This window comes from Mytilus edulis, chromosome 10 (genome assembly GCF_963676685.1).
Source record: "Mytilus edulis chromosome 10, xbMytEdul2.2, whole genome shotgun sequence".
Classification (NCBI taxonomy): Eukaryota; Metazoa; Mollusca; class Bivalvia; order Mytilida; family Mytilidae; genus Mytilus; species Mytilus edulis.
The window spans coordinates 48,470,055-48,521,013 of record NC_092353.1 but is presented as its reverse complement, the minus strand read 5'-3'; the positions used below and the strand labels follow the sequence as shown (position 1 = coordinate 48,521,013).

At 31.9% G+C, this 50,959-nt stretch overlaps 1 protein-coding gene across 2 annotated transcripts; it reads left to right on the top strand.

Moving 5' to 3' along the window:
- Positions 1 to 8,849: 8,849 nt before the first annotated feature.
- Positions 8,850 to 36,741, top strand: LOC139491371 (serine protease inhibitor dipetalogastin-like). Of its 2 annotated transcripts, XM_071279011.1 has the most exons (14): positions 8,850 to 9,012; positions 9,949 to 10,047; positions 11,497 to 11,590; positions 12,399 to 12,527; positions 14,520 to 14,648; positions 18,659 to 18,787; positions 20,322 to 20,450; positions 22,577 to 22,702; positions 28,239 to 28,361; positions 29,038 to 29,160; positions 30,459 to 30,581; positions 33,961 to 34,092; positions 35,143 to 35,185; positions 36,572 to 36,741. In XM_071279011.1, exons 2-14 carry the CDS (start codon positions 9,978 to 9,980, stop codon positions 36,575 to 36,577), a joined length of 1,356 nt encoding a protein of 451 aa, XP_071135112.1. In that variant the 5' UTR covers positions 8,850 to 9,012; positions 9,949 to 9,977; the 3' UTR covers positions 36,578 to 36,741. The 2 variants fall into 2 exon arrangements, with proteins under 2 accessions (XP_071135112.1, XP_071135113.1); XM_071279012.1 differs by lacking the exon at positions 28,239 to 28,361 and having other exon boundaries at positions 8,914 to 9,012.
- The last annotated feature ends 14,218 nt before the right edge of the window (positions 36,742 to 50,959 follow it).

Here is a 50,959-nt window from a genome sequence, read left to right as displayed (position 1 = left end):
TTTAGATAAAAAATACGATTAATATCAAATTTGATACTTGTATAAGCCTTAAACTGTTTTGATTTCATTGCCACTGATTTGTCGTAAGAAGAAGAAACGCTCGTCTGACATTCCAAATTATAAGACTGCTATATTTTGTTTGTCGTATAAGATGGAAACAACTAATTGAATAAAAAAAATGGCTTCGAAAATTGAAACGCAAAATTTTTCTAAACCTGAACTGTACTCTACAAAAAGCACTAGACCCAGTACACATGACACGTAATTCGTTTGTTGATATTTCAGCTGAACTTCAGTATCATCATAAGATCTAGTATGAAGTCTGCCATTATTCTAGCTATTACCTTATATGTTCTTTTTGCAGGTAAATGTTACAGTACAAATGTCACATATTGTCTGATATATTTGTCTTGCCTATGACAGTTTAAGATGGAACCCAGCACCGGAACTAAAATTAATTTGGCTCGTTTAATTTTCTTTAAATTTTGACAAAGTATTTAGTTTGACCCTTTGACAAAAATATAAAAATTTCAAAAACTTTGAACCAACCGTTTAATCAGAAAAATTACACTGGTTATATAGCAGTTTGACAAAAACTTATTTTGATCATTGAGAAGCTTAATATTCTCGTAACAACACAACATCATTAAAACGTTCTGCTGATTTTACAGAGTTATCTCCCTGTAGTGTTAAGTACCATCTTAAGTGTTCAAAAGTACAAACTTCTGAAAAGGAACACTTTTAGTAATTTCAATACAACTTAATTTTGAGAAAGAATTTCAGTCATGTTTTTATCTAATCACAAGTAAATCTAACCTAAATCATTTACATTCGGGATATGTTGTGGCTGTCAGTGTGTATCTGTGGAGGAATTTTGTAGTGACGGAAAAAAAACCAGCGCCCCGGAGACTTGCATAATCAAAAAGCCTAATTTATATTGACAACATATGGGAACAAAACGTGCTTTTCTTTTTTGCCGACTTACCGCTCACACGTTATTGATCACAAACAACATGTGTTTTTTAATTTGATATACCATAAGTCATGAACTGTTGAATTGAACAACCCTTTTAAACGCATCGGCATATATACTAAATTTAGTCCTGGTTTCTATGATGAGTTTAGTTAACTTTCGATGCTAGTTGTCTCACCGACAATCATATCACATCTCGTGATGTAGTTTATATTCAACATGGCGTCCACATGGTTATGTGTGTCATTAGTTTTTATTGGCAGTGGCTATTATGCCGGCACTTCAAAGTTATTTTAAAGGCTCCGGCAATATAGTGATCTATACAAAGTTTTGCTACTTTGCAAGTCTTAATCAAGATTTCTTAATTAAGATTTTCAGTATATTAATTAGGAATTGAAAAACATATAGAAACAAACAGTTTAAACGAAATAAAAAAACCGAAAAAGACTCATTTTCTCTCACTGTCTAATAGACACTTAGTGTGCCTCTACCTCTTCTCTCTCCTCTTCTCTCTCTCTCCTCTCCTCTATCTCTTCCCCTCCCTCTTCTCCTCTTTCCTCTCTCCCACTCACATGCACTCTCTTTCACTCACACACTCTCACTCACACTCTCTCATTCACACACACTCTCTCACTCACACTCACATTCTCTCACTCACACACACTCTCTCACTCACATACACTCTCTCACTTTCTCACTCACACACACACACTCTCTCACACTCTGTCTCTCTCTCTCACACACACACACTCTCTCTCACTCACACACTCTCTCTCACTTACTCTCTCTCAGATTGTCTTCGACTTATGAGTTTGAATATCCTATGAGTTTTAAAAAAGCAAAGGCTAATATACCACATAAGGGACCGTTCAATACTTACCAGATGGATGGGCCGGTGCATTCTTAATATTGTTTCATTAAAAAAAGCTAACGCCCATCCTTTTAAATTCTGAAAAAAAGTCCTTTCCCATCTAAAAAAATCTATAAAAAAAGTCCTTGCCCCTCTAAAACTATAAGACAATCAAAAATGATTTAGGTTATTTTTCTATTTTAAAGTTTTTAAAATTTTATGTCTTGAAATCAAAGAATAAACTTTGGTGTTAATACAAAATTTAAAATGTGCTAGTTAATTCCATATATATGTATACATTTAGTTCAAATATGAATATTCCTTTATCTGTTCTACTTTTGGAAAAAAAAATTATGGTCCTTTTAAGCAAATATAGGCAGGCATGTTTTTAAATTTGATGCAGCCTTTTTCGCCTATTAATTAATTCCCTAAATTTGACAACTAAACACCAAACTATCAAAAAACCTAGCATTATGTAAGATTGATATATAAATGAGAAAGCTGTACAGTTATATGAAATTCTAAGTTGATTTGAAAAAGTTAAAAAAAATTTCAAAGGTGACCAGTCACCATCCAAATTTGGTCCAAACTTAAAATTGCAGCTTTTTTAAAGCTATTAACTAAATCCATAAAAATGACAGCAAAAAAACAAAGTACTAAACAGCCTTGCATTCAGTAAGATCCTCAATATAAAATGATTTAGCAGTAGAGTTTTATGAAAATGCAAGTTGATTTGAAAAAGTTATGAACAAATTTAAAGATGACTATCTTGAAATAACCTAAAACAGAAAATTTAGCTTTTTCTTAAACCTTTTTATCAAATCCATAAGAATGACAGCAGCATACCAAACTAGCAAACAATTTGGCATTCTTTTAGATCAATATATAAATGAAATAGCTGTAAAGTTTTATGGAAATCCATGTTGATTTGAAAAAGTTATAAAAAAAATTAAAGATGACTATCTGGGTTTAGCATAAACTGAAAATTTGAGCTTTTTCTTAAACCTTGTTATTAAATCCGTAAGAATGACAGACATACACCAAACTACCAATCAACGTGGCATTCTGTAAGTTCAATATATAAATTAAAAATTAAAAGACTGTATAGTTTTATGAAAATCCAGGTTGATTTAAAAAAATAATAAAAAAAAATAAAGATGACTATCTAGATTCAGCCTAAACTTAAAATTCTAGATTTATAAAATCCATAAAAATGACAGCAATACACCAAAGTACCAAACAAACTGGCTTTCTGTAAGATCAATATATAATTGAGATAGCTCTTGAGTTTTATGAAAATCCAAGTTGATTTGAAAAAGTTATAAAAAAAATTAAAGTTGACAATCTGAATTTAGCCTAATATGAAAATTTGAGCTTTTTTTCTTACCTATTTATAAAATCCATAAATTTAACAGCAATACACCTAACTACCAAACAACCTGGTTTCCTATAAGATCAATATATTAATGAATAAGCTGTATAGGTTTTTGAAAATCCCAGTTGATTTGAAAAATTTACAAAAAAATTAAAGTTGACTATCAGAATTTATCCCTAACTAAAAGTTTGAGCTTTATTTCTTACCTATTAATTAAATCCATAAATTTAACAGCAATACACCAAACTATTAAACAACTTGGTATTCCATAAGGTCAAAATAATTTATAAGATAGTCCGAACAGAAAATTTTAGCTTTTTTAATCCTTAATTAAATCCTTAAAGTTGACAGAAATAAACCAAACTACCAGTTTTTGAGTGCCCGCAAAAGAAATTTCTTACACACTGATAAAATGGATAAAAAGTTTTCCTATAAAATATGTTCTGGCCCATCCACTAAATATTTTAATAAAAGTTCTCGCCCATCCAAATATTTCCACAAAAAAGTGCTTGCCCCGCCCCATTTTGCACCGGCCCATCCATCTGATAAATATTGAACGGTCCCTAAAATGCTACGAAAGTTTTCGTGTATTATAATTCAGTAATGAAAACATGAGATAGAAGCCCAATAATTTCAAGATTTGATTTATTCCGCAATCTTTGTTAAAATTGATATGTTATACTTCCAAAATATTCGATAAAGTCTCCAGTTGGTTTACAAGCCCACCAACCACGTCAAGGTCGGAGACCACTGGTAGGTTTTTTTTTTTTTTTTTAATTTTTTTTTTAAATTTTTAAATTTTTAAATTTTTCAAATTTTTATTTTCAAGAGAGAAAAGGCTACTAGCTTCAAACACATGAAATATTGGGAATTGGGGTTCATTCTTTAATTATCATCCTCATCGTTGTAATCTCCTATAACAGTCTGATGAGTAAACTGGTTTCTACAATCATCACTGGCCTGACAACCACAAATGCTTGTTTATGACAAGTTTTGTTCATAACATACGTACGATTTACCACAAATAGTTTTGCCTTTGCATGTGCAAACAAGATCTTGTAAAAAGTCAGAAGACATTGGCCCTCAAAATATACTGGAACTATCGATCTATTCCCAAATGTCCATCCATATTCAAGATGTGATCTGGGTGGTGGTTTTTGCGGTATGGTCATTCATCAAGACGTACACTTGTAGGGAGACTCTAAATATGTGTTGTCTGAAAGATGCCTCTGAAGGTTGGTAGTATCACTAAGGACGCATCCTTAGATAGCGCTGACTTCACTCGTAGTATATTTAGATCACCATGTACAGATTGAGCCTTGCCTTTAGGGTCATATAGATCAGCGATAAATTGTCTTCCCACTGTTACAGATGTTTCGATATCAGAACCAGCTAGATTGATAAAACTTTGATATCTGAATTAGTGTTGTTTTAATGCCTTGTATAATGCTATTTTGCCTATTCCAAAGAAAGAAGACGTCGTGTCGCATCCCGTTAGAGCGTGATCAGCTGGTAATGTGCTAGAAATCACTGGTCCAATGGCATTGTATATATCGACTTTACCGCCGCTTCCCTTCGAATCCTTTATTATAGTCTTCTCTGTTGCCATATCACTCCAAATGTCATTGAATACACCAGGCTTTTGTCTGACTGCAAACTTTCCGGACATGAAAGATGAATAAGTTTCTTCTGGGAGATTCAGCAAATTAAATAAGCTGGTGTCCACCTAGCATAATTTGTCTTGTTTGCAATGGAGAAATATGGCAGCAAAGAAGACACGGATTGGAGGTGTAAAGTCCAATCTTCATCACGTTCTGCTTTCACATTCATAAGAATAACTTTAACGGCTATTAAAACATTTCCCAAAAATTTAAAAGTTGGAGATGCTTTATAAGAAATCTCTCTGAACTCCAAAACCAAAGGGGAAAACTATTCCTGGAAAAGAATTAAAAATTCAGAGATCTACAACTTTTGTAGTAATGTCACTGAATACATCATGACAAGAAAGCATTCTTTGAACGAACTTTTCGTCTATGTTAGTAATTTTCCGTTGGCTTGAACACAATTGAAAAAAATTCTTGAACCATAGTGCCATCACAGTTTCATATGCTAATGTGCAAGCTCTAACTCCGCGATTAAACTGCTTGCCTTGGAGAATCTGATCTACAGTACATCCTTCATATGCACCTGAATCGACCAATAAATCACGAAGCCCAGCTGATGCCCATTTCTTGCCTATTGCTGAAATGTAACACGAAGCCATGTGGAATCCACCTAATCTCACAACGTGCGGGTGAAAAATCTGAGGCATAGACCACTTTACTTGTTGGGCTATGGCATAAAGCTGTTGGTCGAAAGTCTGTTCTGGGTTATTCTGACCTGCGGTCTTTGACATTTCTAGGCATTTCGCATTGTCGTATACACTGTCGTCATGTCAGCAGGTTTTGCGTTTATGATTGGGGGATATGCAACGACGACATGAATTGCTTTTCGGTCGGAAAGTCTTTTGTGGAAGCCTGTCCAAAAAGGTATGATTTGTTCTTTTATCATTTTGAAACCCAGGTATTTCTGCAATGTCGCGTGTAGGTGATCAGAGCAATACCCAAGCCATATCAGACACGTCAGATCTATTGGTTGTAGATGCTTAAATTTGGCTATATGGTTCGGTACATCAAGGTGGGCCGAATCTTTCTCTAGGCTTACAGAAAGGCAAACATGACATGAGAGCAGAAGTGTTTTCATCCAGAGCGACGGATCTTTCTTGGCCGCGTTTTATTTTGACGTTATCTACGTCTGTCTAAAAAGTCGGATTGTTCACAACCTGAAAACTGCTCGAGCCATAGAATGGAATGTGTTTTTACCATCAATAGTTTCTGTTTAAAGTAAGTTTATTCAACAAAATCAACAAGAAATAAAACACCTAAAAAAACACTAACACATAAAATCTGTATACTCAGTCAAAACTAGTCACAGACATTGATACAAATATGTCTTACTATAAACGAAAATAAAGAAAATACACAGTTTTTTTCTGTAAAACACAGCAAGTCAGCACTTTTTCGCAATTCTACAAAAAAAAAATGCACCGTGGGAAAACTCTACGACAGAGCTAAAATGAATTGGCGGATCCAGCACCCCCCCCCTTTCGTGGGAAAAATTTGGTTGATTATTTAGGGAATCATTGAAGCATGTATGGAGCGGGCCCCCTCTTAGGTCAGTCAACGGGCCCCCTCCCCTTAGGAAAAGTTCGGGATCCACCACTGAAATGAAAAGATAATGTTAACTTTATCTTCATGTGCATTTTCAGCCGTGAGGTATTTCGGTCCATTAAACTCCTTAACTAAGCGACTTTTCCTGTCACTCCACTAGTATTGATCATTGTCGAATCTTTTGTCCTGAATAAAAAAAATACAACTTGCAATCGTATTTTCATTTGAACTTTCACATTCTATTTTAGAGCTCGACAATGCAAGCGTATGGATGTATTAGAAATTTGGTATTGCTTTTGTTTGAACTTCATATCTCGTAAGACATATGACATGAAACCTAGCCACAGACTTTCAATTTTAGTAAAGTTGATAGAAAAAATTGTTTTCAGTACAGAAAGTCTATTTTTTGTACATTAGTGTATTCTCTCTTTGTTAACCCACATCCTGTCCTGATAAATTGTGACTCAGACTCAAAAGACTTGTTAAACCCCGCCGCATTGTCGCGCCTGTTCCTTAAAAGTACTATTTATATAGCGGCATTTAATGTACATGTAAACGGTGGGCAAATTGTTGGTAATGTACTGAATGTCCAGTTATTACAGTCTTTTACAGATTAATTTTATTTTTAAAGTATTTTCTATGACGTCACGTACATAACAACGTTACAGGTATTAGAACAAACAACAAAAGTTAAGCAAGATGATTTTTTTTAATATGACAGTCAAATAATAAAATCTAAGCCAAAACGTAGAACTTTATCATCGTATTTAATAACGATGTAAATTCAATTCATTGTCCTTTAAATTCTCGAGTTTTTGTTGGTTTAAAAATTAAGTGACATAATTTGTGCATTAGTGAAAGAAACAGACAAAAAACCCTTGCTTGTACTAACGAATTAAGAACGTCTGTACGAGGATAGCATTTATCCGATTTAACAACAGCTTTTTACATGATAGTTAATATTGTTTATTCTCTCTTAGTTATTCAATAATTCTTTTCTAATTCCATATCACAAATACCATTGTCAAATCCGGATTATACGAGAAGGGTACAAGAAGATTTCAATATTATATTAAGTGCAAAAAGTTGAAAAAATGTATCATATGTGAAAAAGACTAAAACGAAATTAAAGTTATAAATATAAGGGGGATTAATAAACATGATTTCGATGCTCCAACAGATGTATGTCACATCCAAAGTAAACTTCTTTGACCTTAGTTGTCCATTATCATATTTTATCGGTTGGTGAGGAAAATTTGGTAATCTTTAAAACTCAATGTGAGATTCGTCATTTAACCTATATACGTAACAATTGAAAAAATATACTATACATGCACACATCTTAGGTTTCGATATCGTCGATCTATATGTCCGTATTACGTTTTGTTGATTTGTTTGTGTTATGTAATCATACTCAACATCTTTCTATATTGACATCTAAATAACTGTTATATGAAGATAGGGTTATATGGTATGCATAGACAGTTAACCAAAATTCCTTTAGGTAAAAAAAGGTAATCCTGATCTAATGGTGTTAACCAGAATATAAGTTTCGATCTTAATGTAAATTACATGATCATTGCATTATTACAAATACTTTGATCTCAATGACCGGAACAGCGGAATACAAATTGCAATAATTAAAATTTTGTCTAATTAATATTTGCATATATGACTGAATGGCTGGATGAATGGATGGATAAATGGATGGATTGTATGCATGTAGGTAGATAAGTAGATAGGTAGAGGTAGGTAGGTAGGTATGTAGGTATATTGGTAGGTAATGAGGTAGGTAATTAGGTCAGTATGTAGATTGGTATATAGGTATATCATGCAGGTGTACTTGTAAATAAAAATAATATGTAGGAAGAAAGGTCATTAATTTTTTTTTATTTTAAGTTGCATGTAGTAAGCTTTTTATTAAGATTGCAAGGTTATCTTAGGCTATGCAAGGATCTCCACTGAAATCTGTTAACAGGATGTGCAATGTTGTTGCCGAATAAAAATAAATTGTTATGCGTTTGCGTGTCAGAAAGATCCCACTTATTTCGATAGTTGATAAAGTCTTTTTGAATTTGTCAATTTGCTGGGCTTTCCCTTTTAAAATTAAATAATATTGGTGTTTGGCGCAATTCTTTTGTTCTTAAAAATTCTTTAAAGGTAAATTTCTTGTACTTACACATGGCAGGTTTTTGTTTATATATACTGAGTCGCATTAAAAAGATGAAATACATTAAATCAAAGGAGTGTTTAATATAAATATGATTTCATGTGCATTTTTATTATTCCACAATTCATATTATGTAATTTTTTATAAGGATTACATTCACTTCATTACATTAGTTGTGTTTACATAAGCTTTCAGGTTTGTTTTGTAAATTGTTATTCAATTAAAGTTATTCCTAACTTGTTTATGACACTCTTCTGGTAATACAGGATTACAAATAAAAGTTAAGATCGTCGAATAATACGAAACTATATAACTTGACAGCATATGTTACCGGATAATGTTAAATGCTTGATTGTTCGTATTTCACTTAAATAAGAAGCAAAAATGTTGAAATCATTCATATTGGATAGAATTGACAAGCGGTTAGAATCCACGGTAAGATACGATTCGTAATAGAATAGTTACACTTGATGAAATTATTGATTGATTGTTGTTTAATTTCACTTTTAGCACTATTGTGCTATTTTGTGGCGGTCAAGTTTTATTGGTGGAGGAAGACGCGGTGCCCAATCAAAGACCTTTGATATATTTACTGACTGTACTTAACAATTAGGAAGTAAAACTACAAAAATACCGAACGCCGAGAAAAATTCAAAACGGAAAGTCCCTAATCAACTGGCAAACTAAAAAGCTCAAACACACCAAACGAATGGATAACAACTGTCATATTCTTTGCACGGAAAAGGCATTTTCTAATGTCGAAAATGGTTGATTTAACCTGGTTTTATAGCAAGCTTAACCCCTCACTCGTTTAGAGAAAAGTATCAAATAAGAAATTAGAAAAAAAAAAAACCACACGGTATGGTTTATATATCTTATCTTATAAAATCACTACACAAATGACATCCTTGAAAAGTACGTTTTTTGATTGAATGATTGATTTTTGGTGTTTTAAAGCCACTTTTAAGCACCGCATTTAGGCTATTTCGTGGCTGCAAGTTTTTATTGGTGGAGAAAGCCCGGAGAAAACTACCGACCTAGGATAGGAAAACTGACGTTTATTTGAACAAAATCGATTGAGATGAATATAATACAATATTATCATGTTTTGAAAGTGCCAAACTATTTTGTTTTTATAAATATAAAAAAGACGATGTGGTATGATTACCAATGAGACCACTGTTAACAAGAGACCAAAATGACATCATTTTTTATCATAAAGAAATGGGAACTAATTTCAAAGATAAACACTTTATCATAAACAATAGCCATGTTGAACAAATTATCATCATAAACCTCTAAACAGACTAACACGTTCATAGTTTGAAATTAGGAACATGCGGCAATGTTTGCAATATTTTTCTTTTTCAGATCTGTCCTAAGTTGTGATTGAGAAAATAATGATACGAATGTGGGTTTTCCTGTTTATATTTTTCTGCCATGTTTTCGAATCCTCTCAGACGCATGCTCGTAAGAATCTATATCTAAGATATTGAGTTTTAACTTACTGGTTTTTTTATATTCTCTGATATTTGATACTATATCAACTGAAAGTTAATTTTTGCATTTCCGACAACTTACGCAGACGAATCAAATGAAGATGTTTAATATAATTATGTTATTTGACTTATACAATACCATCGAGCTCGAATGTGTAGATAGATGGCTATCTGTTAATCATAACATCAGATATAAGCAAATACATGAAAACACTCAAACCCAATGGTTTTTTTTTAATACATTTGATACATACCAAGAATATTGGTTTATATTTTAAGTAGACAAAACTGCTTTTTGGCAACAATTTCGTGTAATCAAATGTCGATTTTTATGGCCAGTATAAGATTGATTTCATAATTATTAGATAAGATATTTATTAAAATGTAGTATTTTATTTATTTAAGGAAGTTCGATACTCTGTTTCAAAATAACAAGCTTTTCATAACACAAGTATATATTGATAGGGGATAGATAAAGGAATAAAAAAAGCATAAAAAATATATAGGTAAATTTGGTTGTTTTTCGAGATATTGAGCTTTGGCGGGAAAATATTCTTACTTGATTTTTCATAGCTTTATCATTGACAAGTTTAAGTTCTCAAACACTATTAGAAAATAACAAAGATTTGATAAGACTTTTACAGATGGCTTATAATTATACAGGCAAAAGATTTATAAAAAGAAAAATAGGGGTCAATGGGCAAAAATTGTTAAAGCATTTAAATGGATAATCCCAGAGGATTCCGAAAATCTTACAAAATCACAAAATATGACAAGCGAACATCCTTAAATAATGTCATTCATTAACTTTATCTGCATTATCATTTTAATTTAAGCTTGAGAAGTGTTGACGATTTAAATATCTATTTTTGAGATATAAATGATTATACAGAAATTGAAAACTATCATGCAATAAAAAGAATGTATTACCGAAATATATCGAAGTTAATCATAGAAAAACACGTAAACATGTAATATTCAAAAACGTAAAAAGTAAAATCACAAAAATACATGAACTCCGAGGAAAATTCAAAACGGAAAATTCTTAACAAAAATGTCAAAATCAAAGGATAAAACACATCAAACGAATGGACAACAACTGTCATATTCCTGACTTGGTACAGGCATTTTCAAATGTAGTTACGATCAATTAAACAATAACCCATAGATATGTTCAGATACGTCAACGTATCAGATGCAGATATCATACGTCTTTAATTGCTCTATTAAGAAGTAGACCTTCTGTAGGGTTTTATGCTGGCACGTCAAATGTGAATTAAAAAACAAATACGTTGTCTTCTATTCCTGACTATAGTCGTTTATTTTCATCAGTTTTTGTTTTAGTCTGATTTAAATATATGAAGTTAAATTAATCATATCATCTGCAAACTGAGCTGATAATTTTTATAATGATTTACAGCTGCTCCAATATGTCACTGTAAACTTCAATACTCTCCTGTTTGTGGAGATGACGGCAAAACATATAAGAGTGGTGAGTGCAGAGCTAAATGTGCGTAAGTAATACTGTACTTTAATATTTAACCAGGTCTTAATGGAATAATTCTGGTTTTAACAGTGTGTCTATATTCGGAAATAGTTTTTAAAAACAATTTTTTCGTAAATGCTGTAATAACCTACGTCCTGAATGTTCTCTTCTGAAAGAGGGGCGAATGATTCCAGAGGGACATTCAAACTCATAGATCGAAAACTTAGAACGCCATGGCTGAATGATAAGACAATTAGTAAAAATCTTACAATAAGTTAACTGTCGAAAATAACTAGGAATTAGTCTTTGTATAAGAAAGATGTCTAGTTATGAACTGTTTAACAACACAATTACATACTGGATAATAGTTTATGTGTCATGACTGTAAATTAAAATTTTCCTATTGTTAAATTATCTGTCTTTTGTATTACAATGGCTATGCATGCATCTCTTTACAACAATCGATTTTGATCATGTTGATAAATCACTTTTTGTTTTAACTTTTAGCTTTGTGTTCTGTTTAAGTCTATTCAATCAACAAACAATGCTTATTTAACTTTCATCCTTATTTGTTTACCATAATCATTGTTCCACGAGGCAATTGGCCGTTTCAGAATCTGTAGAAACCATGGGTAATTTCATTGCTCGTACCCCAAAATGATAATAACGTCAGGTCATTGGTTGAATTTCCATTGTTTATGACATTTTTAACCAATAACAACGTTTTGGTATACACTTTTGAAAATATTCCCAAGGATGCATTACATTCTGAAACAGCGAATTGCAGGTATGCCCAATATGATCAAAGGAAATAGAAAATTCGAAATTTATTTCAGTGGAGTAAACATTAAATGCAAACACAAATGTCCCTGTCCTGATGATGGTTGTAACTGTCCAAAAATATATAGGCCTGTTTGCTGTTATAATGGAAAAACATACTACAATGAGTGCAAAGCTACATGCGCGTAAGTTTTAATGAAGTATCATATTTAGTAACTCTGAAGGGGAGAATAATAATTTGCTTTCACAGTTACACAGATCTAGATATATTAATATGTTTGGATATGTGTAACTATCGGCAACTTTACTCATAATAAAAGTGTAGGCAAAGTGTCTGACTTTTATCCAAAGAAACACTGATTTTTTTTTCTCAAAAGAAATCGTTGTTGACCTTTTTCATTTTATGAAAAAAATCTTTTAATCATACAATGCTACGTTGACTTTCATTGCATGTTTCCTTTACATATTTATCGATTAAATGTTATAACAAAGATATTTAATGTTCAATTTTGGTACAGGAACTTGCATTTATTTAAATACAAAATGTCTTGTAAAAATAATATGCACTGTGGCCCCGTAATTTACAAATAAACTGCGCTGTTTCCGGATTTTATGACAAAACATATAGGAATGAGATTTTTTGCTAAATTTGCAGCATTTATCTAGGTTCCATAATATTCGACTATTCGAAACGAAAATTTTGTTCTTTCGCTACGTGACAGATATCGAGGCACTAAAATGAAAAAATCATTCACACCCAATCGCTCAAGAAAAATAGACAGCAAATTGAATTTAAGATAAGTTCTAACAAAATGTCAGTCTTTCAGTTTGACTCACAATTATTTCAATTGATACATATAAGGTCGTCTTCAAAGAAGTAAACTTGTATATATTTTGTGTTGGGTCATAGGACATGCCGGTCTTTTTCAGTTGACATTGAGTAATTGGCCTTCAAGTGGAAACCAAGTTTAAATTAAACAAAAGAAATAGAACTCTTTGTGAGAGAAAAAAGGCAAGGTTGGGTAATTTGAATTGTGTATACCTTTTTATATGGGCTTAAAAAGTTTAATGAATGTGCCTTATTTAGGATTATATGCATTTTGTGTGTGTGGGTTTACTTAAATTATTGAATTAAGTTTCCAGATATTTGTACACTTTTAAGTTATAGAAAAATTTTCACGAAGAAGTCGATTGTGGTAGGTCCAAATTCTAGTGGTGCCTATGCATAAATTCCTGCAAACAGAATTAGAGAGAAAGATAACAGGTTTATCTTTTTAAATCATCAAGTTGCAACTCTGCACTCTCCTTATGAGTAATAAAAACAGAGTTGTTATGCTCGAAAAACACATTTGTACCAAAAGTACATGACGACAAAAATTTCTGGTGGATCTTAACAATGATAACTTAAAAAAAAAATCTCTTCTGTGCCTTTTCACAAAATTTTCAATTCGAATTTAATTTTTTTATTTCTTTTTGAATATCGAAAATCCCATCTGACAATAGTTCCGACAAAAGTACATTAATGATGCGCAATAGCCAGTAGACCCATTGCTTTAAAAATACAACTGGCATATACGGATCGTTATGATGTCATGTAGATAACTTTATAGGTTTTCAGGAGCTTAATTGACAGATTGTCAAAACGACAATGTCTTCCATTATGACGATTTTAAGATTAGGTGCCGTAATATGGAAATAATTTTGACGAAGTAGAATCCTGACAGCATAGTTTAATAACTTGAATCATTAAAAAATAAACAATATAGGATTTGACGATACATGTCTAAGTAGAATAACGTCATATGCGGACTTCATCGAGCCCCTTAAGAAACATGTATGCTAGTTCAGTGAAAATTATCTGTTAAACAACATAATTAATAATATAATTGATTATATGGCTTGACTAAAAAGACGATTTCCATACTGTTACACTGCTGTCTTTTGTCGTACAATTGAAATTTGTATCGCTTTGTAATTTTTCTGTTTTAATAATGTTGAATAACAAATCCCTATTTTTCAGATTTTACTTTTGTGATTTGTTTTGTTAAACTTTGTCCAATCAACACAACGCTTAATCGAAATATCATCTTTATTTGTTTTTCTATGTATTGTCCAACAAATCCATTGCAGTTATGCTCAATACGACTTAAGAAAGTTGAATATTTATTTTATTTCAGTGGAGTAAAGGTTCAATGCAAAAGTAAATGTCCTTGTCCCGATGCTGTCTGTAACTGTCCAAAAATATATAGGCCGGTTTGCGGAAGTGATGGCAAGACATATAGTAACAAATGCAAAGCTAATTGCGCGTAAGTACTAATGTATCTTAATATTTTACTTGCTCCAAAAGGAGATTAATTATTTTCTGTCCGGGTTTCAAACATCTAGACTACAGTGATTATGCTATTCAAATATCTTATACTATTAGCAATTTAAAAAAAATAAACAAATAGGGTTTTCTTAGCAAAGTAGCAGATTTTTATACGAAGATACACTTTCTTCTCCAAATGATATTAACATATAAAATTCGTTTTTAACATTTTTAGAGTTTTGTTGAAATTCATCCATTTTGGACACTGCTTAATTGACTTTTATTGCACATATGGTTTAATAATTTTTGTTTAAATAGTACAACGAAGATATTGAAAGTACAATATTAGTATCGGAAAGTGAATTTATTTAAATAGTGTAAAAGTAAGATTCACTGTTAAGTGATCCTGTAGTTTATGTCCTCAACCTAAAATGCACATTGCTGCTAGCAGATTTAATGGAAAAAATATAGTAATGGAGTTGTACGTTAAATATGCGGTAAGTATTTACATTCTCTTATATCAAAATGTTAGAGAAGATGATTTTTATTGTCCTGTCAATTTGAGACAAACATCGAGATAATCCAGTATAAAATATGTTCTAAAACAAATGTCAGTCTTTTAATTTGAGATACAATTATTTCGATTTATACTTATCAGATCTTCTTCAAAGGATGTTACATACTTCGTTGTTTTTTTTCAGGTCTTGTGTTCTTCTGGTCTTTTTCAGTGGACATTGAGTCTTATTATACTTCACGTAAAATTGCCATATTTTGATTGGCTAATACGAGGGTGTTAATTTACTCTTTCACATGGCTGAGCGGTTGAATTTTTTTTTAATATCACCCTCCATTCCAGACCAATCAAATAGTTATCAAATGTACCAGGATTATAATTTAGTACACCAGACTCGCGTTTCGTCTACATCAGACCCATCAGTGACACTCATATCAAAATATTTATTAAGCCAAACAAGAACAAAGTTGAAGAGCATTGAGGATCCAAAATTCCAAAAAGTCGTGCCAAATATGGCTAAGGTAATCTATGCCTGGGATAAGAAAATCCTTAGTTTTTCATAAAATTCAAAGTTTTGTAAACAGGAAATTTATAAAAATGACCACATTATTGATATTCATGTCAACACCAAAACGTTGACTACTGGGCTGGTGATACCCTCGGGGACGAAACGTCCAATCGCAGTGGCATCGACCCAGTGGTGTAAATAGTTATCAAAGGTACCAGGATTATAATTTAGTACGCCAGACGCGCGTTTCGCCTACATCAGACTCATCAGTGACGCTCATATCAAAATATTTATAAAGCCAAACAAGAACAAAGTTGAAGAGCATTGAGGATCCAAAATTCCGAAAAGTGGTGCCAAATATGGCTAAGGTAATCTATGCCTGGAATAAGAAAATCCTTAGTTTTTCGTAAAATTCAAAGTTTTGTAAACAGGAAATTTACAAAAATTACCACATTATTGATATTCATGTCAACACCGAAATGTTGACTACTGGGCTGGTGATACCCTCGGGGACGACAGAAAAATCGATAATTAAAAATCCCAATTAAATGTATTTATATCAAGTTATTATAGACAATACTTAAGCTCGACGTTTTGGCTCAGATTCTATTATTTGACTGCTAAAATAAAAAAATAAAACATCTTGATTCACTTCTAATCCCCGTAATGTTGTTAGGTATGTGACATCAAAGAAAATACTTTTGAATAAAATTCATCTGAAAAGACAATAATGATAGGACATTCGGTATGATAAATTAAATAACACAAAGCTGAAAGGGTGATAGAAACAGATTGGTACACCTTCGCTGCGGTTGACAATGTTTTGTCGGGTACCAATCTGGTCACCCTCTCAGCTACATCTATGTGTTATTTATATAATGGCATAGTATTACAATTTGCCTATTTTAAATAAACAAACAATGCTGGATTTCACAATTTGTATCCAGGCAGAAAAAATAATGTCATAAAGTTGTAATGAGTGTATATGACTGATACTGGTTGTACAAAATTGTATAAGTTGTTCATGGGATGTATTCAGAAAGTACATGTATCACGGCATTAATATTGCAGTTGTTTTACATTTTTCTGTTATTTGATAGCCTTTAATGGTGTCAGTTTTCATGGACTTCTTTTTTAGTATGCCTTTGAGTTTCAGTGTTCAGTGAATGAAAATAAAATTGAACATTTTTTAGTTCTGTCAGTGAAAATGATCTATTTAAGAACATAAGTTTTAGTTCTGTCTTTGAAAATTATCTATATATTTAACAGCACAAGTACCACTGGATAATGAATTATATGGCATGACTACAAAGTCGATTTCTACACTGTTACACTACTGTCTTTTGTTGTACAATTGTAATGTGTATCGCGTCTGCAATTTTCTGTTTTAATAATGTTGAAAAACAAATCCCTATTTTCAGCTTTTACCTTTGTGTTCAATTTTATTTAACTTTGTCATATCAACACAATGCTTAAACAAATTTCATACTTTTTTTTAATTATTGTCTAAAAGGTCCATTGCAGTTATGCCCAATACGTCTAAAGGAAATTAATTTTTTTAATTTATTTTCGTGGAGTTAAGGCTAAATGCAAAGGTAAATGTCCCTGTCCTTGTGCCTGTCCAAAAATCTACAGTCCCGTTTGCGGAGGTGATGGCAACACATATAGTACGTTACACGTATGCCGTTCATAAGAACAGTTCAAATTGTGAACGAAAGATACCATATATGCTCACTATAACTGTAAAATTGTTCAATTTTAATGTTAACAATTGCATTATTTTTAGAATAGTTCAAAGGTAAGATTCACTGGTAATGACCCTGCAGTTTTTGTCTTTGTCTAAAAATATACAATGCTGCTTGCAAAGAAAAATTACAACACATATGGTAATGTGTTCGACATTAAATGACCTGTAGTATTAATGTTTTCCGATATTCGACTTTTAAGGGCGGTCAAAAATTGTTTTATGTGCATGCTATTAGACAAGAATCGAGGTTAATGATTGTTAATAAACATCGATGTATCAGCAATTTTATTTTAAAAGGGGTACTAACAAAATAACTCTAATCTAACATTTAATGTTTTTGGTTAAGGTCTTCTCTGAAAAAGTATACCTCGTTGTATTTTTTTTACCAGGCCATTAGTTTTGCCAATGTCTTTCAGTTTACATTCAATTTGATTAAAAGCTCAATATAAAAACTTTCCTCATTATAATGAACAAACAATGTCATTACTCACACTGAAGATGGGTAAAATAACGTCATACCGTAGAATAGGATGTTTGTCACAGCAGATACGTCCATAATTTGGTTTTGTAAAATTTCTAAATCGTACATCATGGTATATATTCGCAAATATTTTCTTACATAAAAATTTCTCAAAAAGTCCTTATAAATTACGTCCTGGTTCGTTGAATGATATTTCAATTCAATATGTCTAGTTCTGTGTATGAATAGCATTAAACCCATAGAATCTAAGATTTGAAAGAGTCGCCAAGGAATTGATTAGAAGCAAACATGAATACAACCAGAAAGTAAACTAAAATTAATATGAATATACGAAGTATAATCAGATATAAACTGTTACACCGGATCATATAAACTGACTGAAAAAGTTGATTTTTTCATAATGTCAAAATATCAGTTTACAATGGCTATAAAATTAAAGAGAAAATGTATGATTGACAATTACACAATTATCCATGAAAATTAAAATGAAGCGAATGTAAGAAATTTTTGGCAACCGTACGGCCATCAACAAAGAGAATAATCACATACCTTATGATCGGCTATAATATCTATTTCTTTGTCATTGTCTTTTTTTATCAGGTTAAATAATACGTTATTGTTTTCCAGTTTTATCCTTTGTTTTTTTTTGTTCAATCAATATTTGATTTTCATTATTATTTTTCAAATGGCACAACAAATGTAATGCTGCCTAGCTCAATATTACTCAAGGAAATTGATTCTTTCTAAAATTATTTCAGTGGAGTAAAGGCTAAATGCAAAAGTAAATGTCCTTGTCCTGATGATGGTTGTCCCTGTCCAAAAATCTACTTTCCCGTTTGTGGAGGTGATGGCAACACATATAGGAACCCGTGTATGGCTAAGTGCGCGTAAGTTATAATGTTATTTAATATCTTACTTGCTCTGAATTGCTTTAACAGTAAAAAACACCTCGCGGGATCGCGCTGTATGAATAGCTTTAACTATCGGCAGTTTTATCTAATAAAAATAATGTAGGTAAAGTACCAGCTTTGTAACCGAAAATAATCTGAAATTTATTCATTTATTTACATATAGGATGCGTAGTTAAACTTAATTGACTTTCATTGCACGTATGCCGTTCATAAGTACAGTTCAAATTGTGGAAGAGAGATACCATATATGCTCACTATAACTGTAAAAGTTGTTCAATTTTAATGTTAACAATTGCATTATTTTTAGAATAGTTCAAAGGTATGATTCACTGGTAATGATCCTGCAGTTTTTGTCTTTGTCTAAAAATATACAAAGCTGCTTGCAAAAAAAAATTACAACACATATGGTATTGTGTTTGACATTAAATGACCTGTAGTATTAATGTTTTCCGATATTCGACTTTTAAGGGCGGTCAAAAATTGTTTTATATGCATGCTTTTAGACAAGAATCGAGGTTAATGATTGTTAATAAACATCGATGTATTAGCAATTTTATATTAAAAGAGGTACTAACAAAATAACTCAATCTAACATTTAATGTTTTTGATTAAGGTCTTCTCCGAAAAAATATACCTCGTTGTAATTTTTATTAACCAGGCCATTAGTTTTGCCAATGTCTTTCAGTTTACATTCAATTTGATTAAAAGCTCAATATAAAAACTTTCCTCATTATAATGAACAAACAATGTCATTACTCACACTGAAGATGGGTAAAATAACGTCATACCGTAGAATAGGATGTTTGTCACAGCAGATACGTCCATAATTTGGTTTTGTAAAATTTCTAAATCGTACATCATGGTATATATTCGCAAATATTTTCTTACATAAAAATTTCTCAAAAAGTCCTTATAAATTACGTCCTGGTTCGTTGAATGATATTTCAATTCAATATGTCTAGTTCTGTGTATGAATAGCATTAAAACCCATAGAATCTAAGATTTGAAAGAGTCGCCAAGGAATTGATTAGAAGCAAACATGAATACAACCAGAAAGTAAACTAAAATTAATATGAATATACGAAGTATAATCAGATATAAACTGTTACACCGGATCATATAAACTGACTGAAAAAGTTGATTTTTTCATAATGTCAAAATATCAGTTTACAATGGCTATAAAATTAAAGAGAAAATGTATGATTGACAATTACACAATTATCCATGAAAGTTAAAATGAAACAAATGTAAGAAATTTTTGGCAACCGTACGGCCATCAACAAAGAGAATAATCACATACCTTATGATCGGCTATAATATCTATTTCTTTGTCATTGTCTTTTTTTTATCAGGTTAAATAATACGTTATTGTTTTCCAGTTTTATCCTTTGTTTTTTTTTGTTCAATCAATATTTGATTTTCATTATTATTTTTCAAATGGCACAACAAATGTAATGCCGCCTAGCTCAATATTACTCAAGGAAATTGATTCTTTCTAAAATTATTTCAGTGGAGTAAAGGCTAAATGCAAAAGTAAATGTCCTTGTCCTGATGATGGTTGTCCCTGTCCAAAAATCTACTTTCCCGTTTGTGGAGGTGATGGCAACACATATAGGAACCCGTGTATGGCTAAGTGCGCGTAAGTTATAATGTTATTTAATATCTTACTTGCTCCGAATTGCTTTAACAGAAAAAACACCTCGCGGGATCGCGCTATTTGTATATCTTTAACTATCGGCAGTTTTATCCAATAAAAATAATGTAGGTAAAGTACCAGCTTTGTATCCGAAAATAATCTGAAATTTATTCATTTATTTCCATATAGAATGCGTAGTTAAACTTAATTGACTTTCATTGCACGTATGCCGTTCATAAGTACAGTTCACATTGTGGAAGAGAGATACCATATATGCTCACTATAACTGTAAAATTTGTTCAATTTTAATGTTAACAATTGCATTATTTTTAGAATAGTTCAAAGGTAAGATTCACTGGTAATGATCCTGCAGTTTTTGTCTTTGTCTGAAAATATACAAAGCTGCTTGCAAAGAAAAAATACAACACATATGGTAATGTGTTTGTCATTAAATGACCTGTAGTATTAATGTTTTCCGATATTCGACTTTTAAGGGCGGTCAATAATTGTTTTATGCGCATGCTATTAGACAAAAATCGAGGTTAATGATTGTTAGCAAACATCGATGTATTCGGGTGATTACAAGATTACCCTCCATCCACCCCCACCTCCCCAAAAAACCAAACTTGCAAATATTAAAAAGTGGTACTAACAAAATAACTTCAATCTAACATTTAATGATTTTGATTAAGGTCTTCTCCGAAAAAGTATACCTCGTTGTTATTTTTTTTACCGGGCCATTAGTTTTGCCAATGTCTTTCAATTTACATTCAATTTGATTAAAAGCTCAATATAAAAACTTTCCTCATTATAATGAACAAACAATGTCATTACTCACTCTGAAAATGGGTAAAATAACGTCATACCGTAGTATAAAATTGAGAATGGAAATGGGGAATGTGTCAAAGAGACAACAACCAAACCGTAGAAAAAAAAACCAACAGCAGAAGGTCTTCAATGAAGCGAGAAATTCCCGCACCCGGAGATGTCCTTTAGCTGGCCTCTAAACAAATATATACTAGTTCAGTGATAATGAACGCCATACTAATTTCCAAATTGTACACAAGAAACTAAAATTAAAATAATACAAGACTAAAAAAGACCAGAGGCTCCTGACTTGGGACAGGCGCAAAAATGCGGCGGGGTTAAACATGTTTATGAGATCTCAACCCTCTCCTATACCTCTAGCCAATATTGAAAAGTAAAACCATAACAATATAGAATGTTTGTCACAGCAGATACGTCCATAATTTGGTTTTATAAAATTTCTTAATTGTACATCATGGTATATATTTGCAAATATTTTCTAACATGAAAAAATCTCAAAAAGTCCTTATAAAAGAGGAACGAAAGATACCAAAGGGACAGTCAAACTCATAAATATAGAACAAACTGACAACGCCATGGCTAAAAATGAAAAAGACAAACAGAAAAACAATAGTACACATGACACAACATAGAAAATTAAAAAATAAACAACACGAACCCCAACAAAATCTAGGGGTGATCTCAGGTGAAAAAATTGTATAAATTGAAAAAATGTATAAATTACGTCCTGGTTCGTTGAATGATATTTCACTTCAATATGTCTAGTTCTGTCTATGAATAGCAATAAAACCCATAGTATCTAAGATTTGAAAGAGTCGCCAAGGAATTTATTAGAAGCAAAAATGAATACAACCAGTTGTTGGTTGAAAGTAAACTAAAATTAATATGAATATTCGAAGATTAATCAGATATAAACTGTGACACCGGATTGTATAAACTGACTGAAAAAGTTGATTTTTTCATAATGTCAAAATATCTGTTTACATTGGCTATAAAATTAAAGAGAAAATGTATGATTGACAATGAGACAATTATCCATGAAAGTTATAATGAAGTGAATTTAAGCAATTTTTGGCAACCGTACGGCCATCAACACAGAAAATAATCACATACCGAATGATCGTCTATTTTTTTGTCAATGTTTTTTCTTTATCAGGTTTAATAATACGTTATTTTGTCAGTTTTAACCTTTGTGTTTTATAAATCAATATTTGATTTTCATTATTACTTTTCAAATGGTACAACGAATGCTGCCTTGTTCAATATTGCTTATGAGAATTGAAAATTCTAATTTATTTCAGTGGCGTACAGGTTAAGTGCAGAAATAAATGTCCTTGTGAAGATGTTTGTCCGTGCTCGAAAGAATTAAGTCCTGTTTGCGGAGTTGATGGCAAAACATATGATAATAAGTGTATAGCTAAATGCAAGTAAGTAATCGACATAATCGACTTGTATATAAGTAGAGATCTATATTCGGCTTCCACATGAAAAAGTGAATAATAATGTTTTCATAATTTTTCAATCGCCAGTCAATCTTAAATACAAGGATTCTGATCCTTTTTGTAAATGACAGTATTACCATTCAATAGTTTTTGTCTTTAAATCAGCATACAATCAGTAAATCTAGTTTTTAATGGTTCAACGAACGCTTCAAATAGATCAAAGTAAGAGCATTAAAGAAATGTATAAACAAAATGCTAGTCTTTATTCTTAGGTCAATCGTGTTGTTTAATAGCACGAAGAGCATACGATACAGTTTTGATCCCATATCTAAATTTTGATGAAAAGTTGCATGTAGGCGATTTTTGCCTGATTAAATCAAATATTTAATAAAAAATATACCTTCATCTGCTACTTTTTGAGTAGATTGAGTTTCATATTTCAGACATTTCCTCAAAATACAGATTTGTGGACGTATTTTTCCTTCGATAGAAATACATAACTTTTTTGATAAAGATAAACACGAGCTGTTTTTTGTTACATTATTTGTAATTTATGTGTATAAATATTGTATAAATTTTTATTTTTACAAATAACTCAATGTTATCAAATGTTCATGAATGTAGAAAAACGTCATTTTTTGCTGTATATTAATCAAATTAAAAAAAAAATTGACAACTAACGTTTTCATGAAAATTGGTACTCATAATCTTCTTACTTAATCAAACCAAACGGGCCCATGAACTCGTTTTCAATTTAAATAAGTTTGAATGATAAAAATCAGCCAAAAACTACATCCTTTCTCGATAAGTCACCGTTTGACGTTGCGAAAATAACAATTTACGTTAGCAACGTCATTACCTCCCACTGTATCATATGCTCTTAAAGGAGCATTTATTCAATCTGACTTCACATAGTTTTAGTTTCAGATGAATAAATAAGATTTGTGAGCGAATTCATTGAATTTAAAAGCAAAGATGTTAGCTGTTTAAAGTTTTTTTATGATAGGTGATCCTACATTTGGAAAAATACACTAAAAAAAAATTAAGATATTTATCGAAACGAAAGAAAAGGTGTGTAATGATAGCTAAACTGAATTTCACAAGCAATAAAATAACACGTTTTGTTTCTTTTGAGGTTTAATTTTTTTGTTTTATATAAATAAGGCCGTTAGTTTTCTTGTTTAAATTGTTTTACATTGTCATTTCGGGGCCTTTTATAGCTGACTATGCAGTATGGGCTTTGCTCATTGTTGAAGGCCGTATGGTGACCTATAGTTGTTAATTTCTGTGTTATTTTGGTCTCTTGTAGAGAGTTGTATCATTGGAAATCATACCACATCTTCTTCTTTTATTTTATAGTTGTACTAGTTCTAAAACATAAAACTAGAAAGTATTGAATAAATTGATCACACATTAAAGGATTAAAATGTGTACGCGATGATTTATAAGCAAAAAGAATGTCTCCTGATATAGATGATAGTTTAGGCAACGATATATCAACAATAGCCGCGAAAAAGTAAAAATTATCACAATTTTCTAAAACTATCAATTGTCTATTGATAAATAACTGTCTATTAATAAATAATAATACTTTGAAATTGTCTCTCGCGTTGTGTTTTCTTTGTAATACTGAGCAAATCATATAAAAACAGAAATTACATTTAGCAAATAAATTTAATTAATGTCACTCATGAAATAAAAATAAAATCCAACTTTGCGCTGAACGTGTAGCTGTAAGTGTTTGTCTCTAACATCACTGATGTATCCAAACTTTTTTTTGTCTCACGGGCTATTTCGTCACGGAATGTTCTGTACGTGTTGTATTTACTACTGAATTGTTCATTAGCAATACCGGATATCCCATAAAATTAACGTAACGGCGTAAGATATCAAAATTTCCATCTTTTTCTTTTCTTGGAATCGTTAACAATTCTGTTAGAGGTGATGCTCGATTCCTTCTGTACTGCATGATCAGTAATGTAATGTAGTTTTCTCAGTAAAGTTTCTGTTGTTTTATTCATCTTTTCTATGAATTGCCAACGTTCCTGTTCTTGAATAACGTGTCCGGATTGTTTCGACATATCTGGGGGTTTTATGAGTCTTGTCGTGGCGTTTTCTGTATTTGTCTTCGAAACAGTTAGATTTGTAGGTAATTCATCAACTGTATCCAACTGAATTAAACTGTGCGGATAGGCTTTAATCTATGCATTATCTTCTTCAATCTCCTTACTATTGATTCCAATAGACTCCAAATTCTGAACTCTCTCTAGATTGTATTCTACAGCAACGTGTAAAATAAAAACATTGAGCATGTTATCATTTGACGTGTTACTCTCTTTACCATATCGGTATGTAGGTCCTGAGAGCAAATATCCGATCTATTATTTCACGGCGGTCGGACCGTTTCCACGTACTATATGGTCTTCTACAATGTCCTAGTAGTGATCTGCGCCTACTAGCACCAATATCAGAATGAATACTGCTGTGTCATCGGGTGCGCTAACTTAAAACCACGTAATTATTCATACTTCGAATCAATGTTACTCATTTGATTATGTAGAGGCATAGCGGTGAAAGGTACTATCAGTTCTTTGATTGACAGTACGTGTCCTGCATCGGTTTTCAGGTAAACTGTTGTCTTTTCTAAGTGTCTCGCGGTTTTCTCTTTATCTTTAAATGCCGATAACTGTGTTATTTCTGTTACTTTCTATCTGTAAGTTAAGTTTATTCGCTACGTCCTGCGTTAAAAATGATCGTCGCGCTCCTTCGTCAAGGAGAATATTTGTGTCGATGTAGAGCTAATTTGACCCTACTTGAGCTACGGTGGTTTTCAGAAGTACATTTGATCTTGATTCGGACGATTGAGAGTACAAAATAGTAGCATCTTGTTTTTATTATGCATATCATTTACGAGGTGAACGTTTGTCGAATTCGAAGATTGCGTGTTAGGCGAGTGGCTACTCTGGTTATATTTTTTGCGGAAATTCGTATATGTTGAGCTATTACCCCTGTTTCTATCGCTTAATTCATTTACTGGTTGTATGTCGTTTGATTTGTGGGCATTACATAAGCTTGTTTGGTGTTTTCTATTACAATATCTACATGTATTCTCAGATCTACATTCGTTATGTCTGTGGTGACCAAGGCAGTTAAAGCATAACTTATCTCGTTTTACTACGTCCATGCGGGATTCTGTGTCGGTTATATTACTGCAATGAATGGGTACGTGTATTTCATGACAGGAAACGCAAGGTCTTGTCTCAATGTTCTTGTAAGATTTTTTAACGTTTTGTTTCGAATTGGGCGAGTTCGCTCCGGCGAAGAAAGCTGATGTTGTGGGCAAAAGGTGTGACGACTCTATCTCTTGTCCTTCGTCCATTATATTGATCTCATCTAAAATGCTTTTACGAAGGTGCCGTAATACCCAAGATTTTGTTCTATGTTCTCGCGCAAGATAATGTCTGACTTCCCCGGGTAATTTGTTCATAATAATGGGAACAAGTAGAGTGCCGTATGTTTTCTGAGGCTGACCCAAAGCTTCTAATCCCCTGACATAACTTTCCATTTTATCGTAAAAACTTCGTAAGCTTGTAAGTTGATTTCTAAGCGAAGGGATTTCTAATAATGCCTGCATGTATGCATTTATGATTTTGTCTTGTTGACCGAACCCCTCTTTTAGCAAATTTATGGCTTCATCGTAGTTCACATTTGTTGTTAAACCTGCAATTGATCCTAATGCTTCACGTTCTAGCTGTGCTTTCAAGTAATTGATTTTTTGTACATTTGTATGTGACAAATAAAGGTGTACGGCCGACTCATATGAGTCCAAGAAAGTTTGCAATTCTAAGATGTTGCCTGAGAATATTGGAAGCTAAAGTTTTGGTAGGCGGTGACTACTAGCTGATGAAAGAGGGACGAAAGATACCAAAGGGACAGTCAAACTCATAAATCTAAAACAAACTGACAACGCCATGGCTAAAAATGACAAGGACAAACAAACAAGAGCACACACGACACAACATAGAAAACTAAAGAATAAACAACACGAACCCCACAAAAAAACTAGGGGTGATCTCAGGTGCTCCGGAAGGGTAAGCAGATCCTGCTCCACATGTGGCACCCGTCGTGTTGCTTATGTGATAAAAATACCGGTAAATAGTCTAATTCGGTAGGTCACATTCATGAAAGGGAAGGGGATTGTAGTTACGACGTAAGGAACATATCCGATATCATCAGTTTACCGTTATTTTACCTATGACGAAGTGTTAATTTTATTGACAATAGCACGTGCGATCTCTGTTTCTAGCGATAATTTTTCATATCACTCTACTGTGGGGAAAAATTACCAGTCAGTAAGATCAAAGAATAGCAATAACACAACATGACGGGTGCCACATGTGTATCAACAACTGATGAACATGTACTTTGTTGTGAGTTGAACGTGTGACTGGCTTGTACAGACGGGTTCTCAAGCGACTGTGCGTTGTGTGGGTTGGCTATGTTGTGCGTTGGAACAAACGGTATAGTTTCTGGATTAAATGTGTTGGTTGTTGTATGTGATTCAATATGACGGGACTGCGGTGTATGGACATTTTGCATGAACTTACGTATGTGGCGAATCTTCGTTTCCATATCCACTGAATATTCATCTAAATCTATTATCTCATTTTCCACATTTTCCGGTTCTGTTAACTTTAGAATGTTTTCGTTGAAGTCATCAATCAATGTTTGTTTTTGCACTAGTTTTCCGATCGTTGCAATGATTTCTTCTACGTCGACATTTGAATTCTCCTTGATTCATCTAATCTTCGGAATAATCTGGTAACAGCGCTTCTGTTTCCCGATCGGACTGATTTCAATTTATAGAGATTCATTGGTCAAGGCACCATAAATATAGATGATAGTTCAGGCCACGATATTCCACAACGGTTCATAACACATGTAACAGTAGTATATATTGATACGGAATAAATAAATGAACCAAAAAAGCGAAAATAGAATAAAGGTCTTTGTGCTCTCTTGATTTTTCATAGTTTTATCAATGACAAGATTAAGTTCTCAAAAACTTTTAAAAAATAACAAAGATCTTATAACACTTTTACAAAGGCTTATAATTCAACAAGATTTACATAAGGAAAAATGAAGGGTTAGTTGGCAAAATATATTAAGGCATTCAAATGGTAAAACACAGAGGATTCCGAAAAATCTGACAAAACATTCAAAACATGACAAGCGAACATCCTTAACATCAGTTACATGGAATTTCTCGGGAAAAGTTAGAATGTTAGCAGTAGTTTTCGTTTCTGTGAATTATTGTTTTTCTCTTAAATATTTGTAAAAGTATGAGATGTTTTCTACCGAATGCATTTGGATTTGCTCAATTTTGATATATATTTCAAACAATACGTTATAAACAAATGATCAATTTGTGTAAATTTTTTTTATCATTTGATCAAACGTTACAACACATAAAATTGTATATTTGATATATCAAAAAGAATTATGAATATTTTTTACCCAGTGGCGTGAGATTTAAATGCAAACGAAAATGTCCTTGTAATGCATGTGCATGTCCAGCTGTATTGGCACCTGTGTGTGGAGATTATGGTCAAACGTATGACAATGCATGTGAAGCTGTGTGCGCGTAAGTACTAGTATAAAATGCATGAGAAAATTTTGAACGTTTATCGGGAATAGATTAATTATGTGATTCCTTAATTGCAAAGATATGCAAGTAGATATATTAGATAGCAAGTGTTGCCGGGCTCCAATGAAGAGTTAAATGTAAATAGACGTTTGCAGAATAATGCGTATATACACCAAGTTAGTTGTGGTACCAAAACAAGTGTCAGATTATAAAAATAATGGATTTTTGCTATTCTTTGATCTTACTGACTGATAGTTTTTCCCCACAGTAGAGTAATATGAAAAAATTATCGCTAGAAAGAGAGATCGCACGTGCTGTTGTCAATAAAATTAACACTTCGTCATATGTAAAATAACGGTAAACAGATTATCATTGGTCGTCTCATCTCGATGTCTTATTCTCACTTTCGCCGAGATCGAGAAAATCAATCTCGTTGAAATGACCAATGATATTCTCTTATTATACGACATGACGGAATATATGATTCTCATATCAAGTATTGTATTATTTTATGTAGTCAATTGGCCCTGTGTGTCTGGAATTGAATGTTCTAAATAATGTTCAAGCATTTTCATCTTATCTGTCAGTGCCTTTGTGCCTTATTAAAGTTTCTACAATTCAAACGACAGTGCATAAACAATATAACTAAATAACATTGTTAATATTTTTTCAGTGGGGTGACACCAAAATGCAAAGGTAAATGTCCCTGTAGCAAGTGTTCCTGTGAAAAAACATACCGACCAGTTTGTGGAGACGATGGCAAAACGTATGATAATAGATGTACTGCAAAATGCTAGTAAGTTTTTGTGAACGATTTTCTTTAATTCTTCTGATTGGCTATGTGCATGTCATACTTTAAATAGTATAAAATTTAGATTTATGTTATGTAGAACTCCGTTATTTGATTAACTTAAATAAGTTATCATGAGTTTGACTGTCCCTCTGGTATCTTTCGTCCCTCTTTTATTGTACCTTCTCGTTAATATGTTTAAATGTTCAAACTTATCCGACGTTTCGTTCAAAATAATTCAAATAAAGTTTGTCCGACATTTTAACATTTTTTTCTTATAATATATACTAGTCAAATGGTCAAACGATGATCGTGCATTCTCTATATAAATATAAGAATTCGAATATGTTGTGCATATGGATTATAGAACAATGCAATGATAAATATTTCTGTAATATATAAATATACAGCCCTTTTTTTGTCACACTAAAAGATAATAAACATTTGTTGCAAAAGTTTTCTTCTTTTATATCAGAAATAATGCAATGTCAATTGCAATTAGACATTATAAATGGCTTTAGAGCAGTACTTTTGTATAATATGTGATTGATTTAGCTATAGGGATTTACAACACTTTTGCAATCTATTGCGTAATGCCTTTCCATTTTGTTTCTAAAAGAAGGGTAAACATACCAGAAGGACATTCAAACTCATAGATCATAAATAAACTGACAAAGCCATGGCTGAAAAAGAAGAAGACAAACAGACAAACAATAGTACACAAGACACAACATAGAAAACTAAAGACTTTGCAACATGAACCCGCCAAAAGCTGAGGGAATCCCATGTGCTCTGGAAGGGTAAGCATATCCTACTCCACATGTGGCACCCGTTGTCGTGTCGCTCATGTTACAACGTGTCATTAGCATACTTACGTACCGTTACCTTGCATTAAAACAAAGACCTAGAAGTTATGATTATTGTCTGTTGATCAGCCCACAATATAGTAGACATCAATGACAAACCGTGTCGCTGGTCTATCTGAAGACTTTCATGCATTAAAGCTTTCGCATAATTATGCATACATAAAATTTGCTGTCCTAAACTTTAACTAAAAGGTAAATTGATAGTATATATTTTTATACTTAATTTTCATTTTCTAATTTGTATCCTCCATAAAACTGGCTTTCTGATTCTGTTTAATAGTGTGTCATCCCTATCATTCTGTTATGTGTTATTATTCAATTGAAACATACTGCAACAATTGCTTTATTCCTTTTTTTGTGTTTACATCTTTTTCTCAAATATTACAACTAATATTTTGCATAACTAGTTATTAAATTGTGATATGTTTTCTTCTGTAGTGGATTTGAAGTAAAGTGCAATGGTAAATGTCCCTGTAAATCGTGTCACTGCAAGAAAAGATACCGTCCTGTTTGTGGAAGAGATGGTACAACGTATAGTAATAGGTGTAATGCTAAATGTGCGTAAGTATGAAAAAAGTAAAATCACAAAAATACTGATCTCCGAGGAAAATTCAATCGGAAAGTCTCTAATCACATGGCAAAATCATATGACAAAACACATCAAACGAATAGACGACTACTGTCATATTCCTGACTTGGTACAGGCATTTTCAAATATAGAAAATGGTGGATTGGACCTTGTTGTATAGCGCTAAACCTCTCACGTTCTCTTCAAATCCCGTTATATTTACAATACTCTAAATCACTTATCATAGATACCAGGATTGAAAATTTGTATATACACCAGACATGCGTTTCGTCTGTAAAAGACTCATTAGTAACGCTCGAATAAAAAAAATATAAAAGGCCAAAGGAAAAACGAAGTTGAAGAGCATTGAGGACCAAAAATTCCTAAAAGTTTTGCCGAATACAACTAGGTCAATCTATTTCTGATGTTAAAAGATTGCATTTTAGTTCTTTTTATTGTACAGCAGATTAAACCAATTTTTTCTCATTTATAACGGAAGCTTTGTAACAAGATGTTGGAATAATATCTTTAGCTTCCACGTCTGTATGCAGAAAAGTATAAACGAAATTTCCTTATTTCGACCTTAGAACCAGAAACATAAAATTCAAGAACAACAAGATTTGTTTTACATAACATCTAAATCAGATTTCTGATGTCACAGTTCGAAGTTACTATCTTATGTCATCCTGTAATTGATGATTTTTTTCTTTCGAGTCCCTACTAACTGCCAAAAGATATAACAGCTGAAAAATCATAAGGAATATAGAAAATTATATATACTTCGTCATTATTCGTAATAACTCGTAAATACTATAAAATCGGTCGTAAATGTGGCCTTCATATACATGATTTTAGAACGTGTAGGATATGTAAGGATTCGTGCAAAAATCCGTGTATATGATTTGGGCTTTTATAAAATCTATGCCTTTTGCAATCTTCATATACATGAATTTTTCTTATGAGTCCTTAAGGAGGCTCGCAGGTACAAAAATTTCGGCAAAAAAATAAACATTTGTTTTTTTCATTACAAATTTTATTTATTACACTATTAGTTATTACTTTATGATATGGTACAAAACTCAACCAAAAAAATCGATTCGGTTTGGCCCCAGATGACTTTTCTTTTTTAATTTCGATATTACCTTTATTTCACCTATTACATCAACAGAAAAAAAGGACATGAACCAAAAAAATATATGCTTCTTTCGGAGTCAGATTGTGAGCCTAAATGAACGGTGACCCCATATTTTTATTTCATTTTTATGTTAAGTATATGATAAAGTTCATTTATGAAAAAATATAGAGAAATATATTAGGACAAACAATTGATTTAGACCCGCGAGCCCCCTAAAGAATCGCTAAATGGTAGTCAATAGCAGGCATCCATTAATAACTCGCCGGTTTATGATCGTCACAACTTGCAACAACTCGCAGACACACTTAAGAATCCCTGGAAAGGAGTCAAGGTTTTTAACATGGTCCAAACCTTCTAAAGAGTATCCCCACATTTGTTTTCCGTAAATAACTACTTATAGTTCGGTATCATCGTTACCCGCTTGCATAAATATCTATTCGTAAACTGCTATTAAAAAGTGAGTAGTAGCATTTTTGTTTGCGATTTGTAACAGTTAATTTACAATTTGTTTAAATGTTATCTATAAGTTTGTTTTGAGTATTAAGATGAATTTACGGATGTGTACAATATTTGTAGAATACTGTACCTGAAGCTACGAGTACTTAACGAATATAGATGTATACTGTGTGTATTCTTACGTAACGTTTACATTCTTAAGAAAAGTATAAAAGCTGCGAAATTATAACGACTCATAAGTAATCGTCAATAACTCGAAACTATGCGTGACAACACATAACATGTCTTAACTAACATTTAATTTCGATGAATGGTGTTATTTCGAATTATAACTGTAAATTGCAATAAACTCTCGTAAAATTCCCTTCAGTTACACGTAGTTCTCCGTGACAACTCGTATCAAAGTGTGGAATTTTGCTAAAATTTTACCGTAACAACTCGTTAAAGTAAAATCACAAAAATACTGATTTCTGAGGAAAAACGGAAAGTCCCTTATCAAATGGCAATATCAGAATCTCAAAACACTTGAAACAAATGGATAACAACTATCATATTCCTGACTTGGTACATGCATTTTCTTATGAAGAAATTGATGGATTGAACCTGGTTTTATAGCTAGCTGAACCTCTCATTTTCTCAGTCCAATTAAATTCCGTTGTATTGACAATGGTGCGTGTACGAAACAAACAGATATAATAGGTATAAATGTAAAAAAACAGTGGTACAACAGTCAATATTGTGTTATAATGTTAATCACTTAAAAAACAAGCAAATATGTAACAAAGAAGCACAAATACTTATCCACAATAAGCCGTAAGTAGCTCTTAATAACTTTGAACATCTCTTAGATTAGTTGTAAAAGTAACAAAAACGTTAGGATCCATGAGTTTGTGCAATCTATCAGGTCTAAAAAATTATTAGTTTGCAAAAGAAGCATAAGCTACAGTCATGATCTTGTCAAGACTACGTCATGATTTTTTTGGATCATTTGCAAGCGACTTGTAGCTCTGTTATTTGTTGATCAATACTTTCTTTATCAATTGTGGGAGTATTTCTAATTATAAGAATAAAATAAACTCCCCAAAAATGCTATTACTCATAAATGATTTATCTGTTGACGTCCAATATGACGTAGCAGGTTCTCGTTTTTGTTTTTGTACAGCACCCAAACCAGATTTCAATCAAGTGCTTTTGCAGTATAATTGAAAACAAATCAAAATCAAATATAGTAGATTAGGAGACAGAACACTTTATTACAACGATGGCTTCCAGTGTTTGCAGAGGGCAATGTTAACAATAGTGCAGCCATACTCTACAGATGTTTTTGTGCGAAAAATTACTTTGTGGTATTTTTATCTAAAAAATCAAATGCTAAAACATTTTCCTTGTTGAACACAGTTTGAATTCGTATACAGGCAATTTTACACAGAAAATGAAAGCAAAACTATAATTGAATACAAAATGTAAAAATCAGATAATTTGAAACATTCACATAGATAAATACAAAAAAAAGGTTTTATAACCACTAAATTATGATGTAAATAAAAATAAATTTGTCAATTCATCAAAGGCATTCTACATTGACTAAAAACAACAACATACACGAAATTTTTCTTTTTTTTTGTAAAGAAGAAGTAATACATTCGTGTTTAAAAAAAAATATTGTGACATTTTACAAAATCATTTCAAAGAATGCAATATTGACAAATTTGTCGTTTTCATTTTCTGCGTTGTATATCTGCATGTTTCGTGCTATTCAAAGAAACAGTTTATATTTGCAGTCGAGTAAAAGTGAAGTGTTATGGCAAATGTCCTTGTGGTGGCCATGATTGTAGTAGATGCCCATATTGGAAGCGTCCAGTGTGTGGTGATGACGGTAAAACATATGCTAATGCATGTTTGGCTAGATGCAAGTAAGTTTTCTATTTTCATATATCGTTCTATTACTGAGAAAAACTTTTGTTTGAAAACAAACTGTATCTTAACAAAAAGATACTTCCCTCTTTTCACAGTTTGTGATATCATTAATTACATTTTGTTTTTCCATGCGAGAATTCTTATGTATATCAAAATTGAAAAAAATTAGACAGAAATATCCCGATTTGAGCTATAAACCTAAGATTTAAAATCACCAGAACGGAAGCAGGTATTGAACGAGAAAAAGCAAACACGAGATGGTGCTGGACAGATAAAGAACTTCCAGTCGAGAACAACCTATGGTTAATTGTAATAGTTTGACATTTTAAGAAACTATAGGAAAAAGAAATACATATGTGAAAAAAAGAACACAGCCAGTACAAGCCTCGGTATATATTAATGAGGAATAAAATGGGAATGTTTTTATCTTAAGCGATTACGACATGAAAATAAAAAGAGCAATTGTCAAGTGGTGAAACTAAGTGTGTACACAACAGATACAACTAGAAACTTTGAATTATAGAAAACTTTCTCAGGAAATATACTCGTCGTAAAAGCAATATATGCTTTTTGTCATTCTAATAACTGATTTTAAAATTGCATTCAAAGATATTTGAAGTGAAATAAGCCACGCTTATTCAAGGGACATAACATTGCAGATTATAAAACTAAATGTTTCTGAACTTTAATATCATTGACTTACTAATCTGCACGGAAAAAAACATGTCGTCAATACGAAACATTGTTTTAAATGGTACATTTGCGACTGAGGCGGTAAAATATCAATTAACAACACTTATTTACTAAAGTGTAGTCTATTCCACTCAACTCCATCAATCAAATAAACAAATAGAACATGTGCCTTGATTGCTTTTTAACAGAAAAGAAACTATAACGTTAATAGTTGATAATTATAGTAAGTAAACAAATAACAAAAAATAACAAAAAAAATACTAAACTCCAAAGAAAATAAAACGGCAAGTCTCCAATTAGATGGCTAAGTCCGACCTCAAACACATTAATCCGTTTGGTTTTAATCGTTTCAGAGGCAAATCTGTACGTTGTAAAGGAAAATGTCCGTGTTTTATTGTAAGTATGAATCAAAGTCTATTTATTAAAAGAATTCCTCATTTATTGCATTACGTAAACATAAATATACTTACGCTGTGAGACCAGTACTGTAGAGGTAGATTTTTTGTGTAGTATTTTTCAGATAAACAATATAAAGGTACTTACAAAATTTACATTTTAACAAATTTCTATTAGTAAAAAAAACCCAAACAAATAAATCATGTGTGAAGATCTTAAAAACTATTCATAACAACTTTTACAGAACACACATCAGTATAAATAAATAAAAGCCTATATTCCGTCATTACATACAGTACTAAGACCTGTTTTCCATATATGTTAAGGGGAATATACAAACAAAGGCAATAGTAATACATACATGTCATTATACCGCTGTTTAAAAGTCATACATCGATTGAGAGATCCGGGTTACAAACTTAAACCTACGGAAACGCATCAATTGTTAGAGGTTAACAACGCAAGAAACAATGAAGTGCAACAAAAAACAAACGCGAATGCAACATACATAGAAACGAATTATTTGATAACAACTGTCATATTCCTGACTTGGTTCAGGCAATTTAAAGAAACAATAGTTGGTTAAAACATCAATGCTTTCCTTGAATTCAGTTTAATCTTGTTACCAGATCGAAACATCATTTTTCGTGATAGTTTCTCAGTTGTATCAATAGTACAGCTAGTGTATGTCTCACGAACTTATTGATATGATTCATTTAAAAATAAAATAATATAGCTCACAATGTAATACTGCTATAACTGACAATTGATCACAGATTTTTTGAAATATTGTCAGAAACTATAAATCTGAAACAAAAGAGAAAACTCAATTAAAAGTCTACTTTTGTTGCACATTGTAATGTAATCCATAGCGAAAAAAAAAACATATAAGAAAAGAGTGGCATATACAAGAACACCAGGATTTGCCGAAATTCTTAATTCCATACAAGGTATACATGCACACAAGGCAAATGTGGCACAATCGTAACCATACTTGGCTTTGCCAAAATTCTTAATCATGCACGTGCAATGTTCAATAGGATCAAATCATATATACACTAGGTTTTGTCGATAACTTTCAACAGCAATGTCAAATTTTTTGTATAAAATATTTTTTTTCTGTTATCATAAAATTGAGAATAGAAATGGATAATGTGTCAAAGAGACAACAATCTGACAAAAGAGCAAAACAACATCCGAAGGCAACCAATGTGTCTTAAACACAACGAGAAAAACCCACACACAAAGGCGTTCTTCAGCTGGCTCCTTGACAAACAAGTAAACTAGATAAGTGATAATGGATGCGACACCAAACTTCTTAACATATAAATGAACTAAAAGAAAAACATATATGATTAATACCTACAATGTTGTTTATATTTTCAGCCATGACATTGTCAATGTGTTTTGGACTCACGCGTTTGAATATCTCTTTGGTTTATTTCGCCCTCTTATATTGTAATAATTATATATTGTCCAGTATTTTAATGTAATGCATTTTTAACAATTGGAGATAATAAGGTTGAGTGTGTTAATAAAACAAGTGAACATTTGTATTCTTTCATATTTGTTTGTCCTGTCAGTTCAGTCTTATAGAATGATATAAAACAATGAAAAACAAACAACCCATAAATAATCACAAAACGACAAAAAGACTTACAAGTCAGTGGTCATCGTATCCAGCCAAGTAACAAGACAAGTTTTTGCTGACTTATGAGTGTTTGAAACTATTTGCATATCCTCAACAAATGCGGAACACTGTGCACACATATCTTGAAATACAATTAGTTCATTCACTATATCACATAGTAAAATACATAACCAGAATATTTGACTTTAGTATGCGTCTACATTTTCACTAATCTATATAAAAAAAGCAAAAATGCAGATATTTTCATTATTTTGGTTCCAAGTGAAAACTAGTTTCCATGTGGTCTTCTTATCTTCTGTAAAATATATATAAAAGTATTCATATCATGTTGTCTATGTATTACAAAAGAGGGACGAAAGATACCAAAAGGGACAGTCAAACTCATAAATCTAAAATAAACTGACAACGCTATGGCTAAAAATGAAAAAGAAAAACAGACAAACAATAGTACACATGACACAACATAGAAAACTAAAGAATAAACAACACGAACCCCACCAAAAACTAGGGGTGAAATCAGGTGCTACGGAAGCGTAAGCAGATCCTTCTCCACATGTGACACCCGTCGTGTTGCTTATGTGATAAGAAATCCGGTAAATAGTCTAATTCGGTAGGTCACATTCATGAAATACACAATATCAATCGAATTTTGCTTCAATCTGTAAATTGATCAGATTAAGTTTTGGTTTGTATATATGGTCAGTTTAGTTGATATAAATTTGATTAAGTCTTTCAACTGATTTCATTGTAATATAGTATTCGCGAAAAAAATACATATACAATATTTCTGATTCAACGCTCTTGGTCTTGCATCCTCTGTATTTCCTGCGATGTACTCAGTTTTGTGTTACCTTGATAGGTTATAATCGATTTGAGACTTAAACATCAGCAAAAAACTGTTGTTTTGATATACTTCACATCGAAATGCTCAAGAAATCTGCACTTAACAGGTAAAGGTCACTAGTACTTCAATTTTGAACTATTGCGATGAATTTATATTCGTGCTGATCAGTCTAGAGTTTCTATGTTGTGTTTATTTTACTTTTGTTTGTATTTTGATCAATTTCTATTATAAAGAATGGTGTTGCCATTTTTGTCGACTTTAAACTTAAGAAGCAAAATTTGGTATCAGGTGCATGATTTTGTGCTGTCCATGCTAATCCAAGCTATAGAATTAAACACTTCTATAAAATAAGCTGTCATTTCAAATACAATAAAACAAACATCTTAAATAAAATTGAAGTACTAGTGACCTTTACCTGTTAAGTGCAGATTTCAGACGACGAGTGCCACATGTGGAGAAGGATCTGCTTACCCTTCCGGAGCACCTGAGATCACCCCTAGTTTTTGTGCTGTTTGATTTGATTGGCTTAGCCTGCATTATGAGCGATACAACGACATTTTCATTGGCAAATCGTTACGTCATTGATAACTTGAAAAGGTAAAGATGATGTGCATTTTGTTCATGGCAGCGGACAAATGTGATTTGTCGATAATATAGAAAACAATAAATAAAACCAATGATACACATATTAAACTCATGTGAAACTTATAAAAATCAAAAATCAAGCATTTGTTTTTACATCTAACTGGCTAGTTTTTATTACAAAACTTATGAATATAAACACATTTTCCCCTAGAAAATTCTTTAATTTGTCTAAATTTGTAGGAAATGACTTTTGTTTAATTGTTTGATCCCAATAAACAATTCGTCGATATGTTTTCCGTATGCAGTGAACTCAGCATAACCTTTCCCGTAAAAATCCGTTGACCGCAATACGCATGGATCAGTCATTAAAATAAACTATTAATATAAATGCATGTTATGCAAGTGCTCAATTTCTATGCGTCTTTGTTAATTGTTTATTAATGTGATAGTTTGTAAACTACAGCTTGAATAAGGGTAAAAGTCGTATACCGCTGTTCGAAACTCATAAATTGATAGAAAAAAAAAACAAATCCGTGTTACAGACTAAAACTGAGGGAAACGCATTAAAGTCATAAGAAACTTCAAATATAAAAAAATAATGCATAGGTTTTTATAACTCAATGGATAGTTTTCATTATAAAACTTATGTACATATACTTTTTTCTGAAGAAAATTCTTTAATTTGTTCATAATAAGAAGAATTTTACGGACGCCATCATGAGTTGGTTGACCGTTATGGAATAACCGTTTCACAAATGATATCGGATATGTTCCTTACGTCGTAACTACAATCATCTTCCCTTTCATGAATGTGACCTACCGAATTAGACTTTTTACCGGATTTGTAATCACATAAGCAAAACGACGGGTGCCACATGTGGAGCAGGATCTGCTTACCCTTCCGGAGCACCTGCGATCACCCCTAGTTTTTGGTGGGGTTCGTGTTGTTTATTCTTTAGTTTTCTATGTTGTGTCATGTGTACTATTGTTTTTCTGTTTGTCTTTTTCATTTTTAGCCATGGCGTTGTCAGTTTGTTTTAGATTTATGAGTTTGACTGTCCCTTTGGTATCTTTCGTCCCTCTTTTACTTTACTTTAATTGCTTTCAGGAAACAATTCTCCGACAATATTTTGCAAAGTGACCTCAGTGTGACCCATCTCGTAAAAATCTGGTGATCGCAATACGCATGGATGTCCTTAAAATAAACTATTATCTGATTGTACATGTTAAACACGTGCTCAATATCCATGCTTTTTTGTTGATTTTTGACAAACAGGTGACAATCGTTAAACTTCGGCTGCAAAACACGAATATGCGAAATATGCCATATTTTCACAACAACACTGACTGATTGAAAAAAAAAACATTTTGACGATTATACGAAATTATGCGAAAAAGGATAAATTCGTGCACAGAAGACAAATTTATGATGTTTGTATGCAATGGTTCAAGAATTGGAATAACATTATTTTTCACCGGTCACTCGTTTCATATGACTTTAAATATAAGAGGAGAACACCGACACAACACTGAAATGTAACACACACAGAAACGGACCAAGCATCAGACAAAATCCGATGAGAATAACAAATATAATATCAAAACTAAAACACGATAATTAATTAGACGCAATATTTTGACATCAATACAGACCATTTTTTTTTTATTTTGACGAATATACGAATTGGATCCGTCAAAAGGATAGAAGTGTGCAGAGAAATCAACTGTTTGATATATACATGCATTGGTTCGAGAATTTGATAAACCTTTTTTCTTAGCAGTCACTGGTTTCATATGACATTAATAAATATAGGTTTCATTATGAAAGAGGGACGAAAGATACCAAAGGGACAGTCAAACTCATAAATCTAAAACAAACTGACAACACCATGGTTAAAAATAAAAAAGACAAACAGAAAAACAATAGTACACACGACACAACATAGAAAACTAAAGAATAAACAACACGAACCCCACCAAAAACTAGGGGTGATCTCAGGTGCTCCGGAAGGGTAAGCAGATCCTGCTGTGAGATTTGAATATTGCTTGATATCAACTATCGTTATTCTATTAAAAATTATTATAAACTCACCGAAGGATCGTTTATTATAACATGTATATTGAAATTATATTTCTGGATTTGATATCGAGCGATATCAAGTTATCACTGGTTATTAAACCTATACTTATCATTATTTGTATCATTATCAAATACTAATACTACCACGATCTTCTTAGATTTATTATAATAATGATTAGAACTATGTTAAGAAGATGAATGGCTGTCGCTAAGCTATTGGACAAAGGTATGCAATAAATAAAGGCAGCAGTAGTATACCGCTGTTCCAAACTCATAAATCCATGGACAAAAAACAAAATCGAATAACAAACTAAAACCGAGGGAAACGCATTAAATATAAGAGAACAACGACACAGCACTAAAATGGAACACACACAGAAACGGACCAAAGCATCAGACAAAATCCCACGAGAATAACAAATTCAAAAACATCAAAACCAAATACATGAATTTGGGATAGACAAGTACCGTGACACGCCTTATCGCGATGTGAAATTACACTCAAAAATAAGAGAAAACAAACGACGTAACGTTAAAATGTAACATACACAGAAACGAACAATAATATAACAATGGCCATATTCCTGACTTGGTACAATGGAGAATACTAAAAAAACCGAAATAAGTTAATGCAAAAGTCACGATTTGAAAGAGACAAGTCAAAGTTTGTAGTTTTTTTCCTTATCCAAACATGGCGTTATCATTTTTCCTACCGACTAATGAGTTTCAATGTCCCGCTTGTATAGATCTTTCGCCTCTTTTCAACAAAAAAGAAAGAGAGAGACCGTTAGTCGCAACAGGGTAAGCGCCAGTAAGTTTAGATACTAAAACATTATATTGGTCAACCAATTCGTGATGATGACTGTAATACTTATGTATATTGATTCTATTCGTTATTTCCACGTGACTCTGTTGAAAAGCAGTTTATTTATAACTAACACTCACATCAGAAAACAGCACAGCCACAATAAAGAGAAGGATTAGAAAATACTAGGAGAAAAAAATAATCATTAAAAAAACGCCTATCATATATGCCGAGCTCTAATTTAATTTTCCATCTTTTTATCGTGATCAGTGTAATGAAAATAAGCATATATAAATATTCACATTCAAATCAGTAGAGGATAACTTTTTTAAAAATATATAATAACGTTTAAATAATAGCTTTGACACCGACACGGAAATCAAGTTTGTATACAACTTCAAAACAAAATAGAGGCAAATGATACCAGAGGGACATTCAATCTCATAAGATGAAAAAAAAGAATGCCAACACCATGGATAAAAAAGAAATAACCAACAAGAAAGCAATAGTACGCAAAATGCGACATAGAAATCTGTTAACTAGCAACACAAACCCTACTACAACACGTAGGTGCTCACTGGATCTCCGGATGGGTAAGAAGATACGTATATCACATATAAATGAATAACGTACAATGTTGATGAAGAATTTAAAATAAGATAACTCACATCGTGTTCATAGCAAAATTATTTAAAAAACAATGATTGCACATTAAAAAAAAACACCAAAAAACCAATGAGTTCGAAGATGACAATATGTACTAATTTGAATATCCATTTATCAGTAGATTTTAAACTTCAAACGTTACTACAACCTGAGCATAACAGAACAAAAGGGGAGAGTAGATAAAAAGTAAAATAAAACCGAAAATATTAAGAAAACTAGCCAAGTAAAAACGAGCAATAACCTAACAACAGTAACAACAATTACATAGAAACTAACTAGAGTGGCCATTGTTGCTTCGGAAAATGACACAGTGCCTGTTTCCACTAGTGGACCATTTCGGACGTGTTACTCTTCTTAAAATAAATTGATGATACGGATACATTAATCATCGAAATATTTTGGTAGTTCACAAGGTTAATTGTTTTGCTGACGGTTTGAGACCTCTTATACATCCATTCGTTTGATGTTGTTTGATCTGATGTTTTTGCCATTTGATTAGGGACTTTCTGTTTTCAGTTTTCATCGGAGTTTAGTATTTTTGTTTAGTACTTTTTTTATTTAAATAAGGAACTAGTAAAACGTGATGCGATAGAAATTAATGGTCATTCATATAAAAGTTTGCTGTACAACAGTTATAACTGATTAAAAATATGATTATATGAATTATTAGTAAATAGCAATTAAAGAAGTTGCGTGATTATTGTCAATGTGGCAGTTCTTAACCAAATGACATAGAAATTAACAGCTATCAGTAAGCTCACTTGCCGAAAATCATTATTCACATATAATAATAATAATTGTATCAATAATAATAATGATAATAATAGTTATTAAGAATATAATGATAATGATAATAGTGTGCCAAGCTTGTATCAATGTTTTAATGTTTACGTGATATGTTTTTTAAAACACTTAACCATAACTAAATACCTAAACTAAAAACGATAAATGCCGATTCAGACTAAGGATTAAAAATTTCCTCTGCAATTGCATGGGGAATGTGCGATGTCTGGCAAATAATTCATTCATAAATCATGATAGACTAATTAAAAAATCTCTGTGACAACATATAGTAATTCACAGTCGATTAAAGTTATGGCTGTTAATCCTGCTCTTATGTACAATAAAATTCGATTAAAAGAAAGAATCGTCCAAAGTAACACTAGTTTAAGCATCAGCAATAACTGAATAGTATCTTGTATTGATTTAGCTTTTGTATTATACAATAATGTTGTGAAAAACTTTTTCACAAATATATAAAGGATGTTTGCTACTTTGTTTTAAAAAAACTTTTTTAAAGACTGTGATAAAGTAATAGTATATTAAATACGGAATAAATGAAAACAGTCGTTAAGCTTAGATATATGATTTTTTTTGTATTGGTTGTTATTGGCTTTGATGTAGCTGCAAGGGCGCTGTAATGTTTCTTGTTTTTGTCATGGACGTATAAATGTACTGCCACGTACGAACTGTTTTTTTATTTGATGCTTTTTCTGACGTGAGATTTTTGTGCAATGAACAATATGAATTTGAGATATGTAAACGATGTACAACGATGTGAAGTTGACAATTAGAAAGGTGCAAACAACACATTGTCTTAGATACTACGTTGAAGTAACCTATATGTGCTGATATCGAAATATGAAGCAAATATTCTGCTGTCGGTACTTTCATTAGTACCCAGTTTACTTAGGAGCACCAATAACAGACAGATTTATATGACCATATGTCAAGCTCTTTATAACCCGAACTCTAGCAAAAAGTAAAATAACAGAAAATATCCGACTGCAAGGAAAACTAAAAACATGTCCTTTATAAAATGATAGAAATAATTGCTCAAACATATCTATTCTATCATTCTTTTCAAGTTAATTCAATAATACAAATGACACCCAATTTTGTTTTGGTAAACCCTTTTTTTATTTTGTTTAACGGGGATCAAAGTTTCCGTTTGATATTTAAAATATAGTGAAAACCTATATGATTAAATAATAATGAAAACCCCTGGTCTTTCAATGCCAATGAAATTAAATTATCTTAACTTATAAATTGTTTTTAAAAGTCAGGTAAAACGGCACAGGGCTATTTTTCAAATGTTGAGAGCTGCATTATTGTAATATATCGAGTTAAAGGTTTTCTGTCTATTAATAGTTTGTGGTAAATTATGAACAATACACATTTCTTTGACACAGTAGTCATTCTGTTGTCAAGAATACAGTTTTTTTTAAGTTGTTGTATGCTATGACAGCCCCTCAAACAAACACACATGTACATGGTACGTAAACGCACAAACACAAAAAAGAATGAAAACTGCGTAAGTGAGAAATTGTGATTGAAACAAACATCAAGTATTTGAAATTTAAAAAAAAGACTTTTTTATAAAAAGCGAATTATATTATCTACTCCTATTAATAAAATGTTTGAAAATTTAACCACAGTTGTCGGAATTTAAGTATAATTTAGTTTTTTGTCTGTTTTAAATTTCTTTATTCATTTGGAAAGTCACCAGGTTTTGATTTGGAAAACATATATATGAATTATTTTAAAGTTTTTTTTTTAAATGTATGAAATGTATAAACTTTTCACAAATTATTCGGACATTTCGCAAATGTCTGTTTATAAATACTAATATAGGTAATGTGGAATGAGTGCCAATGAGACAACTCTCCAAACAAATGACAATTTATAAAAGGAAACCATTAAAGGTTGAAGTACGGTCTTCAATACGGAGCCTTAGATCACACCGAACAGCAAGCTATAACGAGCTAAAAAAAACACTATAAAGGGAAACAAACTAATGTCTAATGTCTGTGTCATGTTGTTCTCTTGCGAACAGTTGTCTCATTGGCAATCATACCACATCTTCTTTTTTTTTTTATATAAACGTTGTTCACACTGTCTTGGTAGGTCTTTATTAATAGAAAACTGAATATTGTCTGACTTTTTCACAACACAATCTTTACATTCGGCAAATGGTTACTGTCTGAAAAAGGTGGATACGTATACTTGATCTTCCTGAATAAATGACGTAGTAAAGAAGCTATAAATGCATCCGCACGTATTAACTCGTTTCTGCATGTTTGATTTGTATAGACCAATAACGATTGAAAAAAGTAAGAATGACTTGAATCAAATATTACTTCTAGTGAATATTGTTGAATTCGATGATTAAAAACTCCTTTTGATTTTATGAAATTCTAACAATATATATATATAGAATTATGTAACAAGCACTCATTTGTATGGAACGCCTCAGCTGCCTTATGATAACAATAACCATATCATTAAGAGTAGAGATATATCATGAAGAAAATTTTATATACTATAATGGCATTTGACTATAATACTCTGTCAATTTGCTATATCGCTAAGGTAAATTTATATACTATAACGGCATTTGACTATAATACTCTGTCAATTCGGTATATCACTAAGATAAATTTATATACTATAACGGCATCTGACTATAATACTCGTCAATTCGCTATATCACTAAGGTAAATTTATATACTATAACGGCATTTGACTATAAAACTCTGTCAATTTGCTATATCACTAAGGTACATAAAGGCAACAGTAGTATACCGCTGTTCAAACTCATTAATCCATGGACAAAAACAAAATCGGGGTAACAAACTAGAACTGAAGGAAACGCACCAAACATAAGAGGTGAACAACGACACAACACTACAATGTAACACACACAGAAACGGGCCAAGCATCAGAAAAATCCCACGAGAATAACAAATATAACATAAAAACCAAATACATGAATATGGGATAGACAAGTGCCGTGACACGTCTTATCGCAATGTGAATTTACACTCAAAAATAAGAGAAAACAAACGACGCAACGTTAAAATGTAACACACACAGAAACGAACTATAATATAACAATGGCCATATTCCTGACTTGGTACAGGACATTTTTAAAGGAAAAAATGGTGGGTTGAACCTGGTTTTGTGGCATGCCAAACCTCGCACTTTAATGGCAATGTTAAATATAACATTGAAATGACAACATAATATTACAGGACTACAATACAAATAAATAGGAAAACGTGTTAGACAAAGAAACACATGATTAATGGATAACAAAAAGCATCAGGTTAAAATTTAATACGCCAAAAACGCGCCTCGTCCACACAAGACTCACCAGTGACGCCCAGATATAAAAGATCGAAAGTGAAAAAAACGTACAAAATAGTACAGCACTAAAGATCAAAAGTTGAAGAAGGTTGTGTCAAATACGGCTATGTTTTTAAGCTTGGGATAAGAACATCCTTATCATTTAGAACAATTAAAGCTATTGCAAACAGTAAATTTTATTAAATGAATATAATAGATATACATAATGAAACTGAAGTATTAACTAATTACAGAAAACAAACACGAATACATAATGCAAAGACCAACACAATAGACACAACCGACTCAGTCCAGGCTTCAACGCAATAAATCATAATAATGACGTCACATACGATGTTGAACAAGCACGAAAATTACGTCACATTTGAATTTATGAAATTTGAAAACGGATCATCAAAAAATGAAAAATGACGTCACATTTGAATGAATAAGATAGAATTAGGATTGATTTAAGATTATATTTGAACTAAATACTGATATAGTATTTAATAACAATGCACATTTTAATACTTATAAATAGCAAACTAAGGAAGCAATTAACTATTTATTATAAAGCTATGTCCGGTTTGTTTTGAATCTAACTTCAAACGTAAAATATCGTACTGATTACGTTGAACAAAAGTCTAATGCGGCGATTAATTTTCTTTACCATAACACATAAATATAATAGAAAAGACGTTAACACATTTGACAAAATTCGATGAGAATTACAAATATAATAAATTTATATACTATAACGGCATTTGACTATAATACTCTGTCAATTTGCTATATCACTAAGATAAATGTATATACTATAAAGACACTTTGAAGACATCTTGATATAACATGGAGCTACATTTTAATATTGATTTGTCATTATAATAAACTATTACGTGCTATTGCTACGTCATAAAGATACATTTCACACTATAGATATATTTTAATATAACATTAAGCAACTTTTTCATACTACTTTGTCACCTCAGTATATTATTACAATATATTTGTATACTAAATACAATCACCTCGATATAACATGGAACATGTTTGTCATACTATTATATCGATTGTTATTATAAAAACAGATCATGAAGGAAATCGTTTTGCGGACCTTATGGAATCGCTTTCAAGATGAAGAAACTAATAGACTTGAATGTTGTATTTGCCATAGTCAGATCCAGGGGGACTGGAAAGGAGGGGGCTAATTTGTTGAAAAAAAATGATTGCTTATATAGGGAATCACTGAAGCATGACTGGAGCGATCCCTCCTTAGCTCAAATGCCCCCTTACAAAAAGTTGTGAATCCGCCACTGTTTGTCCACAGCGATTCGGAGTTGGCGACACGAAAGGCAACTCATATAGGTTGGCACCCCTAAAAAATGAACAAACAAAAACTAAATAACATACAAGCTTAAAACAAAAAGATGGCCTATATTCTTTTCCCCATATTTTAACATGAAAGCAACCTGTATTTTTTTAGATAGGTTACTTAAAGCACGTGTTTGTAAACTATCGACAGGTACGGTGCAAAATGTATACACGCGTTCCAACTTTCCCCGTACCCAATACAATTTAGCTGTATTTTTGAATATTAGTATTAACAAAAAGCTTAGAGCCAGATTGGTATATGCTCAAAATGACAGAATTGTTAAAATCATAATGGTCTGTAGAGTGAAGTTAAAAAATCAATGCTGAGTTGATAAATCTTTACTTTTCTATTTATTTTACGAATTTGTATAGCGTTTTATAGACACCTTCGGGTCAAAGAGGGAGCATTTGAAAATTTGCGTCAAAATTCGCGTACGCGAAAGTGTAACTTTTTTCCATGTTGGTTTGGTTTCATAAGGTGTGTTGAAAAATTGACTTCCAAAGTGACAAGAGGAAAAACTTGAGGACAGCCATCAACACCCAGATTTGTGGCTATGAAAAAAAACTATTGAACAAGAAATGATATTTATTTTTTAATCTTATATATTTCTGATATATTCGCCTACCTCTTACACTTTCTCTATTGTAAATGGATTTGTGCTGTCACCAGAAAAAAAATTAATTATCAACAATATAAATGTTACTTATTATATGCTTGTCAGTGCAGTTAAGCAGGGAGAGCATGTCTGATATGTGTAGGAAAAATGCGTCCTGGAAGGATGAAATGTCGTCTTTGCAGACTGTTTTTTGTGCACATGAAACGTATAAAATCCAACTAAGCATGTATGCCTTGTATGAAATATACTCATATTCAAACCACTATAACTTACTCCTGTTCCGATATGAATGTAATATTTGTTACTGGACCTCAAACACTAGCTCATCATTTTCATCCATTTTCTTTCAATTAACAATCCAGTCTAAAACTTAAAATTCAACGGGATATAGTATATATATATTACTCTTCGATGTTTAATATTATATATTTGATTAATTTTTATTTTGTTTCGTTTATTTCGGTGTCTTTCGTTCATTCCTATTTCGTTTCAACCTTTACAGGTTCCCGATAGTCTTGTTCCTGTCTGATGTTGGTGCGGAGATTATCGTTCGGGTTGGGTACGTAAATCAAAGATTAACACATGAACACTTCTTTTTTGAAACAACTTCAAATAAAAAAACAAATGAAATATAAATGCCTCCAGGTGCGGGAGTGTCTCGCTGCATTGAAGACTCGTTAGTTGCTTTCGGGAGTTGTTTGATCTATGGTCGGATTGTTGCCTCTGACACATTCCCTATTTCCATTCTCAATTTTATTTCAGCTGGAAAAAGGTTACATTTTGTCAGCTAAATAATATGTGAATAGGTAGATTATATCAGAAATATATGATATGACACAAAACAAGTTCCCATTACTTGTTATTTAAAAAGCCCGGTATTTTTTTCACAGCCGAAGTTGCATGGCTATGTTTCTATCCACAAATAGTCCCTCTTCGACACTTTGGTAGTCATTTTTTTAACACACCAGATGAAACCAACCAAAATGTAAAAAGGTTACACTTTTACATACGGAAATGTTTAAAACCATGATTATACGGAAAGGGTAGCGTACATGAACCCCAGCGGCACCCCTTTTCAATTGAGTATTGAAGTGCACTCCATCCCCTTTCTGACCCGACGATGTTTTTGTAAAACGCTAGGAAAATTCGTAAAATGTAGATAGAAAAGTAAAGATTTATCGACTTTCAGCATTGATTTGTTAACTTCATTTTACAGATCATTATGATTTTAACATGTTTAACAATAATGTCATTTCAAACATCTACCGATCTGGACTATCTCTCAGCTTTTTAGTTAATGATAATATTCAAGAATACGGCTACATAATCATGGGTACAGGGAACATTGGTACAAGTTGCGGATTACACATTTTTAACCGTACCTTTCAACATGATTTGCAAACAAATGCTTTAAGTAAACTATCTAAAAAAAACAGGTTGCTTTCATGATAGTTAAAATTTGGCGAAAAGAATATAAGCCTGCATCTTTTTGTTTTAAGCTTGTATGTTATTTAGTTTTTGTTTGTTCATTTTTTAGGGGCGCCAACCTATATGCGTTGCCTTTCGTGTCGCCCTAAGGCTTTTCAACTCCGAATCGCTGTGGACAAACAGTGGCGGATTCACAACTTTTTGTAAGGGGGCATTTGAGCTAAGGAGGGATCGCTCCAGTCATGCTTCAGTGATTCCCTATATAAGCAATCATTTTTTTCAACAAATTAGCCCCCCCCCTTTTCCAGTCCCCCTGGATCCGACTGTGGCAAATACAACATTCGAGTCTATTGGTTTCTTCATCTTAAATGGTCCGCAAAACGATTTCCTTCATGGTCTTTTTTTATAATAACAATCGATATAATAGTATGACAAACATGTTCCATGTTATATCGAGGTGATTGTATTTAGTATACAAATATATTGTAATAATATACTGAGGTGACAAAGTAGTATGAAAAAGTTGCTTAATGTTATATTAAAATATATTTATAGTGTGAAATGTATCTTTATGACGTAGCAATAGCACATAATAGTTTATTAAAATGACAAATCAATATTAAAATGTAGCTCCATGTTATATCAAGATGTCTTCAAAGTGTCTTTATAGTATATACATTTATCTTAGTGATATAGCAAATTGACAAAGTTTTATAGTCAAATGCCGTTATAGTATATAAATTTATCTTAGTTATATAGCGAATTCCCAGAGTATTATAGTCAAATTCCCTTATAGTATATGAATTTATCTTAGTGATATAGCAAATTGACAAAATTTTATAGTCAAATGCCGTTATAGTATATAAATTTATCTTAGTTATATAGCGAATTCCCAGAGTATTATAGTCAAATTCCGTTATAGTATATGAATTTATCTTAGTGATATAGCAAATTGACAGAGTATTTTAGTCAAATGCCGTTATAATATATAAATTTACCTTAGTGATATAGCGAATTGACAGAGTATTAAAGTCAAATGCCGTTATAATATAAAATTTTCTTCTACCTTTAATGATATGGTTATTGTTATCATAAGGCAGCTGTGGCGTTCCATACATTTGATATATTAACAAATATCAACAAGGCAGTTTAATCTACGCAAAGATATCAATTTCAAAGCTTTCAATTTATTATCAAAAAAAGTTCTTCTGAAATGTTTACAATTCTAACAAGACAATTACATGTATTTGTTAAAACTTATACTTTTTGGACGGCACAATCTATTCCAATTTTGTCTTGATTATTTTTTCAAATTTATCATTCAAGAATAATGTGGTAAAAGCATTACTTCCCCGTTTGATGAAAAATGAATAACAACAGGTTACAAATGTCATGCGTCCAAAGCGCTTTTCTAGATTTACATTCATCAAGAACGCTTATATCCGGATAATTGAAAGATACGGATTTACAAGGACTGTAAACGTCGAAGAGCTATAAACCAAAAATGACATAAAAACATAGCCAAATCAGCTTCAGGTAAGTAAAACTTTTACCATCACAAATTCATAAAAACAAAATTGTCATTTCATAATTCTTTGA

Bases quoted from the DNA above. Each gene is read 5' to 3' on its own strand.
- LOC139491371 (XM_071279011.1), top strand. From the start codon at position 9,978: ATGATACGAATGTGGGTTTTCCTGTTTATATTTTTCTGCCATGTTTTC. The intron at 12,528-14,519 runs GTAAGTTTTAAT...ATTTTATTTCAG, and splicing joins GAGTGCAAAGCTACATGCGC to TGGAGTAAAGGTTCAATGCA. The intron at 22,703-28,238 runs GTAAGTAATCGA...TTTTTTACCCAG, and splicing joins AAGTGTATAGCTAAATGCAA to TGGCGTGAGATTTAAATGCA.